The sequence below is a fragment of the Benincasa hispida genome, chromosome 5 (genome assembly GCF_009727055.1).
Source record: "Benincasa hispida cultivar B227 chromosome 5, ASM972705v1, whole genome shotgun sequence".
Taxonomy (NCBI): domain Eukaryota; kingdom Viridiplantae; phylum Streptophyta; class Magnoliopsida; order Cucurbitales; family Cucurbitaceae; genus Benincasa; species Benincasa hispida.
Window position 1 is genome coordinate 60,840,465 of NC_052353.1, and position 61,606 is coordinate 60,902,070.

At 37.1% G+C, this 61,606-nt stretch overlaps 1 protein-coding gene across 5 annotated transcripts; it reads right to left on the reverse strand.

The window, feature by feature from the left end:
* Window positions 1-13,594: 13,594 nt before the first annotated feature.
* LOC120078547 (zinc finger CCCH domain-containing protein 37) lies at window positions 13,595-39,425 on the reverse strand. Of its 5 annotated transcripts, none has more exons than XM_039032822.1 (13): window positions 38,865-39,409; window positions 38,601-38,735; window positions 37,342-37,589; window positions 33,460-33,519; window positions 33,277-33,354; window positions 33,119-33,178; window positions 32,798-33,013; window positions 30,278-30,315; window positions 30,141-30,187; window positions 29,927-30,054; window positions 29,154-29,207; window positions 28,413-28,544; window positions 13,595-14,032 (listed from the first exon to the last, which is right to left on the reverse strand). In XM_039032822.1, exons 1-13 carry the CDS (start codon window positions 39,211-39,213, stop codon window positions 13,862-13,864), a joined length of 1,716 nt encoding a protein of 571 aa, XP_038888750.1. In that variant the 5' UTR covers window positions 39,214-39,409; the 3' UTR covers window positions 13,595-13,861. The 5 variants fall into 5 exon arrangements, with proteins under 5 accessions (XP_038888750.1, XP_038888751.1, XP_038888752.1 ...); XM_039032824.1 differs by lacking the exon at window positions 13,595-14,032 and adding an exon at window positions 14,039-15,195 and having other exon boundaries at window positions 38,865-39,421; XM_039032825.1 differs by lacking the exon at window positions 13,595-14,032 and adding an exon at window positions 29,020-29,080 and having other exon boundaries at window positions 28,412-28,544; window positions 38,865-39,425.
* Between the last annotated feature and the right edge of the window lie 22,181 nt (window positions 39,426-61,606).

Sequence of the window (61,606 nt, forward strand, 5' to 3'; positions counted from 1 at the left end):
TCACTAGCACGACCTGATACTGATCTACCACTTTGTTTAGCTATAGGTCTGGACTTCTTTCGACTCAAACTTTGTTGGCTCATGCCCCCAAAACTCCTTATCCCCGACTGTCCAGAGAACGAGATCTAATTTTTTTTTACTTCTTATTTCTCCAGGCACTCTAAACTGTTCTCCTGGTTGAAGTTCATCCTCCTTCGCTACACTCCGCTCTACTCGGATAGCAGTCTCAACTAACTAAGTTAAATTCACCCAATTAGATGTAGAGGTAACAAGTGTACGTATTTTTCTTCTTAGGCCACTCTCAAATCTCTTACCCCTCTAATTCTCTTCCACGATGATCGGAAGGGCATACTGAGATAACTCAGTAAATTTTTGCTCATACTCAGCAATCGTCATCACTCCCTGAGTTAGCCTAAGGAAGTCCTCCCTCTTCGCATCTCTAAAAGAACTAGGGTAGTATTTATCCTCAAATACTTGTCTAAACTCAGACCAAGTCAAAGTTTCTGAACTACCCCTTATAGCCTCTATCACTTTCCACCATTTCTCAGCCCCTTTTTGCAGCAAGAATGCCGCTAACTCGACCTTACGGTCCTCAGGGCATCTCATAACTTTAAAACACTTCTCAATCAAATCCAACCAGATTTCAGCATCTAATGGATCTGTGGTTCCATCGAACGTCATGGATCCTAAAGCTTTCAGCCTCTCGACGCCGAATTTCTTTTCTGGATCGTTTTGGATTGATCCTACACTCGCCGCTAATCTTTGAGTAATTCTATCAAACACTCGATCCTCCATCTGAGGTTCTACATTTACTTTCGGTATACTAGACTCGTTTTCAGAAGTTGCTCCTGCTCTACTGAGTCTCTAACTCTTTTCCCCTTCGGATCTGGGTCCCATCTGACTTCAGGACCTCCGTTGGTAGGGTCAACATTCCTCTCCTTAGTCTACTTGCTCCGCTTGCCACTTCTCCTCAGCATATTTGCCTAGCTATTAGGTACACATGTTAGGGACTTATCTATGGGACTTAATCTAATGCATGAACTCTCTCTCACCCAAAGTATTATGTTTTAGTACTAAGCTAGCTTAAATCTTTCCCAAACTTACGTATAACCCATCCTTTAATACCAAGCTGGTATCAACTTAGACTTTACACTTAACCTTTTCCCAGGTTTTATGTAAACCTTTGCTCTGATACCAAACTGGTACCAGCTAACTCTTTAACCTTCCCAGAAACTTATACTGGATACCAAACTGGTATAAACTAATTCCTCAATTGTCCCAAAAACTTATGCTCTGATACCAAATTGCCACACCCCACCCCAGACCACCTTCTTAGCCTAGAGAAAGGCGTGACTGCAGCAGTTACCAACCCTTAGGCTGACACTCCAATTATAATTCATATGCACCAGGACGTCTTTAGGTCCACAATTTATTAACTTAGAAACATAATATGTTTAGAGTCATTACAACACTAGATTTACAATCCCAAAACCCACAAACCCTAGTCCCTATATGAACAATAGCAAGATGTGTACAATATTAACCGTAACCACCTAGCAAACGATTACAAGTCTTTTAGTCCTTTAGTGGCAGAGCAGACGTAGAGCTATCTTCAGAGGATTTGACTGCTACCTGTGAAAAGGGGGGGAGGGGGGAACAAAACATTTGAAAACGTGGTGAGCTTACGCCCAGTGAGTGACCGAGAAAACATAGTAAATTCTCATGCATAATTTCAGAAGATAGTTTTATCTGAAATATAATTTAATGTAACATAAACAATTTCCAAGCGTAATGTATATAAAACTATTTTAAACATAAAACAGTAAAAGCATTTCTCAAATCAAGTACTTCTTTATAACGGGTAAAATAATCCCAACACCAACTGCTAGTCCAGAGAGAACCCTTTTGTTCAATCTCTGACTTTATTCACCTGTGGCCACATTAGGTACTACTGCTCAGATACCTTCTCCTTGTACTTCAGTATCGAGCTACTAGGATACCTTCTCCAACGTACTTCAGTATCCCGTTAGCTTGGTACCTTCTCAAACGTACTTCAGTACCAATAGATACCTTCTCCTTGTACTTCAGTATCTAATTGGGTGGATACCTTCTCCTTGTACTTCAGCATTGCATTTTACCAAAACTATTTATAAACAACTTTTCTCTTTAAAGCATGTACAGTATAACACATATACAACATGGCTTTAAAGATGGTAACGCATGCTGGATAAAATCAATACATATACATATGTAAATAGTTTTTCAACAATATGCATGCGTTCAAATCACAATTCAAACTTACTTCGAAACCACTTTGTAAAACTAGTAGGCATGAGAATTATTTTCGCAAATATGCTTTCTGTAAATGTTGTAATCCAAAACAGCTTAAAAACATTTTAGTTAGAAAAAATTTTAGCCACACACCTCGAATTCTTAGGAACTTTTCACTCTAGTAGCTCCTCAGGTCCCTTTTTCACCCCTAGAATCCAGATTCAACTTACAGCTTAGATTACTCATAGTTCTGAATCTTATTTGAAAATACTTCATTCTAAAAACTTTTCTAAAATGTCTTAGGAATCTTACCCTAAACTTTCAGCTCAGAATTCCTCGTGGTTTGGCTAGAATCTCAAAATCTTCAAGACTGGCCCAGACTGATCCGAAAGTCTGACCCTTCTGCCTTCTTCTCAACCTCCAGCCTAGTTCCTTTGTACTTTTTCCTCCGGCAGCCTTAATCTGAAAACTAGACTTCCAGAGCTTTCAGATGGCTTTGGAATCACTCCAAACGCACGAGTAGATTGAGAGATATCCTCGTCCAAAGTTGACATATTTGTCTGAATCCTCACTGCCCTCTACTTTCTCACGAAATTTATGATTTTTGTGTGATTTGAAAATAAAATCCCAACTCCCTATTTATAGGCATTCAAATTTCTCGTGGGATTGACAGCATCTACTTGGCTGCATGGCCAAATGTTTAATCCTCTCTTTATCAATGTAAGCTGACTTCACCTTAGTTCAATGTGTTCTTCCCAAACGCATCCAACACAATTTCTTAGGGTTTAAGAATTTCCTTTAATCGGACACCTAAATTTTAATTGACATTTGCCCTTACGTCTTTAAGCTTTTTTTGTATTCAAATTAGGGTTTTTAAATGCATAATCCACACTATCGCTTCCAAATTCATCGCACAGAAGCTTGCCCGGCTGTTCGATGCATAGGCGAGGTCGTTCGATCGCGTGGGCGTGACGTTCAAATGCAGCACCGAACAAGGCATTATTGACGCGCACAGGCTGCTCTCGCTCTCTCCCACTTTCTCGCTCAAAATCTCGCTTCTCCACTCTCGCTCTCTCCAACTTTCTCGCTTAAACTTTCGCTCTCTCCCATTCTCTCGCTTAAACTGCTCTCTCCAATCTCGCTCTTTCCCATTCTCTCGCTGGTCTTGCTCTCTCCAATCTTGCTCTCTCCCAGTTTCTCTCCAACTTTCTCTCCAATCTTGCTACCCTTATTGTTAGCTACTGCGAACAATGTTCTCCGTACACGTTTGCTCACCACTTTGTGATAGTTTTACACGAATTTTCCAAATTTTTCCAAAGTAATTTCCCATATTTTTCACATTTCACATAAATTCCATATTTTTCTCAGTCTTTCAGCCATAACGCACTTCACCTAATTTCTCCATACTTAGCCGAATTTTCTCAATTTTCCCAAACTAAATTTTCATATCATTCCACACTAACTTTCTCATCAACCTACTTATTATACAAATTTCATCACAATCTTCCAATTAAAGCTGAACTTAAATTATTCAAGGGAAATCTACTTAACACTTAGAAATTTCCTTCCCTTTAACATAGGATTTAACTTTCACTTAGTTAATTCCTTTTATCACTTGCTTAAGTAAGGAAAATAGAAATCCGGGTTTCACAATCACCTTTCTCCTAGTTTCAGTTATCCTACGTGAACGTAGATTGGATCCAATCCTCAGAACTCATATCTAGGACTTAGTTCCAGTACCTTCACATCTAGTCCTTCAGTACTGTACTATTCAAATCTAAGACTAAGCTTCAGTACCTTCTCATTTAGTCCTTTCGTACTAAGTTATTCATGTTAAACTCGTATCTAGGATTGAGCTCCAGTACCTTCTCATTTAGTCCTTCATTACTAAGCTATTCGTATGTTCTAAGGCACATGCTTATCGCTTTATGACTTAGTTGCCCTAAAGCATTCAGTACTAACCCATATTCATGATCATTTAAATGCATAACATAAACATAAAATTAAAGAGAGATGCGTTACTTGGAAACTATTTGAGAATAGTTGTCATAAATAGCTTTCAGTAAACATGAATTGCTAAAACATTCATAAAGCATTATCAATTCATTTAAAGCATTTAAAGTCATTCATAGTTTTTGGCAATCCTTTAAAGATTAATGAGCTTCTCCTTTTTTATGTCAAACCTTTCAATGCCAAGCTCATTGTGCATTGAACACTTAGCCAAATTCTTAGGCCTCAACTTGACTAGCAGTAACAACTTTACCATTGCCTATCACCATGCATCCATGTCTTGCCTTAGGCGTTCAAGCCTCTTATGCGTTCAAGCTTCCAGCCCACGCCTACAGCCCATCGCATAGCTAACCTTTGCACCAATCGTTTAGCTTATGCACTATGACACATAAACGCATGCCCCATGCGTTCATCCAGTCGCGTGCCACATGCTCCAGCGCAACCTTGTGTGCCTACCTGCACAACCTGTTCAGTTTGCTGCACAGACCAAACATCCACACAGCACTCTTGCGTTTATGGCTTTAGCATGCATTGCATGGTCCAACGCATCTCAGTGCGTCCTTACGCCAACTCATCTCTTGCATGTAGCTTAACCCTCAACGCATGCATTCGGCATCACCGTCTGGCCCTTCAAGCTGCCTGCTTGTTCAAGATTCTAAATTCAACTCATAAATTTTCATAACTAATTTTACAGGCCTTTTCTCAAGAAATTTTCTTCTACAAACATGCTCTACAATATCTTAGCAAGCTTACTTAAAATTTCAGCCTAGAACTTCTCGTGGTTTGGCCAGAATCCTCAAATCATCAAGACTGGCCCAAGCTTACCTGAGAGCTCGACCTTTAGTCGGATTCTTCAATCTCCAGCCCGATTCCTCTAGCATTTCCTTCCGGCAATCCAATCTCAGCAACTAAACAGACTTAGCTTAGGGTTTGAATGGTTCTGGAATCACTCCATTTACACAAGTAAATTGCTCAAACCCTTTCTTCAAATTTAAGCTTCCCTTTTATACTAGCAGCTGCCTGCTTATCCTTCATTGATAAACTGCCACTTCATTCTTAAAGAGATAACAACAAACCTAAGCATGACAGCTGGCTAACTAGTCGATCACTAAGTTGATCCTTTCCTCTTGGTCACAATGTAAGGGTCAACTCTCAAGCCAACGCTTGCACCACTTGGCCGCATACCTCCTTCAAACAATGCACCGCCCAACCTTGGCCAATGCATAGCTCACCTTGAGGCTATCGCGTTCCTTCTATGGTCGCATACCTTAAACCAACGCATGTCCTAGCCCACGCATAGCTTATTCTTAACACATCATCAATTAGTGTTAAGCCTTCTTCAATGCACAACCACCGAGGATCACATGCCTCATGTACCTTGCTCCAAAACTGTCAACGCTTTCCAAGCAATCACACAGCCTTTCAGCGCAATCGCATACCTCATCGTATACTTCCTCGCTCCATTACATCCAGTATCCAGCCTTGTGTTCATCACTGCACACTAGTGAGCGCGCACGCCCAGCCTCAAAGCTCAGCCTTGCACTCATCATCTAGCCCCGCGAACATCGTATACCTCATCGTCTAGCGCTTATCATACAGCCCCGCATGCCACTATGCGAGCACCCTCGTGCAATGACCCAGCGCCCACGCTCTCGCCTGGCCCATACTCGTTGCACGATGGCTCTTCCTCGCTACACGATCACGCAAGCCTCAACGCATCCCTTGCACTCTGCGCTAGGCTCAACGCCTGGCTTTGCGCCAATGCCCAACATACCATGCCCGCATGCTCACTAACCTCGCAAGCCCCTTGGCTACCGCATGCCTTGTCAACGCATCATGAAAAATCCATCAACTCATGTGTTCATGCTTAGCTCCAACGCATAGTTTGTCCTTGGCTTCAATACTTAGCCTCACACAACATTTACAAGCCTTGGTTGCCACACACATAATGCCTCATGCGTCAATGCTTCCCAACACCAATGCATTTCTACTCTTGGCTTCTATACTTAGCCAATTTTTCACTTGTTAAACTATTTAAAACTCACCCAAGACTAGGTTTTTCTAACACTTAGTATTTTCTTCCTCTATCTTCATACTTTCTTTACTTCCTTTCCCAACTTTACTTTAACATATCCTTAGTCTTTGCTTAGCATGCCTATTACTCACTTATGTAGGGAAAATGGAGTATGGGATTTACAGTGCAACTATCGGTTTTTAGTGGAGTGATTGACAGTTAATAGATGTTGAATAATTTAACTAAAGAAGTTTAATTAATTATTTAAGTACCATTGGAGCTTCAATCTACAGGTCCATAAGATCCCTTCTGTAGCTCAACAGGGATTATTGAGAATCAATTTTGGATTAATTTGAATTGTTCAAATTAATTGAGAGAATTATTTACATGTGATATAATTAATTTAAATTAATTATATATGATATAATTAATATAATGTATTTGATACATTATAATATAAAGTTTATTTTGAGGTGACTTAAATATTTGAATATGATTAAAACAGTAATTATATAAATGAGATTCATATAATTAAATTTAGCATAAATGTGATTTATATTAAATACCATGTATCATTGAGGGGTAAACAAAATATAGGTTCTATTGTATTTGATACAATATAAAAAGTATAAGTTATGTGTTATATTTGATATAACATATAGTTATATATACATATAATAAGTTATTTATTTTATATATATATTATTTAAGTTAAAATTATTTTAATTTTAATTTAGTTTTGAAATTAAAGGGATCGAAATAACTTCCTTCGCTTTAATTCTCTCTTAGTTTTGATGTGGGGTTGGTTAGAGTTCGTGGAGGTCTTCATCTTCTTCATAGAAGATTTATAGAAGATAGATCATTCTCTCTGGTTTCCTAGATCCCCCTGCAAAAAGAAAATTCCCTTCTCAAATCTTTATTCCCTCTTTCCAAAACTCAAAGCCTACAACTTCTGAGGATTCTCTTTCCTTACAGAGAATCCAGAGAAAACTTCTCTGGTGGTGTCCTTGTTGGAAGTCTTTTGGTTCGTGATTGTTCGTGACCGGAGAGGAGGATTTCGTGAAGACAGTTGTGTTCTTCAAGGGTAAGTGCTTTTCTAACCCTTCCTTCTCTTTTCTTTTACATGTTGTAAAATATGTTTATGATACTTATTTTTTTCTGCAATTTTATATTATGTGAAAATTGAGAATTGGGAAACGATCCTTGCTTCTGCAGTGGACCTCACGGTTCCTTCAAAGTTGACCCTGCAAAGATTGAGACACTTATAGGTTGGCCTCATCCAACCACAGTCAGTGAAGTGTGCAGTTTCCTGAGTCAACAAGCAATTATCGTCGATTTGTAAATGATTTTTCTCGCATAGCTACCCCCTTGACTCAGTTGACCAGAAAAGAAGCTTTCTTTGTTTGCAATAAGGCTTGTTAAGACAGTTTTCAAGATCTTAAACAAAAGTTGGTTTCTGCACTAGTTCTTATAGTACCAAATGGATCAGAAAGTTTCACTATTTACAGTGATGCCTCCAAGAAAGGATTGGGGTGCGTATTGATGCAACATGGTAAGGTGATTGCTTATGCCTCTCATCAATTGAACAATCATGAATGGAACTACCCTAAACACGATTTGGAGTATGCAGTAGTGGTTTTTGCCTTAAAGATTTGGAGACATTATTTATACGGAGAGAAGATACAAATTTTCATCGATCACAAGAGTTTAAAACACTTCTTCATTAAGAAGAAGTCAAACATGAGACAACACATATGGTTGGAATTGGTGAAGGATTATGATTGTGAGATTTTGTATCATCCAAGCAACAGAAATGTAGTGGCAGATCTCTAAATAGAAAGACAGCCCATTCAACAGCTTTAATTACCATATAAACTCATCTATGCAAGGATCTTGAACGGGTTGAGATTGTAGTAGTGGTGGGGGAGGCCATTGCACAATTCGCACAGTTGACAGTACAACCGACCTTAAGAAAGAAGATTATTGATGCACAGAATAGTGATCTCTACCTTGTTGAGAAATTTCACAAGGTCAAGTTAGGTTTAGATAGTGAGTTCTCAATAACTCCAGATAATGGTCTCTTGTATCAAGGACGTTTATGTGTGCCTACATACAACGTTCTTAAGAATGAATTATTGACAGAAGTGAAGGGATTGAATCTCAAGCGGAAGTGCGTGAACATTGTACGACTTTAATTTCAATTTGAGATACAACCAGAAAAACCAAAGAAGAATTAATATATAGGATAAACATACTCAAGATTCAACATGCTAGAGAGGAGAAGAGAAAGAAATTCTACTTACCCTTGTAGAATACGCAATCTTCTCAAATCCTCTCCTAGTCTCACAAATGGCAACGTTCCCGGTCTCACCTCCCCGAGCACAACAATGGCAACAACAAAAACACTACCACCGTGAGGACTTCCTTATTATTCTTTAGAAAGAGAATCAATGCGGAGTTGTGGACTCGCTATTGGATGAATTTTGGGAAAGGGAGGAGATTTATTTTTTTTTTTTTGTGAGAGAATTACGAAGAGAATTTTTCACAGTGTGCCTACCATCGAAGCCCTAGGCACTAGAGGAAAAAGATGCAGTGAGAAAAATCTGTCAAAACGTGAAAACCCATTTTCACATATATATAGGGAGTTGAGAGATAAAAGGGAGGAAGTTATAAACTTCCTCTTAATTATTTAAAAAATAAATATAAAATAAATATTATTTTTAATTTTAAATAAAAATATATAGTAACTAACTTTATTATATATTAATAAAACTATATGTTATATCATCTATAACATATAATCTATAGTTTATATTATATCACATATAATATAACCTATATAGTTCATTAATCTCTCATATACCCTATAGTTTATATTATATCACATATAACATATAACCTATAGTTTATATTACATCTTTATTCATATAATTAGTATTTGAATCACATTCAAATATTTATTTCTCCCACTAAATTATAATGTATCAGATACATTATATTAATTATATCTTATATGAACCAAATGCATATAATTGATGTTTGAATCATATTCATTTATTTCTCTCATTAAAGCTTTATATTATAAGGTATCATATACATTATATTAATTAATTAATTAATTATATATATACACACATTACATTAATTATATCTTATGTAATTAATTCCCTTTAGTTCGTTAAAATTATTTATTTTATAACATTGATTTGATTTTAGTCCGTTCATGAAAAGTATCATTTTTAAATGTCTGCATGCATGTAGTAATGATCTAGTTTAAATCTTAAAGAGTCTGGTATTACAGTATCCATCAACTATCAACATTCAACATCCCAACTATGGCATGCCAATGATTAATTTGACACTGTCTATTTTACTACATGTTTTGAATGTTCTATAGAAGAGAGTTTTTTTATTTTAGGTTTTTGAGGAGTTATATTTATTTCATACTCATTATTTTAAAGATTTAGGGTCTGAAGTTGAGAAGTAGGGGTGTTCAAAAAATCAGATGATCTGAAAAAATCGATCAACCTAACTCAATCCGTGTGGTTTAAGTTGGGTTATCAACTCATTTGGGTTGAGTTGAATTCAAAGAAATGAAAATTTTATAGGTTGGGTTGGTTCATGGATTCACCTAGTATGACCCGAACCAACCGAAATTTATTATTAATTTTAAAATATATTTTTTTATTACTTATAACACAATTACTATACACATTGTTTTTATTTAATTCCAATATTTTTTGAATAATTTATTCTTCAACAACTCTTAAAAGTAGTTTATTTGCACTTTAGAAAGAAAATTTTTACTATATAAATTGAAATTGAGTTGTTAATCTTAATTCAATATATGAAAATAATTAAATTAGATTTTTACATGTTTATTCTTTTTAGAACAAAATTTTAAATAAATGACATGATTAACCTGAACCAACCCAACCCAAATATTTCATGGTTGGGTTCGGTTTGGTTCATTTTTTAATAAGGATCATTTGGGTTGAAAAATTTACAACCTGAACAATTGGATTGGGTCTAAAAAGTCTTTCAATCCAACCCAACCTAAACCCATGAATACCTCTATTGAGAAGAATCGTCCGACCGTGTATTAAGAAACAGAAAGGAAAATTAAACTATTGAAAAATTGGCAAATGTTGTCCTCTTCAGAGGCAATAAAAAAATCAAATAGATTTGTATCCATCAAACATTCTGTAACGGCCCGAGTTTAGGAGGGATACACAAATGAACCGGTATCACATCCAAATGAGAGAGATTCGAAGGACATGAAAGTATGGTTAGGAAAGGCTTAAAAGAATTGAAAGTTAGTATCTATACCAACAAGGTGCATCTTCCTTTTTGGTGGCTCAATCATAGGAACTCCAAAGTTAAACGTGTTTCGCTTGAAGCAATCTTATGTTGGGTGACCTCCTAGAAATTTTCATATTACAAAGCATTCTCAAAGGACCCGTGTTGGTTTGTGGGGACAACTATCACTTCTAAAAAGCATTCAAGGCAAGGGAGGATGACTTAGCCAGGTTACGAGGGAATGTCAGGGCCATCAAGTGCTGAATCCGAATTTCGAATCCTGGGCCTGGGATGTTACACATTCACATCTAACTCAATTCATGATCACCACGTATTTTAAATTGGTTATATTTTGGCTCCGTATGGTAACCATTTCGTTTTTTTGTTTTTTGTTTTTTTAAAATTAAACTTATTTCCTCTCCATTTCTTACAATGATTTGCATTAAGTACAATTGTTAAATTTTTACCTAAATTCCAAAAACGATTGGGATAAACCTCTCATTTCTACTACAGGAATAAACCGGAAAAAAAATTGAGAAAATTAAAAAAGCAATAAACTGAAACACAACAATTTACGTAGAAAACTCTCAATTCGGAGAAAAACTACAATCCATTATAAAGAAATTCTCTATATGAAAATTTATTACAATTACACAGAATAATTCTCTCTCTCGATCCCAATTACAAGAGCACTATCTCAAAGTTTTTATAATACTGACACCATTTTCCCACTCTCAATCTGGAGAATATTTTAGAGTTACCACACTCAAACTTAAAGTGTTTTTAATTGAGACAACTTGAGACATAGACTCCTTTTATAGACTTGAAGCTCATCCTCATTCTTCAATTAACTGATTTGGGACAAACTGCACGTTTAATATTTTGTCGAAATCCAACAAAAACAATAACAAAATTTTAAAAGCTATTTTTTTTAGTTTTTAAAATTTGGCTTGGTTTTTTAAAAAAATGATAGAAGTAGATAACTAAGAAAGAAATTTAGAGGTTAAAATAGTATCTATAGGTATTATTTTTAAAAATAAAAAACTAAAAATCAAATTATTATAAAATGAGACCTTAAGAATTATGGTTTTTCAACTATGGAGTTCTCTATTCTAATTTAATTTTGAAAAAGGAAAGATGTTGAAGTGTAAGAGAGTCGCCATCGTCAGTGAGGAAGACAAAGAAAGGGGGCGGCAAGGCAGTACATGAGAGAGAAGGAAGAAGGGAGTAAGAGTTAAGGAAGAGAAAGAAAGCAAGAGGGGTAATGTGCGAAAACCCCATTAAAAATAGAGAAACGCATCATTTTATGACCCTTTGGTAGTTATTTGGTATTTTTTTTTTTTTTTTTTTTTGAAAATTAACTTTTCATTTATATTTCTTAATTTGCATCTTTCTTATTGGTTGAATTGTTGAGTTTTTTTTTTAAATAATATTATTTTAATATTTATTGACAAAAATATGGTTAGTTTGAAACTTTTGACAAAAATAGAGTTGTGAAATCGTGGACGGGGTCCACGAGTTTTGAAATTCAAATATTTTTTTTAGTGTTTTTTGTATTTTCAGAGAATTTTTACAATGAAATTCAAATTCTTAAAGGTTACGATAAAATAAAAATTGAATCGAATTTCTAACCGACTAAATTTATTTTTTTCACGTTTTCCACCAACTTTTGTCTCTTCTTTTATTTTTCCATCTTATTCTTTTATTTTTTATTTTTTATTTTTTTATTTTTTTGCATTTTTGGAGAAACTTTTACTATAGGCCTACGGAGTCCACGAGTTTGTTAGCTGACATAAAAATGTATACCAGATACACGATTTTGCTACCCTATTTTTGTCAATATTTTTTCTCCACCTTACTTTTGTAATTTTTTTCATATATACCCTATTTTTGCCATTACTTTTAAAAAATATATTATTCTTTAACTTACCTCTGAATTCTTAGACAAATTAAAAAAAAAAAAAAAAAAAAAAAAAAAAACTGTTTTTTGAAAGTTATTTTTTGTTTAGTCATCAAAATTTGATTTAGTTTTTTAAACCATTAGTGAAAAGTACACAGCAAATAAAGAAATTTTAAAATGGAAGTAGTGGTCATAAGCTTAATTTTAAAAAACAAAAATAAAAAAACAGAACGGTTACCAAACAAAGCCTTAGTAATAAGTTTCTAATTTTTAATTAAACCTCTAAACTTTTATAAAGTAATCAATTTAAATTCTTACCCACCATTTGGATTTAAGAAAGTTTAAGAAATTATTTAAATTCCATAATTTAAAATTCGAGAAATGATTTTAAATTAATTACTTTGTTGGAAAGAGAGATTTGAAATGAACATATTTAAAATTGTGTATTTGGATGGCAACCGGAAAAGAAAAGAAAGTTAAGAATTTACTAATATAGACTTTTAACTATGATGTGTTAATTGAAAAATTAGAATTTGACAAAGTTGATTAAGTAACTTACTTTCAAATCCTCTGAAATCTTGCAAAATTCAAGCATTTGTCTAAAAAAATTTTTAAGTGAAATAGGACTTGAAATCACTTCAGATCTTAAAAACATTTTATTTCATGTAATAAAAATATTAAATTGATTCACTTATGAAATTTTATGAATTTAATTGACTCAATTCATAATTTTCACAAAATATTAATCGAATAAAATTAAAAGGTAAATTAATACTTATAAAATCTCAAGGTTTAAATTGAGACAACAATTATTAATTCAAAGATTTTTTATAACAACACTAAAGGCAAACTTCAACATCCTTACGGAAGTAATTAACAAGGCTCACATCATAACCAACGGAGGGAATTCGACCTAGCCCTTTTTGTTAAGTAATGTTACCATTACGCTTTATTGGTTCAGAATTTTAATTGATACGATCGTATCAATTGATATTTGCCCTATAATTTTTTTTTCGATATTTCATTCCACCAAGAGTCCATTCCAAAACATGAAAACGAAAAAATAACACCAAAAGCCGTGAAAATAGCTGGAGTACAGCTAAAAAAAAACGATGAGACATTTCTCAATTTCATTTACGTGTTAAATCAATACGCGGGCAGTAACATTACAAAAGGAGGGAGGGGTGGAGGGAGGGAAGAACAAGTATTGCTCTGTCAAATACAAGGAATAAATTTGATGCAGGACAATGGAATCACAGTTTCAATTTATTTAAACAAGCTACAACGGTTGTGAACGACATTAGATTAAGGAACATACGGATAACAAACCAAAAGATGACTAATATTTCCAAATTCCACCAGAATCTCTACTGTTGTTCGTTAACTGATTCATCTATCCGTTCTTCGCCTTCTTTTCCTGGGACAGATTGTATTGCAGCCATTGCCATCACTTCTCCAGGAGGTGGGTGGTCAAATTTGCAAGTAGCGCCATACTTGCATGTACCAGTTTTCAGATAATATGGACAAATTATGGCGTCCTGTCAAGTTATTCGATTGTTTTAGATGCTCATTGGTTCACCTATAAAATTGCTCACAATTGCATACTCATTTGGTCGGTGAAAATAAACTCCACAAGATAATAAGAAGACTCAACAGATAAATCACTTGCAAACTAAAAAAGTCGAGTCTTGTGATAATTAATCCTTTCGTTCATATTCTTCACATACTCAACGATGAAATCCCCCATAACCGGAGAAAGGCACATCCCAGGGGAAAATCATGGGCTCTGTTCCAGGCAATAACTCAGAAGCTTTGTTTCTATAGAACATAATTTAATCACAGTCGGATCAAAGAAATCAGGATCAAATGATAATTGTAATAACACCACCACCGTGTAGAAGATGCAAGTAATCAACTTCGAAGTCGTCATTGAAGACCTTTTAAAAGGTTGATTTCAAATGGAAGAAGATTCAGATTTAAAGACTTCCTGGCCGACATAGATTGAGAAAGACAGTGAAGATTGTGAAAGATGGGAAGTATCAGACGTCGACGAGGAAAACAAACAACTAATCTACTATGTTTTATATTATTTTTGCAACATAATAACGTTGCAACACTAACAATCGCAAGTGGGCCATTAGAGTGAGTCAACTCAATTTCAGTCGACACGACCACAATAATTCTATTAAAACAACTTCCATACAACCAACCAACGAAGAATTCTACCCTCCTTCTGTCCTCTTGCCTTCCTCCACACTCGATCTTCATGGCCAAGATAAACCCCCTCCCAACCTCCTTACCCAAGATCCTTAACTCCACTTCCCCAGCTCTGCCGATTAACTCTTCTTTGGAAGTTATTAGCTGCAGGATAAACGAAGTCCATTTCTGTGCTCACCTACAAGAAGCAAACTTCATCATAGAAGACGTGGAAGCCAAGAAGCATATATCTTTATCTACATCACAGCTCCTGTGGTTTGTGGAGAATATTTCTGCCCTTCTAAAACTCCCAACATCCAGTTTCTTTGTCAAAAGTGGTCAAGACACTTCTGGAGTAATGAAGCTTTCAAAAATTCGTGTTTCTTCAAGGTGGCGGATAAGATGTGTTGTTTGGCCTACGACTGGAGGAAGACTCTTCATTCATGTTCCATCAGGTATCCTTAATTCAGGTTGGTTCTTTTTTGTTAAGATGCTAAGCAGATCCCTGAAATTAAAAGAAGAAGTGATGCTTTGAAAGACCATCCGAAGCCTTCAATTAGTTTTGCGGATATAGTAAGAGGTAGAAAATCCAAGGCTTATCCAACATCACCACCCCTGTCTCAAAATACTAGTCTGATAAACAGTTCAAAGCAGAGCCCCCTTCATGCTCGGCTCTCAAAAAACAGAGCAAGGCAAAGTTTTGGACAAAAAAATATCAAGTACTCAAGGAAGATTTCAGCAATTTATGGGTAGTCTCAAGGCTATTCGAATCTAATAAATGGCTGGAAGTTTCAAAGGAAATTAAGATTTGGTCCAATTCTAATGTTATCATTAACCCTTTATCAACAGAATCTGCTCTATTTAAATTGGAAAAAGGAAATCTAGAAGTCTTAATAGAACAACCGAGAAGATGGCAAAGAGTAGGGCATTTACACTGAAATTCGAAAGATGGAACAAATCTCTCCACAGCCAATCAAGATCAATAAAAGGATATGGAGGGTGGATATCCATTAAAAACCTGCCTTTGGATTATTGGTGCAAGCAAACATTTGAAGCAATAGGAGCTTATTTTGGAGGATTAGAAGCCATTGCAATTGAAACACTAAATCTACTCAATGTGGTTGAAGCAAAGATTAAAGTCAGGAAGAACATTTGTGGTTTTCTGCCAGCAACCATAGAAATATCAGAGTAGAAATATCAGAGGAAAACAGAGGTAATATTTTTCTACACTTTGGGGATATAGAGTTCTTGGATCCACCAAGTAAAGCTAAGAGAATTTTGAATGAAAATGACTTCCACAACCCGGTTGACTTAGCTCGTTTAAACCAGGTTAAGATCGATGAAGGCTTAAACCATTCAAGTGAGGGTGAAAATCGGTCCTTTCTTGATACAGCAGTAAATCACTCGAATTTTGAAGGGAATCCCTTGTTTTCAAAAGTATTGTTGAATCCTCAAGATGCAAACAATGTCAGATCACCGGAAAAGATAGGTCAGGGGACTTATTTGCCGGAAAAAGGTGGAAGCAGCTTGCCGAAAAAAATGGCTGGCCAATCAGAAGTCACTTTGTTCGAAGTCCCTAACCGGTTAGGTGTGAACATGTGAAGAGAGAAGGAAGAGAATTCATTAAGAAGAGAAGGAAGAGAATTTAATGAGTGAGGCAATAGAAACCCAAATCTTTCCCACGGGAAGTCCAACAGCCACTCCTTCGATTATTCCATCAGTCGCCCCTTTATTTATCACTAAAAACACCTCATCTATAATCCCTCCTAAAGTAATTATTCCGGAAAAAAGCCAAAGATCTGAGTTATTGGCTGGCGGTTCAAATTCCTTGGAAGGACAGGAAATTAATTCGCCTGTCTTAAACCTTTCACCTTCAGATCTACCTGGCCCCACAGTGAAAAAACTACCAGCATTTCAGGAGAAAGACCAACCACCCTGCGTGAAAACAAATCCTAGCTCGACAGTAAACAAAATTTCATTCGGAAAGCCGAGGAAGTTGAAGCATCACTCTCGAAGAAAAGTAAATGTCTGCTCAAATGATACCGAAGAGACACCTACATTAAAATCATAAGAAGAAGAGCCTTCCCCTGATCAGTTTACCTCCCTGGAAGCTGATAAGTCCTTGAAGATTTTGGAAGGAGATTCAGAGGCTCTCTATAGTCGAAGTTCTCACCTTCTCAAACCATTTCCCAAATACTTCGAAAGAAGAAGTTCCATTATTAAAACATGGTCTTTAATTGCAAATTCAGATTTGTTGGAAGATTGTTGTGCCTGGGTGCAAATCCCTCTTGCAAGTCAAAAAGGTCACCCCCTTTTCCTTCTTCAGTCACTCCTCAAGTGGGCAAAAACTTAGATCCTTCTTTCCTTTATGTGCAAGGATCTCCTATCTCTGATTCTAGAAAGCTACCACAAGATTTTGATGAAGTCTCAATAGCCAGTGTCAGCAGTGAAGACCTAGACTTTGAGGATCATAAGTTGAAATTCAAGGGCTTAGAAGATCAAGAAGATGCCGTATTAAACCTGAATCTGCTTTTCCAAAATGAGGAGTTACAAGATTTAGAAACTTTAGCCCCTCCAACCCTTGCTGAATTACCCAAGAGCTCAACTCTTTCTTAGATATTTGTGACACTATCCTGGTATAATTAGGATCGACTACTGCCCTTCTGATATTGTTCTGATGCAAAATTAGTAAATGAAGATCATCTCATGGAATATTAGGGGCCTTGGAGATAAAACTAAAAGATTGGTTATAAAAAAAACTACTGAGGAAAATAAATCCAGATGTTGTTCTACTCCAAGAATCAAAAAAGGACAGCTTCGACTTTCCTTTTATAAAAAGCATTTGGAGTTCTAAGGAGGTGGGCTAGGCACTTGTGGAATCACAAGGCAGATCAGGGGGCATTCTTTCTTTGTGGGATGAAAGCAAGATTGCAGTTTTGGAGGTCTTCAAGGCAGAATTCTCATTAACATTAAAGTGCAACACCATTTGTAAGAAATTATGCTGGATTTCCAATGTATACGGACCAAACAGTCCTAGGGAAAGAAGAAATTTGCGGGTTGAATTAACCTCATTAGCAGAAAGATGTGATAGTGCTTGGTGTATTGGTGGGGATTTTAATTGTATCCGAAGAAGACAAGAAAGGTTTCCAGTAGGAAGAGCAACTAGAGAAATCAAACAATTTAATAATTTCATTAGAAATACAAATCTACTTGAAATTCCTATGTCAAATGGAAGATTCTCTTGGTCACGAGAAGGAGAAACAGTCTCAAGGTCACTCAAAGTCGCTCATTGACAGAATTCTTCATCACAAGTAATTGGGATGATATTTTTGAAAACTCAAGAGTCTCAAGGAAAGCTAGACCAATTTCTGATCACTTTCCTCTTTTGTTTGAAGCTAGAGCTGTTGAATGGGGCCCCTCCCCTTTTAGATTTTGTAATAGTTGGCTACTTGATAAGGAGTGTTGCAGAATTATTGAACGATCTTTAAGTCTGGGAAATCAGCAAGGGTGGGCTGGTTTCGTGTTCTCAATCAGATTAAGAAAATTGAAACAAGCCCTTAAAAGATGGCATGTTGAAAAATCAAACAGCAGAAAGCTAATAAAGAGGCACTACTAGAAAAAATTCGAAAAAGAGATATGATTATGGAGTCTCAAGAGGAACCCTCTCTTGAGGAAGATTTAAGAATCTCCCTAAAAGCAGACTTAATTTCTCTTTACCAAATAGAGGAAAGAGATCTTATTCAAAAGAGCAAACTGAATTGGTTACAATTGGGAGATGAAAATACAGCCTTTTTCCACCGTTTTCTTGCAGCCAAGAAAAGGAAAAACCTAATAACAGAGTTAGTCAATGATCAAGGGGAAGCTACAAAGATTTTCAGAGAAGTGGAAACCCTAATTATTGACTTTTACAGTCATCTCTACTTAAAAAGTCAAGGATCACGATATATACCTCAGAATTTGAGCTGGCCAAGGGTCTCTTCAGATCAGAATATGAGGCTGATTTCCAAATTTAATTTGGCAGAAATTAAAGAAGCAGTAAAGTTGTTGGGTAGAAACAAAGCTCTAGGACCAGATGGATTCACCATTGAATTTATCCTAAAATTTTGGGATTTACTAAAGGACAATATAAAGAGTATATTTGATGATTTTTACCGCAATGGAAAGCTCAACTCTTGCATCAAAGAAAATTTTATTTGCCTAATCCAGAAGAAATCAGAGACAGTTTTAGTGAAAGACTGCAGACCTATTAGCCTATCTACTATAATCTATAAGATTATAGCTAAAGTACTTGCAGAAAGACTCAAGAAAGTAATGCCTAGCCTTATAAGTCCAACTCAAAGTGCTTTCATTGAAGGAAGACAAATCCTTGATCCGGTCTTAATAGCTAATGAGGCAATAGAATACTACAAAAGTAAGAAGAAAAAGGGTTGGATTTTAAAACTTGACCTTGAAAAGGCTTTTGATAGAGTGGATTGGGATTTTCTTTAAAAAACCCTTAAAGAAAGGAACTTCCACCCCAAGTGGACATCTTGGATTTTGGGTTGTATCTCTAATCCAATGTTCTCCATCTTCATTAATGGAAGGCCAAGAGGAAGAATTAAGGCTACAAGGGGAATTAGACAAGGTGACCCCCTTTCCCCCTTCCTTTTCCTTTTGGTTAGCGACTTGCTTAGTGTTTTGGTTGCCAGAATCCAAGAAAAATGTCTATTTGAAGGCTTTGTGGTTGGGAAAAACAAGGTTCAACTCTCTATTCTCCAGTTTGCTGATGATACTCTACTTTTTTGTAAGTACGACGATGATATGCTAGACAATCTTAAAAAATCTATTACTTTGTTTGAGTGGTGCTCGGGACAGAAAGTTAATTGGGAAAAATCTGTCATATGTGGGTTAAATATTGAAGATTCTAAGTTGAGGGCAGTAGCTTCAAGGCTGACAATTAGCACACCTTCCTTTCATATATTTGGGCCTTCCTCTTGGGGGCACCTAAAGAAATTGTTGTTTTGGCAAAGTTCATAAAAAACTTGACAAATGGAGAAGATGCAACTTATCAAGAGGTGGAAGAGCTACCTTGAGCAACTCAGTCTCAAGAGGTGGAAGAGCTACCTTGAGCAACTCAGTCCTCGCCAACCTCCCAACCTACTACATGTCCTCTTTTTTTATGCCTAAAAAAGTGATTTCAGCCATTGAAAGGATCATTAGAAACTTTTTTTGGGAAGGCTTTAAAGGGGGAAAGATAAATCATTTAGCGAAGTGGGAACTAGTCTCTAAGAAACAAGCAGATGGGGGACTCGGACTTGGAGGTTTAAAAGCTAAAAACGTGGCCTTACTAGCTAAATGGGGTTGGAGGTTTCTAAAAGAGCAACCCTCCCTGTGGAGTCAAGTTATTTTGAGTATCCATGGTAGCAGTCAATTCGGTTGGCACACTTCTGGCAAGGACATTGCAGTCTTCAAAGCCCTTGGATAAATATTTCAAGATCTTGGTTGAATAGCGAGAAGTTGGTAGATTTTAAGTTGGGGAATGGAATCAGAGAATTGCATTTTGGCAAGACCCTTGGCTGGATTCTTTTCATCTAAAAGACAGATTTCCTTCCTTTTTTGGCTTAACATCACTTCCCAACGGTTCAATATCACACTTTTGGGATTATCACACCTCCTCATGGACTCTAAACTTCAGAAGAGACCTAAAAGATGATGAGATTTTAGAGTTTCAATCCCTATTAGCATTGTTGGTTAAGCAAAAATTATCCAATAGGGAAGACACTCGCATTTGGTCCCTTGAAAAAAATGGCTCTTTCTCAGTTAAATCACTGGTTAATCACCTTTCTGAGACCACCCCAATTTCAACCAGCCTTCACAAGAGCCATTGGAAGTCCAACAGCCCTCGGAGAGTTAATATAACAGTTTGGATAATGATGTTTGGAACCCTAAATTGTTCCTTGGTGCTGCAAAAAAAGCTGCCTTGCTATTCTATTTCCCCCAATTGGTGTGTTCTTGTAAGTCAGCTGAAGAAGACCTTCAACACTTATTCTTTGACTGTTGTTTTGCCTTCAATTGCTGGAAAGATTTCCTTAATTGCTTCAACACCTCTTGGGCCTTTGATATTTCTTTTAGAAGCAATGTACAACAATTACTTTCTGGTCTTATTCTAAAGAAATACTCCAATTTACTATGGATTAATGGGGTAAAAGCAGTGCTGGTTGAAATCTGGTTTGAAAGAAACCAAAAAGTGTTCAATAGGAAGGAAACTCCTTGGTTCGCTCGCTTTGAGGCGGCAAAACTCAACGCCTCTCTTTGGTGCTCCCTTTCTAATTGCTTTGAAGCCTATTCTTTGCAAGACATAAGCTTAAATTGGCAGACTTTCTTTCAAATGGAAGACTAACCGAAGCTCTGGCGATAGAGACAGCAGCCTCTCTTTCATTAGTATTCTTAACTGTCTTAATTTCTTTGATGTAATTTAGATCATTGTAGCTTAGTTCTTTACATCTTCCGTTTGTGAAGCTTTTCCTTGTATTGTCTCATTAGACTGCTCTTTTATTAGCCTCTGACGGCTTTTCATCTATGTTGGATATGATGAGGGTGCTATGGGGGTGTCAACCTAGTTGAGATGCCCGGGTGCACCTACTGATCCTTTGGTTTCTTGCTTGGTTCTTTGTATTCGCCTTTATTCTCAAAGTACTCATCTCTTGTACTAAATTTATTGATTAATAAAGGTTGTTTCCTTTTTAAAAAAAAAACCAACAAAGAATTCTCTCATGCTTTAATTCATCCTAGAACTCAAGCATTAAAGTGAAATTACCTGTCACTGTCCAACCTTTCTTTTAAGCTACTATCCTCACAAAATCAGCATTTGTGCATTAAAGAAGAGCTTTATCTGGTTGAAAGGGGTTCATCCATCTTTTTTGAAACGCTTGGCAAAGGGTCTCATGAATACGATTCCAAACATCATGAAAACAACGTCTAGTCCCAAAATAATTTCCTAACATCTAGATCACCTATTTTCTTCATTACGTTCTTTGGCTCCTTCTTGATCCAAGAGAAGACCACAAGAGTTTTCATCTCCCCTCCACTATAATTAGTGTTTCTTGAAATCGAAATAGGATCCTTTGCTATCATCAATTCAATAAACGATTAGGTAGAAGAATCTTTTCGGGTTAGGAATTCAACCTTTCTTCTTACTTTTACCGTTGAAGAAGCTATTAATCATTTCCATAAAAGCCTTGCAACCAGATGAATTTCTCCCTTGCAAGATGATCTTTCGAAATGTGTGAACTTTTGAAACGCTTGTTTGAAATTTCTAAACCTAAATGAAACCATTCTCACATTGGGTCTTTCTAAAGAACTTAAAGCTACTTAGGGTAATGAGTAAATCATCTAACACGCCGACAATCAATAACTTAAAGCTACTCTTAGAAGAAAGGTTACTTCTCCGAGAAAATCCGAAAAAGGCTCATTACTAAGAATCTCGGGTATTAACTGCGAGCAACACAAGCATAGGTGGGCTAGAGAGGTTGGAACTTTTCCTTCTCATTTTCTTGGTCTCTCTTTGGGAGGAAACCCTAAGTAGCTTTAAGTTCTTTAGAGGAAACCCTCATTACTAAGAAAATCCGAAAAAGGCTCGACTCTTAGAAGAAAGGTTACTTCTCCGAGGCGGGGAGACTCACACTAATCAGATTTGTGTTGAGTGGCATCCCTATTTATTATCTTTCACTATTTAGGGCCCCTAGCTGAGTCTACAAAAGTATTGAGAAATACATGAGAGACTTTCTGTGGGATGATGTAGATGAAGATAAAAGGATCTCATCTGGTTAGTTAGGAAGTTGTGGGGCGCCCTGTGCACCAAAGGGGGTTGAAGATTGGGAATTTAAGACTTTGGATCAAGGCTCTATTGGCTAAGTGGCTACGGCGTTCTAACATTGAGCCCAAATTCTTGTGGCCTAGAGTTATTGGTAGTAAATATGGAACTCATCCCTTTGTCTAGATGGTGAAGGGGGTTATAGGCACACACCGGAACTCTTGGAAAGACATTGTGTTAAAGCTCACATCTTTCTCCATTTTCGTCTATAGTATGATGGGGGATGGTTAGGATACTTGCTTTTGGGAAGATCAGTGGGTTGGGGATAGTTCTTTCAATATTCCCTCGTCTTTATCACTTGTCTTCCTTCAAAAATCGTCCGATCTCTGACTTTTTGGTGTGGTCGACAAGCGTTGTGTCCTTTTCTTTTGGTTTATGTCATCATTTATCCAATAAGGAGACGACGGAGGTTGCCTCTCTTCCTTCGTTGGATGAGTGTAGTTCCAGAAAAGGGAGAAAGGATATTTGTAAACCCTAGAACCTATTTTACCAAGTAATCATGCTTGAGTATATTTTTCATATGATGTTTATATTTGTTAACCTAGTCACGTATTATGTTGCGAGTAATGTAAATGCATAGAAATGCTAAGAAGGAGAAAATTACTCTAAGTGCAAGGCAAGGATGCTCTCGGGTAGTTTGAAGAAGTAGCCAACACTTTGTGAAATTTTGAGAGATGTAGACAAAGGGAACTAGGCATTGAGTTAGGCCAAAGAGTGAAGGAAATTCTCTAAGTATGGAACTTGAGGCTCTCGGGTGCAATAAGTAGTCTCAACATTTAGAAGGAAAATAAGAGGGCTTGAGGAGTTGGAGTCATGTCATGCCATGCGTCTAAGGAACCAAGAAGGAAAATTGGCTAAGTGTAGCAAGACGTGTGTTAAAGGCCCACGTTGGACGTTGGTTTGGCTATCGAGTGAGGTGATGGTTGTGGCTGATAAGGAAGTATGTGTTAGCCTCCATAGAGGTTAGTGAAGGCCAAAGACAAGCGGCATATAAGTAGCCAAGTGCTCAAAGATGAGCGCTCGAGGGGGGCGCCAAGATAAGGAGCTAGGTGTGGCTATAAGATGTGCATTGGTCGAAGGTGTGTGGGCTGCCCAAGGGATTAAGCGTTGGCATGGGCGAGCAACATCGCCTTGGAGGGGTGAGCGTTGCCATGGAGATTATTTGAGGCAAGGATGAGCGGCCAAGGCGTGAGATAGAGGCTCAGGCAAGGTGATGGTAGTCGGCCAGGAACAAGCATTGGGCGAGAGAGGGGTTAGATGGACACTAGCCTTATGCGTTGGAGTAAAGCTGAAGCACTAAGCATATTCACTCGGCTAGTGGGCTAAGTGGCATTATTAGGGCCTTAAGCAAGGGTTAGTGGCCTAGGTGCCACTCAATTAGGCCTCTTGATCATGCACAACTTAGTATAAAAATCAGTTGTGAAGAAGAAGTTCAATTTGCTCAACTCTCTCTTGTCAAAAGGGAGGATGCTGCCAAATTGAAGACTAGTCAATGTTGAAGGTAGTCTTGGGCTACCAAGAAGAAATTCCAACGATTTGGAGCTGAAATCTGAAGAAATTGATAAGTGTTCCAAGTTTCTGGATTACTCAGGCAGGCTGGGTAGATTGGAAGATTCTAAGCTCACCAAGGGGAATTAAAGGCTCAAATTTTAAGGTAAGAGTGTTAAAATGCTTAGGAACAAGTTCTTAGAAGGAAATTTTGTGAGATAACATCTGAAATTTGAGTTATTAAGGCTGGAAGTTGAATATGGAATTTTGATGGATGAATAACCAGGCAGCTGCAACCAAGGGATACGCAAATAGCTGGTCGGGCGAGGGTGTGCGTGAGCATACGCAAGAGTTGGCAAGGGTATGCGCAAGCGTAGGCAAGCGTTGGCCATGGTATGCATGCGAGGTGAGGCGTGAGGCTGCACGGTGGAAGGTGCCAACAGCCGAGGCGCGCTAGATGTGACACTCAACGAACGCCTAACGCCTAAGTGTGGTGAGCGTAAGCGCCTATCTAAGTGTTCGTGTGCAAGTGCAGATGCCCAACCAGCCGAGTTGCAAGGTAAATAGCTAAGAATGGGTGATGTGTTGGGATAGGCCAGGCATTGGTGAGTTGTAAGGAATTTCTAAGTGTGATGTTAAGCTTGAATACTAGAGCTAGGCTCAAAAGGGAGCTAATGATGCTAACCAAGGGAAATTATTCATGTCACAAGGCAAACACAAGTTGGAGAAGCCTATAAACCTTGAGGGAGTAGCTAAGACAGTGAGTAACTAGCTTTCATAAAAATTTATCTTGACTTGATTTTCATGTGCTACAGCACATGTTCTCCATGAGGTTTCCAATGCATGACTGATTTTAGTATCATGTGTTCACAAGTTTATATTAAGAGTTTGAGAATGATGTTTCCAACACATGCTTACCTTTCAAAAATCTATGATTGAATGGACGCATGGTCCTTTTTCTTTAAGGGGTAGAGTTTTGAAGTAAGATGAAGCATGCCTTTTATTAAGGTTTATGCCAAGAATTTTTAATTATGCTTCCTTATTTTCAAAGTGAGTTTTAAAGCCTATGCATGATAAACCTTAAGAAGAGATTTATGAAGCATATTTGAGTTTTATAGATTGAACCATGTGCTCGCTAGCATTCCTTGAAATGAATTGCTTCTCATGATTTCGATTTCTATGATGTGTTTCCAATGGAATGCTTTATGCCTAGACTATTGAGCTTTAACCTAAACTATGTTTTAGAATGTTTTTATTGAGGAAACCTGATACTAAAGGCATGAAGGTATCTGGATCCCCTGATACCTAAAGGATGACGGTATTCAAGGTGTATGTATATATAAGTAGCCTTTGGGGCTAGACCACGTGCACGTAGATTAGTATTATTGGCACTGATTGTATCGAGATTACTCTACATCAGCTAAGGAAATCGATGTTAAGCGATCAAGCAAAAGAGTTCTCCCTCAACTAAGGCAAGAGGATGATGGTTTTCGACAAGATTGAAGACACTTGAGTTTTCCAGGGTTTTGAAAACACTCACAGAGATGTTATTATGTTTTCTATAGCTTTTTGTTATTCTATGACTTTTAGATGATTTCCTAACCCTGAGATATAGAGTTATATGCCTTATTTAACAGCTATGTTTTCATGCCATGTTTATTATACCAATATGTTTTTAAAAGAAGTCACTCACTAGACATTTTTAGCTCACCTTTTTAAATGTTTTCACTTTCCCAGATAGCGGTCAATTCCTTGGAGCCTAGCTAATCTGCAAGTCTGCCACATACTCAAAGATTCCAAGAAGTTGAAGTTTAGGTGGTCCATCCTATTTTGTTTAAGTATCAACCCATCATGTACATATTAGGGGGCAAGGGTAGAACCCTAGAGGAACCACTATTGTATAAGCCTATGTAAATTGTTCTGGCTTGTATATATGGTGTGTGCATCTGTGTTAAGCTTCAATTGTTTGTTGGAAATCGGGATGAGTGTGTATATTAACTATATATCAGGTACAACAAATGTCATGGAGACAGGTATAAGGAGTTGAGATGGGCAATGATGTCATAAGAGGGATGACATCTACTGTCTTCACATCTTTTTCTAGGTTAAGAAGGTAACCTGGGAGGGGGTGTGACAATATTCGTATCTGGAAGCCTAATCCACTTGAGGGCTTTTCCTGTAAATCTTTCTTTAGGTTATTGGATCCCTCTCCTATTTGTGAGTCAGTCTTTGACGTGGTCTGGAGGATTAAGATACCAAAGAAAATTAAGTACTTCACTTGGCAAGTTTTGTTTAGCCGTGTGAACACCTTGGAGAGGATTTCAAAGAAGGGATCCACGTCAACGGGTCCTTTCTGCTATGTTCTCTATCAAAAGGTAAACGAAAACCTGGATCACCTTTTCTGGAACTATCAGTAACGAGGACTGTGTGGACTTGCCTTTAGCAGGAGTTTGATGTCTAGTTAGTCGGCCAAAGAGATATTGTATCCACGATCTGGGAGTTCATCCTCCATTTGCCGTTTGGAGAGAAGGGTCGTTTGTTGTGGTTTGCGGGGGTGAGTGTTGTGTTGTAGGATGTTTGGGGGGAAAGGAACAAAGGGATGCTTAGAGGTCTTTGAAAAGGACCCAAGTGAGAATTGGTCCCTAATGAGGTTTCATGTGTCGCTTTGGGTTTCGGTTTCGAAGCTTTTTTTGTAATTATTCTTTAGGCAACATATTATGCTTAGTTGAAAACCTTTTCTTGAGGGGGTGGCTTTTGGGGGCTTGTGTTTTTGTATGCCCTTATATTCTTTCATTTTTTTCTCAATGAATGTTGATTTTTCATATCAAAGAAAAAAAAGTATCGTTTTTTTTTAATCAAAGGAGCCTCGCTTGAGGTATTCTCTTTGATATTGCCTCTTATCAGGGGGCCTTATGCAGTAAACCCCCTATGGGCGGCAACGACGTTGGGATAGGACTGGGTTTCCACTCCCAGAAGCCAAATTTGGAGGAGGTCCCATGCGTAGATGTCTCGACGATCATGCTCGGATTTTGTAAGATCAGTTAAGTGCAAACAGAAAAAGAATTAGAAGGCCCTAGATCAAGTCTTGGTCGAAAATGAAAATGTTGTTGAAGGTGTGTTTTTAAAAAGCCCTCCCTGGCTTGCGCCTAGTCCGATGCATCACCTTCTCACAAAATAAGGTGCACATTAAGTGCACGCCTTCTATGAATCTCCAAGGTTCAAAGCCCAGGGCCTTGAGGGTTTTTTTTCATTATTTTTAATACAATAGTAATATTAAGGTTTCTCCTTCTTTAACTATAAAAAATCAAATTGGGTTTTTGGGCACACCTTTCGTGCAAATATCTCTCTTTAAGTCTTGATTGGTCCACTATTATCATTTAAAGCCTAGTTACTATTCTCACTATATGTTGAGACCAACCGATCTAACCCAATATGTCGGTGGGCGGAGGTGGTTTTAGCACAAAACCGACTTTGTCCGACCGATGATCACCCTTAGAGATATTTGTCTAAATTGGAATGGTTTTCATTTCATCAGTCTAACTATGTCACTTTGAATTTTACTCTTACTAATTGTATCGTTTTCAAGCATGACTCTTTTCATTATATCAATGAAAAACAACGTTTCCTTTAAAAAAAAAATGTAAATTTCCTTATGTTTAAGGTTTTCTTTTTTCATATTTCCACTTCAACTATATTTTCTCTTCTTTATGTAGTACTTTTATATATAGTGCTCATTGAAGGAGAGATTCTTACCCATCAATTTCAACCCAGATTCTTTGAAACCAATCAAGATGGTAACTACACCGAGGAATGGGGAATGTTTGATTGAATGAGTGCACTAACCTTGTCCAAATAGAGTATCAACAAGTTCCAAGATAAATCCATGGTTCAGAGGAAGAGGCTCAGCACAACATTCATCTTTAAAAGAAACTGAACTGGGAAATCAACTTCCACTAAGACAAATGAAAGAACAAATAATAAAATGGGCCAACGTGAAAACACCCTCCGACAAACCATCTAAAACCATGAAAGTTCTCTTCCTTACCAATAAATATACCACTTACCATTTGAGAAACCAGCCTGCTAGAGAACACAACCCTTCCCCCAGAACAACTCCCTCAGAGTTGGCAATATGACAACTAGGAAGAACTTCTCCAACTAATAGATGGTTGGCGATTCCTCTTTAAACAGAAATGTTTTGGAAATAAAGACAAAAAAGTTTATTTTCTATTTTTATTTTTTTATAACAAGAAACAAAACTTGCCATTGAAGAGATGGAAAGATGAGAGCTTTATCTTAAGATAACAGTTTCAGGCATTACTACTCAATATGAGTACTCAACATTTATATAAAGTGAACTTAACAATGGCAGATATATATACCTCTCTCCTCGGTAGTCCTGCTAGTGTTAGTTTCACAGTCTGTTGAGCACCCTGCTTTGGTGCTGACCGATCTATAGGATGATGAAATTTGCAGCGTTCCCCAAATTTACAGTCCCCAGTCTTCATATAAAACTACAAAAATAACATATTTAAGAGAGGAAGAGCATATCAACAAAACAATAAAAGCGCAAGAACTAAAAGTTATAGTAATAACAATAACAACACCAATAAGTGAAATGAGTGATATCATTACCTTAAGAAACAGATCAAATATGAATAATAGTAACAAAAACAAATACTTGAGTGCCATTTTTTCTTTTTTGATAAAATTGAGTGTCAATAGAACATTGAATCAACAAACAAGAATTTGCACATACGAAGTATAAATAAGTTAAAAGAAGAAAACTAAAATATAAAACAAGGTAATATTTTTCCTGAAAAAAGGAAGCGACTTTTTCATTGAAATTAAAAATTACATTGAGAAATACCAATGTAAAGGCCTAATATCGCCTTGCCTCTCACCATCAACACCATATTATATAGTGCACCTTGTCTTTTTAATTTTAAAATAAAAATAAAAAAAAACAAAAAAACAAAAAAAAAAAACCTTTTTTTTCATTTGCGCGCCTCATGCTTAAGCCTCAGAGAACCTATGAGCCATCAACATACTATCATCAATGCATAACTCCAAGATCCTATTATCCTATTGGGGGATGGAAGGAGGTGAGAAAAGGTACTCACGTCACATTCTATCTGCCCGGGTCGTTGAGGGTAAATACTTGAGCTAGATCCCAACTACAACATAGCAAAATAGTTTTAGTTATTCACTACAAGAGGATTCATAAACTTCAAAAGTTCAAACAGGATGTTACAATAATGATGTTTTGACAATTTTTTGACATATTTTCAGGGAAGAGATAAAAAGAAACTTATACTCAAAGATATAAACTCCAAAGAAATGAAGTGAGAAAGAAAATGACAGAGAGAATAAAAGACTTCTAATGTAAACAAATATCCTCCAATGAAAACTTAGAAAAAGAATTAGAAACTGCCCATGGTGTCTCAAAACCATCGAGCCAGGACCAATATTTGTCTTAAAAATCCTCTAAATTCTTTCAAACCATAACTCTGAATTCAAGGCCTTGACCGCATAATTACATGATTAATTAACAGATAACAATGAATTCGCAATGAAAACAGTGCTGGCACAAAACCCTAGGGGGACACCAAGTTTTTCTATAAGAAAAATGAAAGAATACAACTAACTGGACCAACCCAAAAACCAACAAAAGACAGGCCTACAGAAATAACAGCCCAAAAAGGAGCCAAGCAGAAACCAGCCTATCGAAACATGAACTCCAATCTAGAAGATTAAGGCCTAATAACATAAGACAGCACAACCATCAAATGGAAAATTTTAGAAGAAAAAACAAAGGGCTGATTGAGTAGAAAGTTGCTATCTGTTCCAATAGCCATAATATCAACGCTGCCACTCACAACTAAGACTGACTTACCAATGGCTGAATCAATCTGGGGTCAACAGCTTGATAAATAGCATTAGAAGGATTAACAATTCCGGTATTCATATTAGCAGCTGAGACCATAGCAGGATGAACCATTGCAGGAGTAGATGGATTGATTGCTGCCAAAATACCCAAGCATATTTTAAGTGATCATTAGATACCTTTCCAAGTTTCAAAACTGAAAACGAGAACATAACACACATACCATTTCTGTCAGGGTGGTTGTAGCGGCAAGTGGTACCATACTTGCAACTGATAGGTAACAACCAATAAACATAGGACTCATCATAATTTTCTCAACTGATACTATCACAAATTAGTTGCACGTGCTCATATACATACCTGCCAGTTTTCAAGTAGAATGGACAATCCACCTCACCCTGTAGAAAAAAGAGTTATTTTGTAAAATTTGGATCGTTTTTTTTTTATAAGAACAAGTTTGGTTTTTTGCATTGTATCTTGTACTTAAAGCATTAGACTAATTTCATTAATTCAATGAAAAAGTAAGAACAATAGCTTTCATTGAGAAAAAATGAAAAAATACACGGGCATATAAAAGACCAGCCCACAGTGAAACTCCCTTTACAAGAAGGGGCTCCAACTATACAAAATCATGTCCATAGAACAATTACAAAAAACCGTTGAAATCGAAGCCAAATGAGAAACATGAAAACGAACAAGAGACCAACTTTCTCTAGCATCCATCTCAACCCCCCTACACAACACCTAAATAATAGCACAAATACTAGCAAGCCAAAAGAAATGTCCTCTCTCCCCAAATGGCGGATTGAGGAGAACACCTCAATCATATCTCTAACATCTTTATGGCGAGCACACATCATGTTGAACGTCTAAAAAAAAATAGTCCCAAACAAAGCTCACATACTCACAATGCCAAAGAATATGATCCAAGCCTTCCTCTGCCTTTCGACAAAGAATACAGCAGAAAGGCCCAACCAACCATCGACGACATCTTCTTAACATGTCTATCCAACGTACTAATATGGTCGTAAAGAACCAGCCAAGTAAAGAATCTAACCTTTCTAGGAATTTTAATCCTCCCTAGCGACAAAAAGACCAACTCACCCAGAGGAGAAGAATTAACCAAACATTGGAAGAAAGACTTATACAAAAACCCTTCCAAGTGGATAGGGCTCCAAACTCTCACATCTCTCCTCCCAAGACCAAAGGGATGACTCTCAAGAATAGAGAGAAGAGCAACCACGTTCGTCGTTTCCCTATCGAAAAGAGCACGACGGAACCCGAAGGAAAACGTGCAAGAACTCCTTGTCCACACCTAGCCACGAAATGATTTTTAAAAGAAGATAGATGATACAACTAGGGATGTCCATGAGGGGACGGGGCCAGGGATGGCTTCCCCATCCCTATCCCTGCTGCCCCATTTCATTCCCCATCCCCGCAAAATTCCCCACGAGGAATTTTCCCTATTTGATTTTTTTTTTGAAAAATATTAATTCACTTAAATCACTACTATGTACATTTTTTAATTTAGTAGTTAAATTTCTCACTCATATGTGACAAAAGATATAATTAAAATGTTTGATTTTCATAATTTCTAAAAATTAAAATTTAAATATTACAACAAAATATCCTAATTTCTAACTTAATATATATAAAAAATCACAACCTCAACATATATATGTATATAATCGGGGCGGGTGGCGAAGTAGAGCAAGGGCGGGAAATATAATCCCTGTCCCCGTCCACATTTAGCCAACGGGGAAACCACCCCCCCCTCCCCGTCTAATCGAGGACTACCCACCCGATTCGGGGGCAGGCCCAGGCAGTGTTTTTAAATGCCCAAGGCGCCTTAAGGCACAATGGCCCTCTGGAGCCTAGGCGCAAGGTGCACAAAAAGGTGCAGACTTTATTTTGTGAGACACACTGTATATAACCATATTACATTAAAAAGAGAGTATAATTGAAGTGGAAATATGGAAAAAAAGGACCCAAAACACAAAAAACTTTGCATTTAGGTTTGGTAAAATTGATCCTTTTAGTTAATAAAGAAGGAAAATCCTTAATTATTACTATTTTTAAAAATAATTGAAAAGCCCCAAGGCACAGGGCTTTGATCCTTGGGGCTTCACAAAAGGCACGCGCCTAAGGCGTGCCTTATTTTGTGAGCCTCGCTTTTCCAAGGCAAGGCGCCAGACCTGCACCTTGGGCCTAGGCGCGTGCCCGAGAGGGCTTTTTAAAACACTGGGCCCAGGCCCTGACCCCATGGGTTAGATAGACATATCTAGATACAACTGGGGAAATAACTCACAGAGAGGTCTCTCCCCCACCCAGTGATCTTCCCAAAAGTATGGCTCCCATCCCCCACCACACACCAAACCCAAAGCACATAAGTAAGGAGCTCTCTCGAAATATCTTTCTAAAGATTCTGGTAGATGCCTTTAATCTTTTTATCCAACCACTTGAAAAGGATGAGTGTCATGTTTACTAGCGATAATCCTTCGCCAAAGAGAATTGGGCTCAAAGTAAAATTTGGGTCTTGTTTAATGCAAAACTATTCAAAAATATAAAATGAAGAATGTTTTCACTAAAACTTGAGTCATAAATTCCAGAAAGCCAAGTGATTGGCAACACAAGAACTAGAGTATTAAAAACATTGACGTCCTGTTGGATACAAGAAAATAAATATTTAAAGCTCAATAAAAACCCAATTTTGGTGTAAAACTTTACAGCCTCTACAAGATTATAGTATAAATTTCCTTGTTGCAAATTGGAGAAATCTTTTGCACACCCTGTAAATGGGCCCCTTTTGTATCGCTTTGGATATTTCATTCAATCAATGAAATTATTTCTTATCTAAATAAATGTAACCCCGTTTCTTACCGGTCTAATTGGAAGTCCTTTAGAATTGTGTATTAGGGCTGGAGAAAATGAAACAGGAGGCTTAACAAGCTTGAAGTCCCCAATTCTCTCTTCTGTCTTAGCCATCAAAGTTTGTTCACTATTTCCATTTTCTTCCCCTGATAAAGTTTGGATATCTTTTGGGTGATGGAACTTGCAGTTGACACTAAATTTGCAATTTCCAGTCTTAACATAGAACTGCAGGAGAAGAAATTGAACAATATTTCAATATCCGACGTGCACACCCTAAGGGTTAGTAAAGAACATATGTGTGTGTGCATGTGTGTGTTACGTGTATATTACTGCACACAGTGGCTCAGATGGTCTCTCAGGTAATGTCAACGCATCAGATTTCTCAGCACCCTGAAAATAGTGAAAACAGAATATCATATCAAGAAGGGATAAAAAGGTGTACACAAGACAAGGATACAGCTTGAAGACATCAGGTTCATACAACTTACCACAGAATCAGACCTATCTTTAGGGTGATTGAACTTGCACCTTGAACCAAATTTACATCTTTGAGTTTTCAAAAAGTACTGTAGGAATCGAAAAGGCCATGAAGTAGTTCAAGCAAATAAGTGCTCATTACTTTTAGAAAAAGAGAGAGAGAAAGAGATGCAAAATATACAAATAGAACTCACTGGACAATCTGGCTCCCCAAGTCTTTCTGGAAGATCTTCACCATTAGCTATTTGTGGGACCTAAATAAATTATAAATGAGAGAAACAGCCATAGGAAAAGGCAATATCACAGGGAATTAGAACTCGCAAACTACCTTCAGACTATAAATGCAAAAGAATTTGGAAAAAAAGATACGTAGAAACATTAACTGTATCCATTATTAGGAGCACATTTGGAACTCATTTCATTCTTAACAAAGGATCTAACTCGGCACAAAAATGGTGGCCCATGCTGAAACCTAACTAGGCTTCCCCTCCAAAAATCCTTCTATTCCTCTAAGACTAGATATTCCACAAAATAGTGTGTGAAACAGCACTTCAATGGAGGGACAAGATCGATTGTGAACGTCTATCCCATATCAAGTGCGCAAAATGACATCCCCATGAAGTGTTATCCAAATCCTAAAGCACATTCATATGGGAAGGTGTGGAAGGTGTGAAAGGCAAGTAGGGAAGGGTTCTCGTATGATTAGTTGGGAAGTTAAATCTAAACCAAGGAATCTTGGGAGCTTGGGTGGGTATATGCAGGCGCATAACAAGCCCTTCGTTGGCTAAGTGGTTCTGGCACTTTCCTCATGAGCCAACTTGTGGCATAAGGTCATTTCAAGAAAATACGGTCCTCAAGTACTACCAAAAAAAAAAACCTCAGGATAGCTATTTCAGATGGTCTCCCCTTCATTTCTCAGTTCATTAATTGTATTGTAGGTGACGGTGTAGGATACCACCTAATAAGAAAAATAAAAGAAACATAAAAACACAATTGCAAAATCAAGAGAAGATACAATACACCAATAGCCTTTCAAGAAAGCTATCTTTCCCAAAGTCTCACAATGGAAACTCTCACCCAACATGATCCACACCCTCTAAATGGACCAAGTGGATCATTTATAGCAAATACGCCATTAGGTAATTACCCATAATACTCCTTACTAATATCATACTAATCCTACCCATATACCACTAACTTTTACTCTCACAGACGGGTCTGGAACTTACTTTTGGAAAGACAAGTTGACGTGGGATAGCCCTCTCTATGTGGTGTTCCCTCGTGTTTATAATGTGTCTATTACAAAGTTCTCTTTTGTTGCTTTTATCCTCCCTTATTTTCTTTTAACAAGAAACACAAACTTTTCATTTCTATCCTCCCATTCTTCTAGGAACTTTTCCTTGATCTCCCTTTGTCTTCATCATTCCATGTTATCTTTCGGCTTTGGAGCCCAAACCCCTTTGATATGTTTGCATGCCAGTCATTCTTCCATTGTCGGGTGGGTTTGTCCTCATTTTGAAACTCTCTTATCTTCTCCATTCTTTGGAAGGGGAAAATTCCAAAGAAGGATAAATTGTGTGGCATGTTCTCCTTGCTAGGGTGAATAATTTGGATCATGCTTAGGGGTTCAAGCCCAAGTTAATTGGGCCTATGTGTTATATTCTTTGTGGGGAAGTTGTTGACAACCTCAATCATCTTCTTTGGACATGTCAAATTGTTCAATCACCTAGGTGGAAATTCTTATAGGCATTTTCGATTAGTTTGGCCAGGCCAAGGAGCCTCAGTTCCATGTTGGTGGAGTTTCTTACCCATTCCCCCTTTTGGGAAAAGAATAGAAGGCTCTGGTTTGATTCTTTTTGTGCTTGTTTGTGGGTCTTTGGGGAGCGAAACATTAAAATTTTAGAGGGTAGAGAGAACCTACCGAAGAATTTTGGTCATTTGCTATTTTTTTTCCTTTGGAGTTTTTGTAGTTTTGAACATTAGTCTATTTCATTATATTAATAAAAAAAATCTTTAAAGAACTTTGATAAAGAACACTAGGAAGAGGCTTAAAGACGAGCAAAGCCCAAACGATCCGACGAAGTTAATTTATCATGAAAAACCCTCTGATTATGATCAAAGCAAATCTTAGGAGAAGGGGAAAAAAAAAACTTTGGCTGCAATTAACCATAAAATTAAGATCTCAAAGACAGGAGAGGACCAAAAACATAATCCACACAAGAACGTTGATTCGCTTGGGACTTCTAGAATTCCACAAAGCCTTAGAGGCATTCAAAGACCAACACCTATAATCTAGGAGAATTGTGGTCTACTGGTCCCTTTCTATTTTTTTCTTTTCTTTTTTTTCTTTGGAGTTTTGATAGTTTTGAACATTAGTCTCTTTCATTATATTAATGAAAAGTTCTATTTTGTTTTTTTAAAGAACTTAGGTAAAGAACACCAAGAAGAGGCTTGAAGACGAGCAAAACCCAAACAATCTGACCAAGGAGTTAATTTATTGTGAAAAGAACCCTCTAATTACGATCAAACCAAATCTCAAGAAGAAGAAAAATCGTTGCCTACATTGGACCATAAGATTGAGATCTTGAAGACAGGACAAGACCGAAAACATAATCCACGCAAGAACACTTGATTTGCTTGGGACTTTTAGAATTTTACAAAGCCTCATAGAAATTCAAAAACCAATGCCTAGAATCTAGGGAATGAAGCAAATGCTTATCAACCAAATTGCCCAAAAGCTATTGAAAAACTGAAATGTCACCAAAGTTGACATCAAAAAGTAAGGTGCTGTGAACAAGTCTCTTAATCCCAATGGTCAAAAACCAAACCATAAAGGAATGAAATAGCTGAGGAAAACCCATTTTGAGTGACTACTCCTTACACCAAGCATCAAGCCAAAAGTGAATTCACCTCCCAATTCCAACATGTAAGCAGCAGTAACAGAAGAAAGAAGGATTGTTCAAGTCCCATCTGTAAGTCTTCCTCCCATCTCCTACTAAAATTCTGCCACATCTCTCCTCCATTATCGAGATTTGTCATTTGCAATTTTGTGAAGCCAAGCATCATTCGGTTTAGGTTACATCTTGAAATTTTTCAGTGATACAAAAGCAATTTTTTACAAAATTTCCATTAAATCATTGTGGAATTCTGGATTTTGGTTGGTCTTTTGTGGAGCTCTTTGGTAATTCAGGAGGCCTTTTGCCGAAGTGGTTTGAATTAGTTCAAAGCTTACATGGGAAATATTTTTTAATGATCCATATCTGTAAATACTGGTTTGAGCTTTGGATAAGTAATTGTAAGGCTTGGTTACACCGTAGATTCTATTGATGCTTTTAAACCGTGGCAGCAGATTTTCTCATAGGAAGGTTCCTTTGATTGAGTTATTGGTTTTGTACTACGTTTATCCGACTGTTGCAGATTTATGTTACTACCCATCAGTTTGACCTTTGATTTCTGGTTTGCAGATTTTCAAGTCTCTCTCCTTTGTCAATTGCTGACAGATGAAGTTTGTTTGGATTTTCAGATTATTCTAAGTTATTGTTCGTGTAAAAGAGTGGCTTTGCATCTAGATTTTTTAAGTTGGAGCTTTGACTTATTGGCAGATTCATTCCCTCTCTTTGTTGGTAGCCTAATCTCTGTACTCTCTACTTAGTTGATAACAAAGAGCTTCTAATTCTTTTCAAGTGCTATTATTGGTCGTATTTGGCTATAGTGGTTGTAATTGCTATATTTTGTTTATCTTGTTTCATGTAATTTGAACGTTAGTCTCTTTTCATTTTATCAATGAAAAACCTTATTTCCTTATAAAAAAGAAAGAAAGAAGAAAGAAAAGAAAAGATAGCAAAAACGGAAGATCAACTTTGAAAGTAAAAATTTTAAAAAAAAAAATCTGTACGCCATAGAGAAAAGGTGGCATCAAGTACAGCACAAAATCAAGATATCATTCAAATTAAGAATACAAAACCCCAGATCACTCACTCCTAATTTTAAGCAGATGTGATAAACTCTTTAAAGTATTTGATTATTCTCGATCATACTTCATTTTTATAGGCATAAAGATAGCAGGAAACAGTCACCTCTTTCCAATCTGGGATTCCACCTTCAGGAACCCAAATAGGATGGTCAAACTTGCAGCTATCCCCAAATTTACAGGTTCTTGTGAGCATATAGTGGGCACAGTCCTTCTCTCCTGGCCTCTGTGGATATACAGGCAAATTGCTTGTACTTTCAAATCTAGGACGCTTGGCTAAAGAATTTGAAGAATACCAGGCTTCACTTTGCCCCAAAGTGTTATAGGAACCCAAAACAGTCTGATCGTAGAGCACTATTATACATAGGAGACAAATATGTACAAGAAAGACAAACATGTACGTTACTATATAAGTATTTTTACAACTACTCTTTCGGCTGTACAGATTTAGAAATTAAATATAGTAGATTATGTAAAATATAACATTTTCAAAATATATATCATATCAATAAACAGTCTGGATGAAGTTTAATAGAATTTAGGACCTTTGCAATTAAATAATAGCAAAATAGCAAAAAAATCATATCAATTTAAGACTGCTTCATAGTGTTATGGTGCCTCTTAATTGTACGGCAGCAGGATGCAAATGAACCATTATGTCAACCCCATACATAAAATTATGTATATGATATAGTGGGTGTGCATGAATCACTAGAAATTTATAATGTCTTAGGGTTGTTTGGGGTAAAGGGTTGGTTATTATAGTCCTAGATTATTATAATTGGATTATAATAGTTTGTGTTTGAGGTTGTTTTAGTTTAGGTTATAATAATATGTGTTTGAAATGTAAATGATTTTAGTTTGAGAAGGAAATAGTAAACACTGTAGCAAAAAAATTTTAAAAAAATATGAATGTAAAATAGTAAAAACTATAACAAATAGTAAATACTGTAGCAAATGGGTGTTTTGCAATAGTGTTGGCGGTAGCTAATTAGGATACAAAACAGTATTTATTATAGCAAGTGGTGGTTATTATGATCTTAGGATAGTTCTTGCTCCAAACACGCCCTTAGTTACAGCCTCCAGGGAGGAAAGATGGCTTATATATAAAATACTTTGTTACGAAAACCATATGGAAATCCCTCTGTCCATAACAGAGAGAATGTAAAGGAATGAGGACTACTATCTTTTCCTAGCTGTATTGAACTATTGTTTGGGTTGGTGTTCATCCAATATGCCAAAGATAAGGGAGAAAATAAATTGACTAGAACATCATGGCGATTTATGCCACAGATCGTATCCAAAGTTCCACGAGAAAAAGAAAAACGAGAAAAATGCATTTCATATATATACACACACACGTACATATACGAAAAAGACAGCGAACACCACGAATCGAAGCACTGAAGCCAAAACAAAGCCCCACGATCTCGAATGCCATTTGGTGGCGAAAGCAGTAAAAAGAATTATAACATATCAGTATCCCATCGGTGATGTTTTCTGAAACCAGAAGTGAGCATATTTATCCTGCCTCGTTTTCGTGAAGCTTAAAGCCAATCTCCAAGCACTCGAGTAATTATTAGCAAGTGATTTTCCAAGAGATTTAAATAAACAAATAATAAAACTCACCGTCAGAAGAACGTTTGATGCCAGAAACAACAGAGTCAAGCGCAACAGCAACATCAGAACCCGGCCAAGAGAATGAAGAGACCAAATGCGACGTTCTTGGGACAATATCGGCAGCCGATAACATAAGGGCTTCTTTCTGGGTCGAAAACATGGAGGCACGATCAGTTACAGAGTGCTTTATGGAGAGACTGGAGGACAGCGAGTCTGGCAGAAGATAACGGCCGGAGACGATGTCGGAGAGGGAACGGGAAGACGAGTATGTGGTGGAAAGAGTTGGAGCGGCAGTGGCAGTGGCAGTGGCAGGTGCCGCGCCGTAGACGGAGTTGTAACCGTGCAGCTGATTAGCCATTTTTTTAATCCCAGACGCTAGAGAATTTGAAAGAGGCAAGGGACTAGAGTAGACTAGACTCCAAACCCTAAAGAGTACGTATTATCTATATCTATATTGGTGCGGCCGGAGACGCCAGGCGAGTTGCAGAGAAAGTATGTCTTTCCACATGAATTTTTTCTTTTTTTTTTTCTTCAATTTATGAGTGGATCTCGAGGTTAAATATTAGATAATTGCTAGCAATAATGAGCAGAAAAAATAAGGAGAAAAAATATATATATATTTACCCACAGTAGCAAAATTTAATATCTTTTCGCTTCTCCCTCTTTCCCGCCTCTCCATCTCTTTTGGATTCAGACCCTCCATTCCTCTCTCCAAAATTTGCAAACCAGTCCCCAGCTTGATTGAGACCCTCCATTTCTCTCCCCATAACCTTGAACCTCACTTCTCAATTTATCCCTAATTTCTTTTACCCATTTCAACTCCTCATCGAGGACATCAATGCCCACAAGGTCAAACTCATTACAAAGGTTCGAGATCTCGCGATGCAGTTGGGCAACCTTAGCAAGATCCAGCTTCTCTGGCTCATCAGCAGATACAAAAACAAGGTCCTTAAGCTTCTTCAAAAAATGAAGGGCATGGATTGTATTCTGAAGAAGCTCGGTAGTTTGATGAAGACTGGATAATTGAATAGTTTTGGTAGAAATGACATTTGTAAGTTTGGAAAGCTTGGATCGGATATGACATACAGTGGAATTGAGGGAGGAGACATCGGATCGAACAATGGATAGGGCATTCTTAGCATGCTTGAGATATGATAGTTGAGAGAGTAGATCATTGTGGCAAGAGAGGACCTCACTGCGAAGTTATGATTCAAAGAGACGGATGGCCTTCTAAAGCTTATCGACGATGGAGGCCGGCGAGCCAGAGGAGAAAGCATCGGAGGAGAATGAACTGATAAAAGTCTATCAACGTCTATCTGTGATCAAAATTGATACAAGTCTATCGCTAAACGTTACTTGAAACCGATAAGTGTCTATAAGAAATTTAAAAAAAAAAAAAAAAAAAAGTCTATCATTGATGGAGGCTGATATAAGTCTATCATCTATTCTATCAATAATAGAAACATATACAAGTCTATCTCTGATATATGCTAATAGAAGTTTATCAGTGTCTATCAATGTTTTTTTTTATTATTTCTATAAATAATTTGACATTTTTTTTCTATTCATATAAATATATCCAAAATCATATATATATATTATAAATATTATATAGCAAAATAGATTTTTATGCTTACTATCCTACAAATTAAACGACTTATCTCCTATTGTCCATGTATGTAATGAGAAAATATTCGTATATTTTATGATCACATATCCTGAGTGTGCAAGTAGTTCCACGTTCTAGTTGTCAAATTACTTATAAATAGTTTTTTTCTTTCTGTTGATTTTGTAGATTACATTTTTGTGCGATAAAAGTCAAAGAGAAACATTATTTATACTTCTTTTTCAAAGTTATTATTTATTTATTTTTAAATATTAATGTTTTCGATATTCGTATTCCCGTGATACCTCATTTTACTTTTCAATTTTACAATAGTATATTAATATTTAAAAAAGGTTACAAATATGTCGTAATTTGTTTATGTTACCATTATGCCCTTTGTTTGCACGAGGTTTTCGGAGAAACGTGTTTCGTGGAGTTGAACTTATGGCGATGTAGATTTGATACGAATGTGATTTAATCTCTAGTACTCTTCAGGAGTTAAAAAAAATTTCTAATTGGTGGGAAATTTTCTCTAGGCTTTCTGAAGCATAAATTTTATGACTTCCTTCAAATGAAGATAACTTCACTATTTATCTTAGCTGGGCTTTGTGGGCTTGGGTTGGGCTTGGTTGATCCGTGGACCTGACCCTTAGGCTCAACTAATTGGATTTGGGTCTTAATTGACCTCTGGGCCAAATTAAGCCTATTTTTAAGATCAATTGGACTTGCACAAATCTTAATATTTAATTGGACCAAAATAATTAATTTGATCCAATGGTCAAGACGAAAACACACGGCATCGCCAGGATCGGCCAATTATCGTCTTTAATTTCACTTTGGGACACATGTCAATTTTTTAATAAGTTTCAAATTTGATGATTTTTAATTCTTCATTCATTTGAGAAATGATGTGGCAATTTGTGATTGGTCCAAAATTTATAATTCAACAAATGATAAAATTTGAATCAAAATACAAGCTATATGTTCTTGAATTTGACTCCATTCGATATGTCAATTTAATCAAACTATGAATTTGGACACAAGGTTGATTAGAATTTTGTGTATGTTTGACACACACATTCTTATTATTCTTCTCGGTCAAAGTTTTTTACTCTCTTTCTTGACATAAATTTTGATTTGAAGTTAAGTAAAATTTATGCTCTAATAAATCAAAGTTGAGTTTGGATAAAAGTGAACTTTTAATCAGGATGTTTGGCCTGAATTTGAACTAGAACGCAAAGATGAGATTTAAACTCCACTCAATTTTACTTTGGGATAAAACTTTGGATTATGTCTCCTATTTAAATTTGAGATAAATTGGAGTTATTATCCACAATTTAATTTGACTTGAGCATAAAAGTCTATACTTAGATGATTTGAAGTTCAGATAAATTTTGAAATATGACTAAATTTAAATTTGAGAGAAGTTTGAAATTTCATTTACAATTTTATTTTGACTTTGAAGATAAAAAAAAGTAAAGTTGAATAACTTGAATTGCAATAAAATTTAGAATATGGTCTAATTTTATTTGAGATAGATTTTTAGTTTTTATCGACAGTTTATTAAGGACTGATTTTGATAAAATAAATAAATAAATAAATAAAATCAAAATGTCCTCCAATTTCAACGGTAAATTTTAGTTCTTCAAATCCAATTGAATACAAATCAAACCCAATTTGAAATTTGAATTTAAGAAACAGATCATGATCAACTGAAATTGGGATTTGATGAGCATTGCGAAATTTGAATATAAATCAAACTACATTGAGGTTTGACCCAAAAGAGATTTCCCTCTACAACCCCCCTTGGATTTGAAATTTTGAAATTTTGAAATTTTGATTTTTATTATGACTAGAATAAGATAGATGTCCATTATTTAAAGGTTGTTTGAGATATTAAGTTGAGATAGGATATTTGGAATTCATATATCTATGGAGTTCATATATCTGTGTTTGAGATGTAGAGTTATTTAGCCTGAGTTCATATGTCTGTGTTTGGGATGCAAAGTTGAGTTCATATGTTTGGGATATCTGGTGCAGTTTGAACTCCAAATAATATGTTTTTACTATTTTTGTTTTATAATTTTTTTTATTTAGTAATTTTACCTATATTTATTTGAATAAAATATATTGCAATTTTTTCCTTTAATTGTTAAAACCTTTCTTTCTTTCTTTTTTTCTTTATTTATTTCGTTTTTGGCAATGAACAACAATTAACTCATTACATAAAATGAGAAACCAAAGAGAACTAAAAATTTTTTATTTATAATTTTTCTCCATGAATTTCATTATCATCTTCTTCGTTTTCTTCTTATTTTTGTTGTTGCTCTATACTTTTACTATGTAATTATTTTTTTTAATTGAATCTTGTTGGGAATGTCTTAGAACTCGCAGTTCGTGTTAAACATTCTATTTATCAATAATAATAAATTGTTGATTTTGCATCTTATTATGAAAATTCGATAAACATATCCATGACTATAGTCTGAATACTGTAACTTTATATAGTAACATAAACTGGATCAAATTAACAATATATAGTCTAAATGGTCTAATAAGTATATGGATAAAATTGGATATCTCATCCTGGTAACACTATTGGATGTGGCCCACTCTGTAGTTGTTACAAAGAGTTGTAAAGTGCTACAAACGATGTGATCCACAGATCATTCATGTTGAGACATGTGAGTGGGGGCATCCTATGCAATGAGTTTGCATATAGACTGAACCACGAAAATAGTCATTTTTCTTTATAACGACCGTTTACTGTTAAGACCGACTATTTCATTTATTACATAACCTAAATTAGCTCAATCTTAATCCTGAGCTAGCTATGGACTTCTGTTTGTTCGGGATTATCCTTTGATCTGTAAATGGTGAGAGTAGTCCAACAACACTACTCGATAAACTTCCCATTTTGTGGATAAGACCGGATGAATAGTTGGGGACATAGCCTTGCAAGATGAAATTCACTCCTACCCGATTTAAGGTTAGCAGATAGGTTGTTTTCTTAATTACTGATTCCAGGTCTTGAACAATCAGGGCCCTGCCTTCTCATGATGGAGAAAGGATTTGATTATAGGGATTATGAACCATAATTGTTCATTATAGGGTCAGTGGAAACATAAGGAACAAGATGTATTCATAGGGGTGGTTATATTGACCCAGATGTGATTATAAACAACCTGTGAAGGATTAACTTACTGATTATAGGCATATTAGTAGACATAATATATCTAAAGTGAGGGAAGTTCAACTATGAGCTATAGTGGAGTGACCCATTAGTTAACGAATGGGGGTTAAATCGTGTTGGGAATGTCCTAGAACTCGCAATTCGTGTTAAACATTCTATTTATCAATAATAATGACTTGTTTATTTTGTATCTTATTATAAAAATCCAATAAACATATCCTTAGCTATAGTCTAAATACTGTAACTTTATGTAGTGACATAAACAGAATCAAGTTAACAGTATATAGCTTAAATGGTCTAATAAGTATATGGATGAAATTGGGTATCTCATTATGGTAACACTATTGGATATGATCCACTCTGTAGTTGTACAAGAAGTTGTAAAGTGAAACGACGTGTTCCACAGAACTTTCATATTGAGACATGTGAGTGGGGGTGTCCAATGAAATGAATATGCATATAGACTGGACCATGAAAATAATCACTTTTTTTTATAACGACCGTTTACTGTTAAAACTAACTATTTCATTCATCAAATAACCTAGGTTAACTCGATCTTAATCTAGAGCTAGCTATGAACTCTTGTTTGTTCGGGATTATCCTTTGATCTGTAAACGGTGGGAGTAGTCCAACAACACTGCTCAATAAGCTTCCCATTTTGGGATAAGATCGGATGAATAGCTGGGGACATAGCTGTAACGCCCTAGGCCTAGGATTCGAACCAGGATTCGGAATCCGGATTCGGCCCCTGATGGCCCCGGCATTCTCCTGCGTCCCCTGCGACCTGGCTATGTCATCCTCCCTTGCCTTGAATGCTTTTTAGAAGTGAAAGTTGTCGCTGAAAAATCGAATTGCTTTCTCCCCAACTTTTTTTTTTACCTCTTTTCACTCTCCTTTAATTTCGAAAAAAATCTCAACTCTTTTATTTTTTTTTTCAAAATTTTAAAATATAAATAAAATATTTTATCACAATATCTCCAAAATCTCCAAAGGTTCTATTAATTTTATAAATCAATTAACTTTTCAAATTATCTTAATTTAGGCTTCAAAAACCAAAATTAAAGGGCATAAAAATCTATCAATTTGATACAAAATTAAATCATTCGCATAATTTAAATCAATTAAACCACATGAAATTAATTATCTCTTAATTATTATTTTTTAAATTGGCCCTAAAATCCAAAATCAAAGGGAAACAAAATTCAATATTTTCAAGATAATCAGTTCGAATATCTAATCAATTAAATTCAATTTAATCAATAAAAGTTTTTCAATTATTTCAATTTAACCTCAATTTTCCAAATGAAAGGAAAATTTAAACTTAATAATTTTAGATAATTAACTTAAATTTTTCTGAAATTCGGGATGTTACATTCTTCCCTCCTTAAGAAACTTTCGCCCTCAAAAGTTCAAATCCTTAAAGGCTCGTGATACTTAGTTCTTATCTCATTCTCATGTTTCCAAATTGCTTCTTTAGACCAATAATTCTGCCAAAGAATTTTTAATTAGCATTAACTCCACGTTTCAGAAAGTCTTCACCTCCTACCATGAATTGTATAACTTATTTGAAACAATATCATGTTACTTTCTAAGAACTCCAAAGTTAGAAAGGCCCCTGCGCAAAGATGTGACACGCACAAATTGAGAAATTGTCCAAATTTTTTCATGTAACGACCCGAGTTCAGGAGGGTACATAAATGAACCGATATCACATCTGAATGAGAGGGATTCTGAGAACATGAAAGTATGGTTAAGAAAGGCTTAAAAGAATTGAAAGTTACTACCTATACCAACAAGGTGCACCATCCTTTTCGGTTGCTCAATCATAAAAACTCCAAAGTTAAGCGTGCTTAGGTAATCATATGTTGGGTGACCTCCTGGGAATTTTCCTAGGATGCATGTGAGTGAGGACAAATAAAGCATTCAGGTCACGTGAGGGATAACCTAGCCAGGTCGAGGGGATGCAGGGGAATGTCAGGGCCATCAGGTGCTGAATCCTGGGCCCATTTTCTCTACTTCATTAACTCCAAGTATGAGCTGCAAGCCATGAAGAACATCTTATTTAGATAAGCATGTTTTAGTTTCTGCCAAAATTAGTGAATTTGAATACTTATGGATTCTTGATACTTCCGCTGCATGTTATTACACTCTAACAGATCGGTTTAATGAGTTTAGCCGATTAATTTCGGATCGTTGGGGCCCATGATCTGTAGATCCGTGAGGTCCCCCTACTAGCTCGTAAATAGATAAGCTTTAGAGTAGCTTGATAAGTTAATTTGAAATGTTCAAATTAAAATTAAACGGAATAGGAGAATATATATTTAAATATGATTTAAATATATGAAGATGAATTTATGCAAAATCTAATTTAATATTTGATATTAAATTAATTAGTATTATTTATAAATTAATTTAATGAAATTAATTTTAGAAAATTAAATTTTCAGTTTTGAAATCAAAATTGAATTTTGAAATCGGTTATGATTTTAAAGAAAAATTGGGAAGTTGAAATACATGCACAAGATTTTCCATTACCATCTTCTTCATGCTCACACAAAACCCATTTCCTCATCTTCATTAACTCCAAGCATGAGCTGCAAGTCATGCAACATTTTTTTTTTTGCACGTTCACCTGCAATAAATAAAGAAGAATGGAGTGAGTTTGGGGGATGCATTCTATAGAAATTTTAGAGAAAATTTCGGCTGGAAGAAAGGTTCTTCAAGTAGTGTGTTGCTGTGAGCTTCTCCTTGTGTTTTCATTGCTTCAAGCTATTCTTGAGTCCCACAACTCGTTTTAAAGCTCCAAGAGGATAGTGGGGAAGATTTGAAGTGGTTCACGGTGTTCTTTGGAGAAGACTACTGCTGATTGATCGAGATCTTGAAGAGTTCTACAAAGATATGATTACAAACCCTCTTATTTTAGATGAGCATGCTTTAGTTTCTACCAAAATTAGTGAATTTGAATGCTTATTGATCTTTGTTATTTCCACTGCATGTTAATACACTCTTACAAATCTCTCCCATCATCTTAGCAACCAATGGACTGTCACTATATTTCTTCAACAGTTTCATTTTCAATTCCTCTAAATTTAGAGGATCTCGGAGAACAAAACTTTATTTTTCACTAATTTTTGCTAGAAAATGTTCCAGGAAAAATTTTTCATTTTATGTTTTTTTTTTATATGTTACATACTTTTCAACTACATACTTACTTTTCGTCTAAATATTCTTAACATTCATTTGATATGTGAATTCAATTAACTAAAAATATTTTTTATGTATAAATATTGCACTTAATGTAGATAAAATAATATATATATTTTTTATATAATCAACAACCTTACAACATACTTTAACAGTCATCAGTCTTATAATAGTCGGAGGTGGTTGTCGAAGTTGATTATTGAAGATGCTTTCACTGGAGTTTGTAGTCAGAGGTGGTTGTCGGAGCCTGAAGTTGGTCGCATGAAGGTGGTATTGGAGTTGGTTGTTGAAGTTTTTCAATGGAGGTGGTTTTGAAATCTCGGTGTTGGTCGGGGAAAAGTGGTCGTCGAAGTTGATCCTCGAAGATGATTTTTACTGAAGATTGTAGTCGGAGGTGGCTGTCGGAGCCCGAATATTAACTACATGAAGGTGGTATTAGAGTTGGTTGTTGGAGTTGGTCATTTGAGCCTGAAATTGGTCATTGGAGTTGGTAGCGTGAAGGTGGTCGTCGGAGTTAAGTCAACAGAGGTGGTTGCTAAAGCTCAGAATTGGTTGTCGAATTTGGTCGTGTGAAGGTTGTCGAATCTCGAAGTTGGTCGTCGGAATTGTTATCGAAGGTGGTTGTTGGAGCCCAGATTTCATTGTCGGAGTTGTCATTGGAGGTGGTTATTGGAGCCTGGAGTTGGTCATCGGAGTTTTCATTGGAGGTGGTTATTAGAGCTCGAAGTTAGTTCCCGGAATGTGACAGTGGTTGATGGGTGAAGTCATTCAAAATATTGGAAGAAGGGAGAGCTGGGGTGAGTTGGTAAAATATACTAGCTCAACTCCACCAACATTTAAAATTGGTGGGTGATGACATGCAGAAATGCATGTCATCTTAGGCCTTTTACTTAGAACTATAAAGGTTATTAGGCAGAATATGCGTCGATCATGATAGGAATTCACGAGAATATGAGTTTGCATCGATCAACATGTCGAATCTCAGCTAACCTGTTATTTTGTGTTAATTATGCGTTCAATGTTCTATCTTTGTAACTAATGCAAGAAATGAACGCAAACGCGAAAACCGGACCCCCACATAGACGACCGCATGCGAAGAAACACTCCACCGTAAAGGCAAACGCATCGATCAACGCATAGATGTTGCGGTAATTAGTCGTATGCGTCCATCGCATGAGAGTTGCGCTCGTTAAGCGATTGCGGTCATCGTGTAGAGTTGTGGTATTAAGTGAATGCAGTCATTGAATGATTGCGGTTGCGCGACAATGCAAACTAATGGGATCAACGCAAGGTAGGTGGAATGAACTCATCAACGCATCTACTTCGAAAAAATCCAAAGTTGAAGTTAACATTTCACCTACCACGTCGTTAGTGGCAGAGGTTCAGAAAGTACGAACACGCTGAACGTCAGACTCAGAGCAGTCCAATTAATGTTGTCGATGATCCAAGCTTTATAAATAGAAGCTGATGAGCTGAAATTCATTTTATCCAAGGTTTTCACCTACGGTATGGCGGATCCTTACGATCCAGACAAAATGCGTGAGAAGATGGCTGAGAGTTCTTCACCTTCTTCATTCATTCCGAGTGACGACTGGAGCCTTTGATCAGAGTTGGATCTTGAGAGAGTCAGCTCCTCCGCCCATCCATGGCACCACCGGCAGCATTGACACACATCCGCTGGAAGTAAGTCTTTGCTTCCAGCCGGTCATTTCCTCTTCCTTTCTTTTCTCATATTGTATTGTATGACATTTTGGAATTAAGAAATTAATACAATCTGTTTTCAATGCATTTCTCTGTTCCTTCGACTCCATCTCCATCTTCTTGCTTAGCATCATTACTTTCATTGCAACACTTAGTGGGATTGCTTGGGTATTGCATACTTAGTCATGTAGATGAGGGATATGAAGCATGTAGCAAACCACCGAGAGGTGTGAATTGCGTGAGTGTGTGAGAAAACCTTATTTGCTTAGTGTGGAGCTGCGGCAACGCCTATCTATATGCTAACGCATTGCTTGTCTATGAGTAAAGTCAGCAACAATCAATTGCTCGGGAGAATAAGTGGTTGGACGCATTAAGCAATGTATGCATTGTTCACTAGAGATAGGAATAATCTTGCGCCAACCAAGTTCATGTGGTTACCTTGTCTTATGTATATGCCCATCACACCTTTAGAGCTGCTCGAGAGAGAGTCTAAAGAAAGAACCTAAAGACTTGAGAGAGCTAGGTTAGAATCGATGCTCGAGAGGGCTAGATTAGGTTTGCATAAGCAAGAATGGAGACTTAGGAATAAGCTCTGTTTGTTATTACACAGCGTATGCAACCCTGGGAGAGGACAATGGTTGCGTCCAGGAAGTAGGATATGGTGGTGGTATGCGGTCATCTCGACATTTATGCATACACACCGGATACGTCCTAGATTTAGGCTTTTAGTGTGTGTAGCATGATCGAATGACTTGCGTTGACTAAGGTTGCCCTTGCGGTCACTCTTAAGTATTGCAATGAAATCATCTTCGCATTTTATCTATTTTCCCATACTTTTATTTTATGTCAAGGTTTTTCGTATCTCTACCTTTCATGCATATTCTCATTGTGTTATCTGTTAGCTAGAAGTAGGAGTAGGAGTAGGATTAACATAGCAACATCCCCTCCATTCTTTTATTTAAACCGCCGCATGCACATCACCGCAAACATATAGCTACAAGTCCCTGTGTTTGACCTCAGATTACTCGAGAAACTTGTGTCCATGTTATACTTGGCGTGAACACAAGAAAACTTGTGACATGATACATGGTCATCGCATATATTCGTTAACGCATTATTATTCCAACACATGACCATTGATGCATGACTATCAACGCATATCTTAGGAACATGCATCGCATACCGCATCCACAGAATTTTGGTTGTCGAGTAAAATTGACTTCTAATTTTTCGCCATCAGGTTTTTGGCGAACAATGAGTTGGTATATTATACCAACTCAACTCAACTCATGTTGGTGAGCCAAATACCCCCTCAGTGTCCCAAAAGCCATGTGTCACCCTTCATATTGTCCATGTGCCTTGTAGTTATTCATGCTTGTGTCCATATAAGTCTACATCCTACTACTTTGCCTATAAATAGTTGCATTTAGTGGATCTTAAAATTACACGCTCATTGGTAAGAAATCCACTTCAAATTCTACTAAATTTTATATTATCCAATTTTATATTTTTAGTTATTTTTATTTTAAATTATATTTTATATATTTATTATTATTATTATATTATATTTTCTCCATATCCGTGTTCCCGTTGTGCTCCTCAATTTCACAACACGTTATCAACACGAGNATATTTATTATTATTATTATATTATATTTTCTCCATATCCGTGTTCCCGTTGTGCTCCTCAATTTCACAACACGTTATCAACACGAGCTCTTGTCGTTTTCTCTGCTAAATGTAGGTCCTAAAGGTATTGGCGATTTTTGCCTCTTCGTTATAATTAATAAACAAAATTTTATTCTACATATTTAGCACATATTAAAATTTTAATATAAATATAATATTTTGTGATAGTGTTGCCATGACAAACCTTACAAAATTAGAATTTGCAGCCTTTGACATTAATGACAATAATTATTTGTCATGGGTGCTCAATGTCGAAATTCACCTGGATGCTATGAACTTGAGAGAAACAATTAGAAAGTATGACATTCAGTCAGGATAAAGCAAAAGTTATGATTTTCCTTCGTCATCATATCCACGAGCGATTGAAAATGGAGTATCTTACAATAAAAGATCTTCGTATCTTGTGAAAAGTTTTGAAAGAGAGGTATGATTATAAAAAAAAAACAGTTATTCTTCTCAAAGCTCGTTATGAGTGGATGCACTTGAGGCTATAAGATTTCAAATCAGTAAGTAATTACAACTCCACATTATTTAAAATTAGTTCGAAATTATTATTATGCGGAGAGAAAATTACTGATTATGATATGTTAGAGAAGACATTTTCTACATTTCATGTCTCGAATATGCTCATGCAACAGCAATATCGAGAGAAAAGTTTTAAGAAAAGTATTCTTAATTAATTTCATGTCTTCTTGTGGCCGAACAAAATAACAAGTTATTAATGAAAATCATGAATCTCGACCAACCAGAACGACACCATTCCTTGAAGTGAATGCTGTGAATTTTAATAATAATCGTGGTCGATGTCGTGGTTGCGGTCGAGGTCGTGACCGTGGCAGAGGAAGAAATAATTAATATTTTCGTGGTGGTCGTTCTAATCATTTAAATTTCAAAAGAACCATAGAAAATGATGATCACGAAGGAAAAACTCCACAAGATAAGAGTCCAAAAAGTGTTGAAAACAAATGCTTCGGATGCGGAATGACTGAGCATTTGTCATCTATCTGTCGTACATCAAAACACTTAATTGACCTATATCAAGCCTCATTGAAGGAAAAAGAGAAAAATATGGAAGCAAATTTTACATACTAGGATAATGACATATTTGACCCATCCCACATGACAAATTTATATGTGGCGGACTTCTTTGAATCTCTTGAAGAGAAGATTGACATAGTTGGTGGAACATCAAGTGTTTCTTTTGACTTTGAGAATATTTAGACTTAATGTTGCTATTTTTTTAAAAAATCTATATTCATGTATTTTTAAAATAATTTTATATATTTTAAGTGTTGTTTTTCTCATTGTAATTATTTTCTTTTAATGAAGAAACATGGATCATTTTCATATGTTGGGTGTTTAAAAAATGAGCAAAGAAGATCTATGTCCCTCCAGGGTCACTATCTATGCAAGCGTGCCTTCGGGTTCGTCCCTTATGCTTATGCCTCCGATACGTATTGTGCACATGAGTCTCGATAAGAAGGCTAACAGTTCACCTAGGAGGCCCAGTAGTGGGTCGCTTACTGGGTATATTTATATACTCATCATTTTCTTTTCATATTTTTTTTTTCCAGATAAAGGTAAAGATAGACCAGATCTATGACTCAGCCATTGGGACATAATATCGCTTTTGCACTTATGTTTTATTTGATAGGATTCTAGCATTTTCAAACTCTTGGTCATTTCATTTATTCATTTGTTAATTCGTTTGTTTGCTCAACTTATTTTAAATGGGAGTCAGGAGTACCCCATACTGTGTTTTCAGAATTTTATTTTTTGATCTTTATTTAATGAAATAAAAGTTTTATTTCTTTTATTTAGTTTTTCTTCGAGAAATTTATTGTCAAGCCTATACATATATTTAGTAGTGTTCTAGAAGTAAAATGGAAAGTTGGGTCGTTACAGTAAAAAATTTTAGATTTAAACTCCGTGAATTAGGCTAGGATTTAGTATCCCTCTTCTGTAAATAGAAAAGAACAATCTTGGAATTGTATGCCTTTCTTTCTATTTCCGATTGAGAGGGGAAAAGAAATTGCTTCCTTTTCTTCCTCAACTTTCTTTGTTTCTTCTCTTTTTTTCCTTTTCCTTTTTTTCCCTCTATTTTTTTTTAACGTTTCCCCCCCTTTCCCCCTTATTTGCTTCCTTTTTTTTTTTTTTTTTTTTTCTCTTTTTCCCCTTTTTCTGCGTGGTTCCTTTTTTCTTTTTCTTTTTCTTTTACTAATCTTCTTCTTCTTCTTCTTCTTCTTCTTTTTTCACTCTTATATTTCATCATTTTTTTCTTCCTTATTTTTTCTTTAATTTTTTTTCATAATCTTCTTCTTCCATCCTTTTTTGTTCAACGTTTTTTTATTCTGGTTTTTGTTTGTCTTATTCTTATGCTTTCTTCTATTCTTCTATTTATTTATTTTTTATTTTACTAATTTGCCCCTATTACCTTTTTTTATTTTTGCAGCTTCTCTTTTTTGGCTTCTTGAACATAATATATTTAACCGCTAAGATTAGTTTTAAGATAAGTGAACTTCCTCCAAGAGTGCACGTATATTTTCTTTTGTTCTCTTTTTTCTTCGTCACTTATTTGCAGGTATGTTGAGCATGTTGGTACACTTTCTTTTACAAACACCAATGAGTCAATGATAACTTGTAGAAATACAAGTTATTCTGCCTATTTTATCTAAAACAAGAAAATGCGACAATTTGCTAAGGAATTTATAGAAATAATTGCAGCATGCTATCACACACACTCAACGCCTAATATATCTATTTTAAAGCTGAAATCACTTTGTTTAAGTGTAAAATGTCTACTGATGCAGTCGAATGAGAATTCTCAACGCTAACACATGTTCACACAACTGGCTAGGTCGGTGACTCCAGGCGATGAGACATGACATGACACGTGGGCAGTATAAGTCAAATCAAAGACTGAGTTGGTGGCTGTTAAGAAAACTTCACTGCAGAGCTAATGAACTTCTGACGCATAGCAGATGACGCATCATGGTATGGAATTTAATAATCTAGCTTCAATTAGCCCTCGTATCAATTATACCCTTATCAAGTATATCCGTATCCAATATATCTTCTGTGAATTCTATGGGGGTATTTATAGGTGAAAAGCTTTGACTCTTGGCTGTGGATCCCACTTTGTGTTATGAAAATTCCAAAGATGGAGGAATAAATATTCCTTTTGTTATGCAATCAGACCGTCAAATCTGTACAACAATTAGTTGTACACGTGTCACAATCCTCCACGTTTGCGTTGCTCAGCTGCATCTTTCGATCGGTTGCTCGTATGCGGTGTTGTTTTTATTACCGCATGCGGTTGAAATTTAGCTCGGGATCGACTGTCGCATTGCGCCATCATTGCGTTAATCGTCTCTTCATTGTGGTTTGACGGGCACAATGTAACAGAGATGCGTTGTTCAATTTCTCGTTGAGCCTTGATCGCAAGCGGTGACTTGGTTTCTTGCAAAACAGAGTAAAAATATCCTCTTCTCCCATCTTAGTGATGTTAATGGGTGTAATTGCAATAATTTATAATTATTGTATTTCTGAGCCAATTTTCATACAATTGACACATATTCCTTCTCTTTTGACCGCAATATCTAAATAAGGCAACATAAATAACTTGTATTTCTACAAGTTATCACTGCCGAGTTCCAAATGAAAGATTTGGGTGAGACACAGTATGTTTTAGGGATCCAGATTATTCGGGATCGTAAGAACAAACAGTTAACCCTGTCTTAGACATCGTACATTGATCAAATGTTGATTAGGTACAGGATGCATGATTCCAAGAGGGGTTTGTTACCCTTCAAGCATGGAATCGTTTTGTCTAAGGATCAACGTCCTAAGACACCTCAAGAGGTTAAGGAGATGAGATAGATTTCTTATGATTTTGCTATAGGAAGCTTAATGCATGCAATGTTGTGTACTCGACCCGACATTTTCCATGCAGTAGAGATTTTCAGTCGGTATTAGTCTAGTCCAGGATTTGATCACTGGACGGCGGTCAAGACGATCCTCAAGTATCTTCAGAGAACGAGGGAATACATGCTCGTGTATGGAGATAAGGATATGATCTTTACAGGATACACGGACCATGACTTTCAGACCGATAGAGATTCTCGAAAATCGACATCGGGGTCAGTGTTCACTCTAAATGAAGGTGTTGTAGTTTGGTGAAGCATCAAGCAAGGATGCATCACGGACTCAACTATAGAAGCCGAATATGTAACCGCTTGTGAAGTAGCTAAGGAGGTTGTTTGGCTGAGGAAGTTCCATTCAGATTTGGAAGTTGTTCCAAATGTGGATTTGCCTATCACACTTTATTGTGATAACAATAGGGTTGTGGCAAATTTGAAGGAGCCTTAGAGTCATCGTTGGGGTAAGCACATTGAACAGAAATATCACCTGATCATGGAGATTGTGCATCGCGGTTATGTGGTAATCACGAAGATCGCATCGGAGCAGAACGTTGTTGATCCCTTTACAAAGGCCTTCACGGCTAAAGTGTTCGAGGGTCACCTGGAGAGTTTAGGTCTGCGGGACATGCGGTATCTTGTCTAGGGAAAGTGGGAGATGATACTGGAGTATGCCCTAGTTTATTTTATATTGTACATTAGTCTCCCGAGTCATTAGGACAAGTGGGAGATTGTTGGGATTGGTGTATGATAACGGGCAGAAATGCATGTCATCATAGTGCTAACTTCTTAAACAATGTTGGATTGCGTTGATGAAATATGTTAACTTGCGTCCATTAAGCATCAATTTCATAATATTGTGGTCGCATGCGTTCAGCGTATTAGAACAGTTGATTTTTGTATTTTTGTGCAGAATATGCGTTGATGCAATGCAAGAATTGCGATCATAGAAAATCATTGGTCGAGCGTAACTTCACCGCAAAGCTTTACGATGATTGTGTTAGCAAACATTCGCCCGAGAAGGATCGCTGCAACTTGGTCAGCGCAACATGGCGGGCGCATCTGGATGAAAGGTCAATTAATCACGATGGGACAAAAAGCTAATGACAGTCGAATCCGAATTAAGTTGAAAGCCGATAACGGTCACAAATTACATTAAGCTTTTCGGTGATAAATATTCGGCGCATTAGTCAGGAATTAAAGCCGTCCCATCTGTACAATCATGAGAGAGAAGCCGTCGTTCACCTTGGATGTCTATAAATACCAAGGGCATTCTGCAGAGAAGGGGTTCAGCAATTAGAGATTTCATACTTCAATTCGTACGCTTGTGTTTATAGTTTTCTTTCATTTTAAGAAGGATACGAGGAAGGAAGTTGTGCCCGTAGATCGTTCCGCTAAGCTTGGGAGAGCACTAGAATCTTCAAGGATAGAGAGAGGGTTGACGCTTGCGGAAGCGATAACATTTTTAGAACAAAATAGAGATTTCAGTGTAAAAGCCTCGGTCAGCAAGGAATTGCTACCAGACTCTCTACCTTTAACTTCCATTGTTATTTTGTACTCAAACCAATTTATAAAAATGGAATTTCCTTCTTTATATCTGTTCATTCTCTGTTATTCATGCATGAGTAGCTAAATCAGTTGAATGGGTTGAGAAGCATTTAGCTAGCACCATTAGGGAAACTTCATTTTTTGCAATTATCTTGTATTATGTATGCTTCATTTGTCCATTAGAGATACTCGGAAGGGTAGTCTAAGGGCAGGATCTAGACTTGGGAAGGTCAGGTTAGAATCTAGGCTCGGAAGAGCCAGATTAGAACGCATAATCAAGAGATAGGTGTTAACTTGTAGAAATACAAGTTATTTATGCTGCCTTATCTAGGTAATGCGGCCAAAATAGAAGGAATATGCGTCAATTGTATGAAAATTTGATCAGAAATACAATAATTATGAATTATCGCAGTTACAACCACTAACATCATCAAGATGGTAGAAGAGGATATTTCTATTCAAGTTTGCAGGAAACCAAGTCACCGCTTGCGATCAAGGCTCAACGAGAAACTGAACAACGCAGCTCTGTCATATTGCGCCCGTCAATCAACAATGAAGAGACGATCAACGCAATGACGACACAATGCGACAGTCGATCTAGAGCTGAATTTCAACTGCATGCGGTAATAAAACAACACCGCATGCGAGCACCCGATTGAAAGATGCAGCTGAGCAACATAAATGCAGAGGATTGTGACACGTGTACAACTAACCGTTGTGCAGAATCGACGGTCTGATTGTATAACAGAAGGAATATTTATTCCTCCATCTTCGGAATTTCATAACAATAAGTGGGGTCCACAAGCCAAGAGTCAAAGCTTTTCACCTATAAATACCCCCATAGAATTCAGAGAAGATATACTTGATACGGGGGTATACTTGGTACGAGGGCTAATTGATGCTAGATTACTGAGAGAAAGGTTGAGCTGAGTACTAATTGGAAGAAATTCAGGAAGAAAAGAGACAAGGCCGAGAGGTGAGTTTCAATGCGATTTGGCCAGATCCCCGCAGTGAAGCTCTGTGCTTAGATCCCTGCTACCAGTTGAGCAAGCTTGAGAGGGAAGCTCATCCTTTCGCACGATCCATCCACGCCAACAAGCAAATCTCCATCCAGATAAGACGTTGGCACTTATTTGTATTTGTTTCTAACTCTATTTCATCAACTGTATTTCATTCTCTTAATCTCTTTATTCATAAATCATGTATTAGATGCTAAATAGTTTTATTGAATGTCTCGATCGCTTTCATTTCCACTCTTCTGTTTATTTTCGTTCCTCCATTAATCGTTTTCTCCATGAAGTTTTCTTAATCCCTTGGTAATTAATATGAATTAAACGAGTAACTTATTCTGTGTTAAAGAGATAAATGCGTTTAGCTAAGGCATGCTAGACGGCATCTTCACCTGTGAGAGCAGAAATGAAGATGTCATTTTGATCTGTCGAGAGAAGGTTAGAAGAATGCGATAACTAAAGCGAGTAGTACTTCCAGAGATGGAAGCAACCTTGTGTTCATTACATTCGTCCCTGTTTCACCACAGAAATGTGGGAACGCGGCCGATCACCGAGAGGTGTACGCTAAGGGAAAAACGGAACAGTACTTATATCTTTAACACAATTAAGGAACTTGCGCTGTTTATATTAGTTATCTTTTCTCTTTCTACTTCACAGCATTACACGATCTTTGTATAATCTTCACAACCAGCCTTGACCACGGTATCTTGTATCATGAAACTTGTATCTTGTATCATCCTAGCTAAGGTTTACTTTATTGTAATTTATCTTATTATCGCATCTTTACCGCTTTACTTTACTTTATCGCATGTTTAATTACTTGTACACAAAACTCTTTTATAAATTGAAAAACCCCTGATGTATCACAAATATAATGCAATTAACCTAAAACAATCCCTGTGTTCGACCTCGTATCACACCGAGAAACTTGCGGTGAAATTATACTTGGTTTCAACGCAAGGAAACTTGTGACAACGCATAGTATACTACAAGAATCTCACAAATAACGTATATCTAGAAGTAGTATCACATATCATTGTATAAAACCTTTGGAAACAAGTTTATGGCATGGACTTGAACCTTGCTTGCATCATAGTACAATTTTTTGCGTTCTAAGTTCATGGCACCGTTGCCGGGGATTGGTTAACGGTTTATTGTTTGAGTATGTTTGTGGTATCTTGCAGGACAGATCTTGTTGTACTGGCTGTTCAATGCGGAGAGTAGCTTGATGGTTTATGAGTACTGGTGCTGAACCAGAATTCAAAGCTGACCTTGAGATCGAGCGTACCTTTCGCACACGGGCACGTCAGAATTGGATAAGGCGAAAGAAAGCAGCGAGTATGGTAGATAATAACAACAATGCGGTTCCCATAGTAAATCAAGGGGCTGTTCGACTAGAGCAGGATCCTGTGTTCCTGGCTGCTGATCGCAACATTCCCATGAGGAATTATGCAGCACCCAACCTATACGACTTTTCGCCTGGGATTTTGAGGCCTACTGTTGAGAAGAACGCAAGGTTCAAAATAAAGTCGGTCATGCTACAAATGATCCAAAATGTAGGGTAATTTGGGGGTCTACAAGGTGAAGACCCGCATGCCCAGTTGACCAGCTTTGTCGAAATGTACGGAAACTTCTCATTACCTGGCGTTACCCCAGAAAGCATTAGATTGTATTTGCTCCCTTACACCTTGAGAGATGAAGCCAAGAGGTGGGCTTACTCACTGGAGCCGAACGAGATTACATCATGGGACCAACTGGTGGAGCGATTCATGAAGAAGTTCTTCTCACTGTCCATCAGCGCAAGGCGATGGAAGGACGTGCTGAACATTGAGCAAATGGAAAATGAGACCCTGAGCATTGCCTGGGTGCGATTTAGAAGATTGGTGAAAAACTGCCACATATCAGTATCCTCGATTGTGTTTTGATGGAGACATTTTATAACGGCCTGAACAGATCGATGCAGGCTGTTGCTGACACCTCCACGATAGGAGGTTTTATGGACAAAACATATACAGAGGCCAAGGTTATCCTTGACCGCATATTGCGAAACATGGATGATTGGATTGATGATGGGTATGGAGGCCGAGGCGTCGAACGAAGAAAGAATGAAATTACCATTGTCCTTGTGGAGAAAATGACTACGTTGGCCGCTCAGAAATTTATTGCCGCAAGTCATAGCAACTTGCGTTGAAAAAATAAATAAAATGAAACAATCAACAACTAGTATGCAAGGCGATAATGGACGTATCTTGAACCAATAAGATATGCTTTGCATTCACCCAACTCAACTGTGTTGAGCCGAGGGATGTGTTGTGCGCGTGTGTATCCTTTGCCTGTCTTTAGCTAAATGCACTATGTTGAGGTAGTGATGTGCTGGTAGCAATGCCGTGTGCCCGATCCTCCAGAAATGTGTTTAGTTAAGGGGTGTGTTGCGGGGATGTATGCATTGTTACCCGTCCTCTGCGAAGATACAGTTACGTTGATGAGCACATTGCGTTCATCTTTACCTCACGTCCATTCAAATAAAACATTAAAGAAAATTCTTTTTGTAATTTTAGAAGTCCAATCGTTCCGTATTCCAACAAAATGATTAAGTCTGCAAACAAAAGGACGTTTTTTCTGAAATTCCATAAATGAGAGAAGTTCGAATGACGGGCCTTTTGAGTGTCTCGAGACCTGCCACCACGAAAACCGCGTTGGGCTCACTACGGCCCAACCTATAAATAGGAACCCTTCCCCGTCTGTGAATTCTTTACCTTATTTTGCAAACTGAAAACTTTAGCGCCCAATATACGAAGCTTTCTTCTTCCCAGAAACCCAAGGATTTTTCCAGTCCTCCCAAGCTTATCATCCATGGCCGACCAAGTTTCCCAACACTCCGCTTCACCATCAACCCCTTCCTCTAACCAAATCACCATGCGAGAGGCAGCATTCCTCGCTGCCAGTCGCAGACTTGTTGCCTAACCTCACACCGTCCCTAGAATCGTCGGTAGAAGCCGGAGAAACCCCTTAGCCGTCAAACCTCCTCAGTTCAAGAGGAGGTGACGGTGGCGGTGGCTGAAGAAGTTGTGGTGGCGGAGGCAGTGGTGAATGAAGAAGAAATAGGAAGAGACACTCTAACCTTAGAGACTCCTGAGGTAACTGCCAACGCAGAAACCTATGACGGACCCTTCAGAGTAGCGATGGAGGAGATTGCGGTGGCTGAAGCTGCGATGGAGGAGGTTGTAGTGGAGACGCAACCAGAAGTAGTTGAAGAGAAAAAGAAGAAGAAGAAAAGCAAAGGGAGAAATGCTGGAGAGGCTGAGTCTTCTCATCATCGCAAGGAGAAAAAGAATAAAGAAAAGAAGGATGATGTCGAGTATGAGAAAGCCAAGAAGGAAAGGAAGAAGAAAGAGAAGGAAGAAAGAAGAATGCACCGACGTGAAGAAAGACGACTAAGAAAAGAGGAAGAAAAGAAGCAGAGGGCTGCGAGCCCGGAAAAGGATGGAGAATCAACCTCTGTAAGGGAGGAAAGAGGCGAAACAACGTAATTGATGGAGCTGACGCAACCTAAAACAACGCAAATGGTTGCGATAGATGAAGGTGAAGAAGGAGAAGATACCCGCCATGATGTGGCGTCGCAGGGAGAATGCGCCGTAAGGGTCTACTGTAGACCCTCAAAGATTAATCATCGCATTAAAAAAATAGGAAAGAAGGAGAAAATAAGATGAGGAGAAACAGGAGAAAATTGATTGTGCAAAACTCATCATGGTAGAAGGAAATCCCAGAAGAAGACGGCAAGATGAGGAGATGCGCAATAATAATGAGCTCGTAAGGCTCAAAGGGATAAGGCAACGCGAGGAGGAACAACATTTGTTGCTGGCCTCCGAGCATTTTGTAGAAGAGTTTGAGAGAGAAGAAAAAGAAGAAGAAGTGGAAGAGAAAAAGAAGAAGGAAGAAGAGGAGAGGAGATTGAAAGAAGAGAAGGAAAATAAGCATGAAGTTAATAGGAGGCGCTTAAAGAAGAAGAAGGGTAAAGAACTCGCGAAACACGAGAAAGAGAAACAACGCAGAGAGCGGGAGATGAGACAAAGGCAAGCAACTCACCTTGCGTTGGCAAAAGAAAAGGGCAAAGTAATCACAGAAAGTAGCGAGCCCGCGTTTGCAAGGAAGCGTCCATCAAAGAGAAAAGAGAATGATGACATGCTGATAGAGATGGGCTTCTATCCCACGCCAACGCCACTACCTGACCTCATCACAAGTGAGATTGTGGAACATGGCTGGGACATATTTTGCCAATGCCCAGCCATTATTGTGCCGCAGGTAGTGAGAGACTTCTATAGAAGGAGTCTACATGGAACCAGGGATGCGGTGACCTTCAGCACAAGGGACATCAATGAGATATACCGAATGAAGGATAACCCGGATGCACCGGGGAACAAATTTTTTTATGATCCCATAGGACGCGCTGCAAGTATTAATGCAACTGAGACGATGTGGTCGGTTTCACTCAAGGGCATCAGCACCCTGGCATCCTAGTCTTTGCTTCCGGAGGGAAGGCTTTAGGTCTACTTGGTCAAGAAGTGGCTGATCCCAACCACACATGACAAGACTGTATCAAGGGATCAAGTCATGGCCGCATATTGCATCGCGCGCGACATACCGATTGACGTAGGGCGGCTGATCGCAAGATAGCTCAGAGCACTGGTGAGGCATATTCGAGGACAATACTTCTTTTCGTGGACTGTTTCAAGTCTGTGCCTTTTAATGGGCGTAGGCGTTGATGAAGAGCCTATGCTTGAAGTTCACGGCCTCATCAACATAAAGATCTTGAGGTTTCTCCTTAAAGACTCCCCACATTGCCCTGAGCTACCCTTAAAGAGGCCCGCAATCGACCTCAATGC

Excerpts from the sequence above, each read along its gene's own strand:
- LOC120078547 (XM_039032822.1), bottom strand. The coding sequence starts at position 39,213 with ATGGCTAATCAGCTGCACGGTTACAACTCCGTCTACGGCGCGGCACCT. Across the intron at positions 33,014-33,118 it reads CATCTGAGCCACTGTGTGCA|TTCTATGTTAAGACTGGAAA; the intron begins GTAATATACACG and ends CTTCTCCTGCAG. Across the intron at positions 14,033-28,412 it reads CAGGACTACCGAGGAGAGAG|GACGCCATAATTTGTCCATA; the intron begins GTATATATATCT and ends ATAACTTGACAG.